This window comes from Mobula hypostoma, chromosome 13 (assembly GCF_963921235.1).
Source record: "Mobula hypostoma chromosome 13, sMobHyp1.1, whole genome shotgun sequence".
Taxonomy (NCBI): domain Eukaryota; kingdom Metazoa; phylum Chordata; class Chondrichthyes; order Myliobatiformes; family Myliobatidae; genus Mobula; species Mobula hypostoma.
Genome location: NC_086109.1, coordinates 13,392,240 through 13,459,366, shown reverse-complemented (window position 1 = coordinate 13,459,366; position 67,127 = coordinate 13,392,240). Strand labels below are relative to the sequence as shown.

Sequence of the window (67,127 nt, the reverse complement as noted above, 5' to 3'; positions counted from 1 at the left end):
TCCATGAAAAATTAACTTATTCTCCTGGACCACTAGTTCTTCAACACAAAGCCAAACAAATTTAATTAAAGATATCTTTCCACACCAGCACCATGGGAGCTGTTACCTTGATAGTGATAACAAAAGTGAGAAGGTTAGCACAGATCAAAGGAGTCTGGAAATTTATATATCTCTATCTCTCTCTCTATCCATATATAATTTTTTTTCAAGACAAATTACTACAGTACTGTGCAAATGTCTGAGGTGCTACTTTTGCACAGCAATGTAGTAATTTTCATGAAGAAAAGTTCACGACATATGTGAGTGATGATAAACCTGATTCTGAGATGGGTCTCTATTGTGGACTGAGATTGGGAAGAGGGGCAGAGAGAGGGGAATCATGCTTGTGAATAGGGAAAAGGAGAGGAGAGGGAGCAGGAAGCAACAGAGAGTCATTTTCTAATGGTCATTAAACCAATTGTGTGGAATCAAATGACCTTACCTGCTGTCTCAGGGCTGGGGGTGTCAGCACCCATGCCACGTCCTGCCCCTGGCACTCCTTCTCTGCCATCTCTTGCGGCACTTCACCCTGGCAATTCCCAACGTCCTTTGCTCCCCCCAGATTTGCGAGCTCGCTCTCCCCTCCACTCTGACAAATACAGTATTGTGCAAAAAGTCTTAGGCAGCCTAGCTCTCTATATATATCTCTCTAAGACTTTTGTACAGTACTATATATATATATATATACACATACACACACACACACACACACAGATCGGTATAGACATGTATAAGCAAACCCATATACCCTATGGTAGGTGAGTCTCAAACTGGACGCTATACTTTGGAATAAATTGAGAGCAGAAAAACTTAAAAGAGATTTTTAAATCAGCACTTTAATTTACTTCCTTAGCACCATCACACATAACTAACTGCTTTGTTAAACTAAGGTACATTTGCACAAGCTGAATTGGGATTTTATATAGATAAATGTAGACACAAGATCACACCCCATTTCTGGTAAATTTTTGCCTTCAGCATAACTATAGTCTGGAAAACCAGTGTATTTTAAAGGTTTTTGACTGACCCAAGGAGAATTCCAATTTTCTTTTAAATAACTTTTCCTTCTTTTCTTGCTTTAATATGTAACTGGTTTCTGGATGGTGTGAAGCCTTTATCCTGGTCAGAGAGTCAACGTGATTCTGCTTAATGAGACATCTGGTCTGACAAGGTCTTCGGATACATCCTTTCCGTGTCAGTTACAACCACACACAGAGCCTGCATTCGTGGCTGCTAGTATTGTAACATAAAATATTGTAGCCACATTTTCACGACCAACACTGCAGTTTGAATCTGAAACAGGTATGATTCAACTTCAAACAACAGGAATTCTGCAGATGCTGGAAATTCAAGCAACACACATAAAAGTTGCTGGTGAACGCAGCAGGCCAGGCAGCATCTCTAGGAAGAGGTACAGTCGACGTTTCAGGCCGAGACCCTTCGTCAGGACTAACTGAAAGAAGAGCTTGTAGATTTAAAAGTGAGAGAGGGAGGGGGAGATCCAAAATGATAGGAGAGGACAGGAGGGAGAGGGATGGAGCCAAGAGCTGGACAGGCGATAGGCAAAAGGGATATGAGAGGATCATGGGACAGGAGGTCTGGGAAGAAAGACGAGGGGTGGGGGACCCAGAGGATGGGCAAGGGGTATATTCAGAGGGACAGAGGGAGAAAAAGGAGAGTGAGAGAAAGAATGTGTGTATAAAAATAAGTAACAGATGGGGTACGAGGGGGAGGTGGGGCATTCGTGCCTATTCTGGTATCTGTCCCCCACTTTTCCTTCGCTACATCGACGACTGCATTGGCGCTGCTTCCTGCACGCATGCAGAGCTCGTTGACTTAATTAACTTTGCCTCCAACTTTCACCCTGCCCTCAAGTTTACCGGTCCATTTCCAACACCTCCCTCCCCTTTCTATATCTTTCTGTCTCTGTCTCTGGAAACAGCTTATCCACTGATGTCTACTATAAGCCTACTGACTCTCACAGCTATCTGGACTATTCCTCTTCTCACCCTGTCTCTTGCAAAAACGCCATTCCCTTCTCGCAATTCCTCCGTCTCCGCCGCATCTGCTCTCAGGATGAGGCTTTTCATTCTAGGACGAGGGAGATGTCTTCCTTTTTTAAAGAAAGAGGCTTCCCTTCCTCCACTATTAACTCTGCTCTTAAACGCATCTCCCCCATTTCACGTACATCTGCTCTCACTCCATCCTCCCACCACCCCACTAGGAATAGGGTTCCCCTGGTCCTCACCTACCACCCCACCAGCCTCCGGGTCCAACGTATTATTCTCCGTAACTTCTGCCACCTCCAACGGGATCCCACCACTAAGCACATCTTTCCCTCCCCCCCACTCTGCATTCCGCAGGGATCGCTCCCTACGCAACTCCCTTGTCCATTCGTCCACCCCATCCCTCCCCACTGATCTCCCTCCTGGCACTTATCCGTGTAAGCGGAACAAGTGCTACACATGCCCTTACACTTCCTCCCTTACCACCATTCAGGGCCCCAAACAGTCCTTCCAGGTGAGGCAACACTTCACCTGTGAGTCGGTTGGGGTGATATACTGCGTCCAGTGCTCCCGATGTGGCCTTTTATATATTGGCAAGACCCAACGCAGACTGGGAGACCACTTTGCTGAACACCTACGCTCTGTCCGCCAGAGAAAGCAGGATCTCCCAGTGGCCACACATTTTAATTCCACATCCCGTTCCCATTCTGACATGTCCATCCACGGCCTCCTCTACTGTAAAGATGAAGCCACACTCAGGTTGGAGGAACAACACCTTATATTCCGTCTGGGTAGCCTCCAACCTGATGGCATGAACATTGACTTCTCTAACTTCCGCTAATGCCCCACTTCCCCCTCGTATCCCATCTGTTACTTATTTTTATACACACATTCTTTCTCTCACTCTCCTTTTTCTCCCTCTGTCCCTCTGACTATACCCCTTGCCCATCCTCTGGGTGCCCCCCCCCGCCCGTCTTTCTTCCCGGACCTCCTGTCCCATGATCCTCTCGTATCCCTTTTGCCTATCACCTGTCCAGCTCTTGGCTCCATCCCTCCCCCTCCTGTCTTCTCCTATCATTTTGCATCTCCCCCTCCCCCTCCAACTTTCAAATCCCTTACTCACTCTTCCTTCAGTTAGTCCTGACGAAGGGTTTTGGCCTGAAATGTCGACTGCACCTCTTCCTACAGATGCTGCTTGGCCTGCTGCGTTCACCAGCAACTTTTACGTGTGTTGCATGATTCAACTTCAGCTGCATCATTCTCCAATTTCTCCAACCTACCCCCACTCTCTGTTGCTTTCTCTTCCTTCCTGAGACCTATTGACTTCCTCCTAACCCACCCCTGACCCCTACCCCCACCCTCATCAGCCTGATTTTCCTCCTCCTCCACCCAGTCTGTTAGAAATTATTCTGGAGTTCTGAAGACAGCAGACTCAGAGATTCAGAGATTCTTTGCCTCCACGATCAAACTTCTGAATGTTCCATGAAACCATGAGCACCACCTCACTCTTCCTTTTGCCTTGCACTGTTTATTTAATTAATAGTAATTTAATGCCTCTGCACTGTACTGTTGCTCTGAAATGACAAATTTCACCGCACACATACGAGACAGTGATAATAATCCTGATTCTGATTCTGATATTAATCATAAAGAAGATACTAGAGCATGCAAAGCCAGGGTATAAAACCTCTTGACAACCTATAAACACAGGAGATTCTGCAGATGCTGGCAATCAAGAGTAACACACAAAATGCTGGAGGAACTTAGCAGGGCACGAAGCTTCTATGGAGAGTAATAAAAAGCCGATATTTCTGGCCAAGGTGCTTCATCAGGGCTGGAAAGGAAGAGGGAAGAAACCAAAATAAAAGGCTGGGGGAGGGGAAGGAGTACAGGCTAGAAAGTGAAAGGTGAAACCAGCGGAGGGGAAAGGTGAGTGTTAAACTGAGAAGCTGGGAGGAGATAGGTAAAAAAGGTAAAGGACTAAAGAGGAAGGAATCTGATGGGAGAGGAGAATGGATCATGGAAGAAAGGGAAGGAAGAGGGGCACCAAAGAGAGGTAATAGTCAGATGAGGAGAAGTAGTAAGAGAACAGCTCATGTTACTCGGTGCTCCTTGAAATCTTCAGGATGAGATCAGGGAAAACATTAAATGGCCATCACCTGTATTAAACCATCATTAAATGTTCAAAGCAGGTCTCTTTTGTTGTTAAGTTCTGGCTAGTTGTATGTTCACAGGCCAGAAGTCAATATCATCACAAAAGAGGCACATTTTGAGTCCTCTGCAATCAGTGGTATGGTTGGAATTCATCAATGCATCTGCTAAGAAGCTTTCAGACCAGCCAGCTGTATACAATTTCCAAAGGGGTTTTGCTAGTTGGGATATGCTAACATTGTAAATACGTAATTCTGCAAAAGTACCTGTCCACAGTCAAAGTGTTAAAGGTAGGTAGGTGATTATAGCCATTGAAATGGAAGTTAATCACTCATTATTCTCCTGATGTTTAGACCATGAGCCCATAAGATATAGGAGCAGAATAAGGCCATTTGGCCCATCAAGTCTGCTCTGCCATTTCATTCTGGCTGATCCATTTCCCTCTTAACCCCAGTCTCCTGTCTTCTCCCTGTAACCCTTCATTCCTCAACTAATCTAGAACCTATCAACCTCTGCCTTAATGACTTGGGCTCCACATCTGCCTGTGACAAGAATTCCACAGATTCCCCACTCTCTCACTAAAGAAATTCTTCCTGATCTTCATTCTAAATGGACATTGCTCTATTCTGAGGCTGTGTCCCCTGGTCTTAGTCTCCCCCACCATAGGAAACATCCTCTCCACATCCACTGTTTTGAAGAGTTTCAACGTTCAATAGGTTTCAATGTTTATACTTTAAAAAGAATATACATTGTGTGAGGAGAGCAGAATTAGATTCTCTAGAAGGTCCATAGTGTGAACAAATATCTCTCAAATCTTCTAACTACAGCTGTACGGCTCAGTTTAGTCAATCATACCAACTCCATCTGGCCATCACCAACAAATTCCTCTCACTGGATCTCCTCCCCCGACTGTTCCCATCTGCCATCCACACCTCCGTCTCTGATGAAGGGTCATGACTTGAAATGTCAACTGTCCTTGTCTCTCCATAGTAGCTACCTGACTTGTTGAGTTTTTGTTGTAGTTTTCTGCTTCAGCTGCATTAGTTATCTTGCCGTCTGCTCGGATTTACCGGGCTAATCTGTACTGTCACTACATTCTAAGCAACCGAGCCATAACTAGCAACTCTTATTAAAATCAGAATCAGAAGTCAGAACCAGAATCAGGTTTAATATCACTGGCATATGTCCTGAAATTTGTTAATTCTGCGGTAGCAGTACAGTGTATGCATGATAATAGAGAGAAGAATATATATATTAAATAGTTGAATTAAACAAGCAGTGCAAAAAATAAGATATAAAAAATAAAGTAGTGAGGTAGTGTTCATGGTTTCACTGTCCACTCAAAATTCGGATGGCAGAGGGGAAGAAACTGCACCTGAAATGTTGAGTGTGTTCCTTCAAGTTCCTGTACCTCCTTCCTGATGGTCGCAATGAGAAGAGGGCATGTCCTGGGTGGTGGAGCTCCTTAATGATGGATGCTGCCTTTCTGAGGCACCATTCCTTGAAGAGGTCCTGGATACCATGGAGGCTACTGCCCATGATGGAGCTGGCTGATTTTGCAGATCTTTGCTGCTTACTCTGATCCTGTGCTATTGCTCTCCCACCACCCCCCGCCCACCCCGCCCGCCATACCAGACAGTGATGCAGTCAGTTAGCATGCTCTCCACAGTACATCTGCAGATAGCTGCGAGTGCTTTCGGTGACATACCAAATCTCCTCAAACTCCTAATGAAATATAGCCGCTGTCGTATCTTACTTATAGCTTCACAAATCCCGTTTTAGCTCCACTACATTCTTATCCATCGACAAATGTTGTGGTTCTTTGGCTACCGGCATTATTTTCCCAGCTACAACCAAGCTGGCTCAATCTTAAATATTTTCCACAATAGGCACCACTTGGTTCCCCATGAAGCCATTTGATCTTTACAAAGTGTCACTCTTTTTCAGTTCTGTACACAGTAACCCTCATTATCTATATGACAATAAGAACTTCATCTCTTCCAAATGTGCAGCTGTTTTTTATGAGTCATGGCTCTGTGGTATTTTGCCTGAACATTCTCAGTGGCACACTCAGCTGGGGAAAGTGATCAAGGACAATAAACGAGTATTTCTTTCCCTCTGTCATAATTACTCAGGATGTAATTTAATGCCAAAACCAGGGAAGGTCACAAAAGGCGAAGTCTTTATATTCCAAGAGTACCAATTACTGTTTCCTGGTGATTGGCAGCCAATAAAATATATATTCATCACTGTAATATTGAAAACAACAGAAAACCATCTGTTTCACAGTCAGCAATAAAATATGGGAATTGACACCATTTTATGTCACATAGTGATAAGTCTCCATATTCAAGATCGTTTAATGTCATTTCCAGAACACAAGTGTAAAGGAAAACAGAATAATTGCTACTCAGTATTCGATGCAGCACTAAAAAAACACACACACACAATAGGATAAAGAACACAATAATAAGCAAAAAAAATTTGCTGTGGGGTCTTCCTGTCTGCCGCAGTGCAGTTTTTGTATCAATCAGTGATGCAGCTTGTTAGGATGCTCTCAACTCAACATCTGTAGTGGAGATATAGATGTACAAAGTCCACTTCTCTTTAGCTTCCTCAGAAATCAGAGGCATTAGTGAACTTTCTTGACTATGTGGGATGTGTTCTGGGACCATGAATGGTTGTGTGAGACATGCTCTTCCGGGAGTTTGAAACTGCTCACAGTTTCCACTATTGTGTCGTCATTGTAAGGAGGGGTGTGAATGGTGTAAGTTCTCCTGAAGTCAATAACCACATCCTTAGTCTTGTTCGCGTTGAGGAAGCGGTTATTTTCCTGGCACCAAGCGTCGAGCTCGTCCACTTCCTCTCTGTAGGCCAGCTCGTTGTTGTTGGTGATGAGCCCCACCAATGTCGAACGTGACGATGTGATGACTCGGGTGTCTGGCCATGCAGTCATGTGTGAGCAGAGGATACAGCAATGGGATCAGCACACAGCCCTTGGGGCACCCGTTTTGATGGTGGTGGTGAGGGAGGAATAATTGTGCATCATGACTATCTGAGACCGTAGAGCTGTTCTGTTGGTAAGCACATACTGAGTGTCCGATGTGGCAAGAATGGAACTTTTGATTTGTGCCATTATCATCCATTCAAAAAAGACGCTTGGCGTCAGTGGCACTGGGCACAAGTTATTTAGTTCGGAAAGTGTAGAGGGGATGATGGTGGCTGATTTGAAGCATGTGTGGATAGCAGTCTGTATGGGTGAAGTGTTGAAGATGTCAGTAAGCTGGGATGTACACTCCCTGAGTACTTGGCTGGGGATGTTTTCTGGCCTGGCTGCCTTACTGTGGTTGGGTCTCTGCACCTTCTTACGTCTGTAGCTGTTACAGATAGTGGCTGCTCACTTGGGAGAGGGGTAGCTATCGTGGCCGGTGTTGTGTTGCATACCTCGAAACATGCACTAAAGTTTTTAGAACATCAGGGAGGGTGGTGTCACCGGTACATTTGACGCTGTTTTTCCTTGTGTAGTCAGTGAAATATGCCGGACATTGTCATCGCACAGGTGTTCCTGAATTATTTGAGCGTGGGCAGTCTTTTCCTTCTTGATGCCTATGGTGATGACTTGGCTGCAGTGAGATCTCTTCTGTCACCAGACTTGAAGGCAGCATCCTGGGCTTTTAGTAGGGAGTACACCTCAGCATTCAGCCAGGGCTTCTGGCTGCGATGTGAGATGACTGTTCCTGAGGTACCAATGTCGTGTACACACTTTCTGATGTAGCCAATCACAGATGAGGAATGATCCTCGGTCTGAGTCTTTTCCCTTTGTTGTGACCTCCTTCAACTTCTGCCAATTCATCCACTCAAAACAGTTTTGAAGCATAGAGATTGCCTCGTGAGGCCATACAGTGATGGTCCTCTTGATTGGTTTCTCCATTTTCAGTTGTGGTCAGGACAATGGGATTAACGTTATAGAGATGTAGTCAGGGAGACCAAGATGAGGCTTGGGATAAAATTTTAAATACCGTATCTCTTTGTATAATCATGGTCCGGTCTGTTATTCTCATGGTGGCTATGCTGGAATTTGTGTAAATGTCCAGCAGGTTAACATGATTGAAGTCTCTGCAATTATGAAGAAATGACCTGGATGCTTGTTTTAGAGAGAGCCGGTGAGCTGGTGATACTGTAAAGGTCTCCCAGTGCGACCTTGATGTTTGCACTCGGTTGGTAGGGGGTGGTGGCTGGGGGGTGTGGGGGTTGGTGGTGGGTAGGGGATGTAGACAGTGGTAATGATTCCAGGACACAATGGCTTGTCATGTGAAGAGTGTTTGATGGCTCTGGGCCTGTATTCACTGCAATTCAGAAGAATGAGGGGTGTCCTCATAGAAACCTATCAAATGATGAAAGGCCTCAATAGAATGGATGTGGAGAGGATGTTTCCTATGGTGGGAGAGTCTAAGACCATAGGACACGGCCTCAGAATCGAGGGGTGTCCTTTCAGAACAGAGTCGAGAGGTTATTTCTCAAGCCAGAGAGTGGTGAATCTGTGGAATTCTTTGCCACAGGCAGATGTGGAGGCCAAGTCTTTATGTATGTTTAAGGCAGAGGCTGATAAATTCTTGATTGGCCAGGGTATGAAGGGATACAGGAAGGTGGAAGGAGATTGGGACTGAATGGGAAATGGATTAGCCATGATGAAATGGCAGAGCGGACTTAATGGGTCAAATGGTCTAAATCTGCTCCTATATCTTATGGACTTATGAACACAACAATAAACGTCCTGATCAGGTAACGTGTCCGGCATTTAATTGTAATATGTTCAATTGCCCCGTGTCAATTTTCCCAGGTAAATGGGAAAACCACTCCTAATCTTCTTTGAATGTTACCTTCGTATTGTTAATATCCAGTTGAACTGAGGCCTTGGCCTGTTGTCTTATTCACACAGTGGTGCCTCTGAGAATTGTGAGGAACTTCAGAGGAACTTCAAGCCAATATCTTCCGACTTATTTCAATGGATGTGCTACAAGTAAAAGCAAGCTGACAGCATAATTAGGGATAACTAATCAGCCGTGATGGAACGGCAGAGCAGACTCAATGGGTTTAATAGCTTAATGCTCCTCCCATGTCTTCTGATCTTATTAAGTATATAAAGGATAAAAGGGAGTTGAGGGCAGGACCAATAGGAAATGATGCTGGAGGTAGTATAATGAGAGATGCAGAGATGGCAGAGGAACTGAATGCTTATTTTGCATCAGTCTTCACAGTGGAAGTCACCTGTAGTATACCGGACATTCCAGAGTGTTAGGGAAGTGAAGTATGTGAAGTGAAAATTGCAACTGAGAAGGTACTCAGAAAGCTTAACCGTCTGTAGGTGGATAAATCTCCTGGATCAGATGGAATGCACCCTCCGGTTCTGAAGGAAGTAGCTGGAGAGATTGCAGAGGGAATAACAATGATCTTTCAAGAATCGATAGATTCTGGCATTGTACCGATGACTGGAAAATTGCAAATGTTACTCCGTTATTTACAAAGGGTGGGAGGCAGCAGAAAGGAAACTATAGAACTGTTAGCCTGACATCAGTGTTTGGGAAGTTGTTGGAATCGATTGTTAGGGATGAGATTATGGAGTACCTGGTGGCACATTACAAGATTTGCCAAAGCCGGCATGGTTTCCTGAGATGAAGGAGAAGTAGTAGATGTGGTGTATTTGGATTTTCAGAAGGCCTTTAACAAGGTGCCACACATGAGGCTGCTTAGCAAGGTATGAGCCCATGAAATTACAGGGAAATTATGAGCATGGGTGGAGCATTGGCTGATTGGCAGAAAACAGAGAGTGGGAATAAAGGGATCTTATTCTGGCTGGCTGCTGGTTACCAGTGGATTTCCACAGTGGTCGGTGTTGGGATCACAGCTTTTTACAATATATGTCAATGATTTAGACTATGGGATTAATGGATTTGTGGCTAAATTTGCCAATGATACAAAGATAAATGGAGGAGTGGGTAGTGTTGAGGAAACAGAGAGCCTGCAGAGAGACTTAGATAGTTCAGGTGAATGGGCAAAGAAGTGGCAAATGAGATACAATGTTGAAAAGTTTATGGTCATACACTTGGTGGAAGAATTAAATGGGCAGATTATTTAGATGGGAAGAGAATTCAAAAATGCAGAGATACAAAGGGACTTGGGAGTCCTTGTGCAGGATACCCTAAAGGTTAACCTCCAGGCTGAGTCGGTTGTGAGGAACAGGAATGCATTGTTGACATTCATTTCTACAGATATAGAGCAGGGATGTGATGTTGAGGCTCTATAAGGCACTCGTGAGACCACACTTGCAGTATTGTGTGCAGTTTTGGGCTCCTTATTTTAAAAAGGATATACTGACATTGGAGAGCGTTCAGAGAAGATTCACAAGAATGATTCTAAGAATGAAAGAGTTACTGTATGAGGAATGTTTGGCAGCTCTTGGACTGTATTCCCTGGAGTTCAGGAGAATGACGGGGGTTCTCATAGAAACATTCCAAATGTTAAAAGACCTGAGCAGATGAAATATGGCAAAGTTATTTCCCACGGTAGGAGAGTCTCGGACAAGAAGACACAATTTCAGGGTTGAAGGATGTCCATTTAGGACAAAGATGCGGAGAAATGACTTTAGTCAGAGGGTTGTAAATCTGTGGAATTTGTTGCCATGAGCGGCTGCGGAGGCCAAGTCGTTAGGTACATTTAAAGCAGAGATAGATAGGTTCTTGATTAGCCAGGGCATCAAAGGATATGGGGAGAAGGCAGGGAAATGGGATGACTGGATGAATTGGATCAGCCCATGATTGAATGGTGGAACAGACTCGATGGGGTGAATGGCCTACTTCTGTTCCTATATCTTATGGTCTTATGATCACATATAAAATATCAAGCCTTGATGAAAGAGAAACATAAGGTTCAAATGCTGGAGACCAGAAACTAAAGAGAAGAACACAATAAGTTATGCCAACTATTATGATCTAAGCGGATTATCCCCAATATGATGCACATTTTCAACAAAACAGACTATTGGGAACAACAGGAGCTGCTTAACCTTACTGTGATGAAGGGTCCATACTGTCATGAGCTGTTCAATGTTCTATGAATGACACAATAGTTATAACAAGACTGTAGTGCCAGGATTCCCAACCTGAGGTCCACAGTCCTCTCGGTTACTGGTAGGTGTTTATGACAATAAAAAAGGTTGGAAACTCTTGCTGTAGAGGAATGACACCACAGGGAAGGACGTACTGTAGAGGATGGACATACTGCACAGTGGAAAGGACAATAGAGGAAGGTTCAAAGGTACAAAAGTTCATTTTATTGTCAAAGTGTGCATGTACAATACAACTCTGATATTCGTCTTCTCCAGATAGCCATGAAATACAGAAAAGAGAAAGGACATCAACCACCTCCCCACACGAAAAGGGAAAAGAAACAAAACTGGAAGGTATGACACCATTTAGCAGAAAGCAACTTGTTTATTTGGTACTTCATCAACCCCTCTAATCCTTTCAATCTCTTTTTCACCCTTCACCCTCCCCAGGCCATGAGAGCCCTGAACTCACTGCCACCACCCAGCTCTCATCACATAGAAGAGCCAGTTGCATTACACCATTCGCTTTTTAACTTGTGTCATAAATGTACATTATGCTAAATCTCAAACTTCTGAAACATATTTTATTATTAAATTTATTAGTGATAATGTTACTTCGTGCGTTGTGTGTGAGTTGTATGCACTGTGTTGTGCAACCTTGGCCCAGAGGAACACTGTTTTATTGAAGGTATACTGTATAGGGTCAAATGACAATAAAAGTGAACTTGAACTTTATTTCCTCTAGTGATCATGGTGTGTACCATTTACAAAATCACTGAGTTTTCCATCAATGGGCGCGGTAAAGGAACTAGAGTGAGAGGAAGTTAGTGGATGAGATGAGGATCCTTTGCTTGTTAACAGCTGGTTCGTATACTTATTCTGCTGATGGATCTTGATTTTCCTGTCATTGACACAGCTTGCTAACCTCCAGGATAACAAGCTCCTCTTCAGATTACACCAAGTGCTGGCCAGTTGACATTTCACACATGTTGAGTTGGACACGGGGTTCTGTGTACCAGAAGCATGCTCATTTGTAAGGTCACGCATAAATAGTTGTAGCTTATCATTACTTATTATGTTCAGTACCAACAATGAAGCCATTTATGAGTTGCTCTGTCAGCAAGTACTTGGTGCCTCTTTCTCTGAATCATTAACATGATGCAGAATATCTCTGAGACCTCTGACACTTCTGAGCTTTCTGTTGAAGGCTTTAATGTAGGCAATGCACAGTGTGTTACAGTAAAACTTCTACAACCCTGGATACTCCGAAGTTCCCTGGTCATTTTTGGAAGGGTACATGGTAAGGTTAAATGGATTTGGGAACTGTGGCATGTTAAGGTTAAAGGGAACAGGGGTGGTGGGCCTGGTGGGTTGAAGAGAAGTGAGGGAACTATGACTACACAGAGCTTAAAGGGAACTGGGGTCTTAAGACCATAAGACATAGGAGCTGAATTTGTTCGTTAGGTCTATCAAGACTGCTCCGTTACAAAGGAAAGTTGCTAGGCAAACTCAAAGGTCTTAAGGTGGATAAGTCACCTGAACCAGCAGGACTATATTCCCAGAGTCCTTACAGAGGTTGCTGAAGAGTTAATGGATGCATTGGTCATGATCTTTCAAGAATCACTTGATTCTGGCATGGTCTTGGAGGATTGGAAGATTGCAAATGTCACTCCGCTCTTTAAGAAGGGAGGAAGGCAAAAGAAAGAAAATTATAGGCCAGTTAGCCTGACCTCAGTGGTTGGAAAAGTGTTGGAGTCTATTATTCAGGATGAGGTTTCAGGGTACTTAAAGACTAATAATAAAATAAACCAAAGTCAGCATGGTTTCTGTAAATGCCTGACAAATTTGTTAGAATTATCCGAGGAAGAAACAAGCAGGGTGGACAAATGAGAGGCAGTGGATGTCAATTTTCTTGGATTTTTCAGAAGGCATTTGATAAGGTGCCACACAGGAGGCTGCTGAACAAGATAAAATCCTGTGGCATTACAGGAGAGATACTGGCATTGATAGAGGAATGGTTGACAGGCAGGAGGCAGCCAGTGGGAATAAAAGGGGCCTTTTCTAGTTGGCTGCCGGTGAATAGTGGTGTTCCTCAGGGGTCAGTATTGAGACCGCTACTTTTCACATTGTTTGTCAATGATTTGGATAATGGAATTGATGGCTTTGTGGCAAAGTTTGAAGATGATACGAAGATAGGTGGAGTGGTAGGTAGTGCTGAGGAAGCAATGCGATTGCAACAGGACTTAGACAACTTGGAAGAATTGGACAAAAAAGTGGCAGATGGAATAGAGTGTTGAGAAATGTATGATAATGCACTTTGGTAAAAGGAACAATAGTGCAGACTATAAATGGGGAGAAGGTTCAAACATCAGAGGTGCTGAGGGGCTTAGGAATCCTCATGCAAGACTCCGAGAAGGTTCATTTACAGGTTGAGTCTGTGGTAAAGAAGGCAAATGCAATGTTGGCATTATTTCAAGCGGGATAGAATATAAAAGCAAGGATATAATGCTGAGCCTTAATTAGTCAGGCTGCCCATGGACTATTGTCAACAGTTTTGGGCCCCATATCTCAGAAGGATATGTTGTCATTGGAGAGAGTCCAGAGGAGATTCACAAGGATGATTCTGGGAATGAAGGGGTTAACATATGAAGAGCATTTGGCAGCTTTGGGCCCAAACTCACTGGAATTTAGAAAAATGCAGGGGGATGTCATTGAAACCTACCAAATGTTGAAAGGACTAGATAGGGTGGATGTGGAGAGGATGTTTCCTGTGGTGAAGGTATCCAGAATTAGAGGGCACAACCTCAAAATTGAGGGGCAACCTTATAGAAAAGAGGTAAGAAGGATTTTCTTTTAGCCAGAGAGTAGTGAATCTGTGGATATGGTCTGCCACAGACTGTGGTGAAGGCCAGGTGTGTGGGTATATTTAAGGCGGAAGTTGATTTTTTCTGATCGGGGCATCAAAGGAAAGGGCGAGAAGGCAGGCGTATGGGATTGAGTGGGATTCGGGATCAGCCATGATGGAATGGTGGAGCAGACTCGATGGGCTGAATGACCAAATTCTGCTCCTATGTCTAATGGAGCTGCAGTTCTGTGGGCGAAAACACCTTGTTAATAAGAGAGGTCAGAGGAGAATGACCAGACTAGTTCAAGCTGACAGAAAGGAGACAGTAATTCAAACAACCACAGGTTACAACAACAGTATACAGAAGAGCATCTCTCAATGCACAACACGTCGAACCTTAAAGTGGATGGGATACAGCAGCAGAATACCGCAACACCTCCTTCTTCCGTGTGTGTGTGTGTGAGAGTGAGTCTGAGAGACTGTGACTGACTGTGGTATGTGGTATGCGGTATGCCGTATACTGGGTGAAATGCAAAGTCTTTGGGGTAACTGCAAGTCTGTGTCTTTGCTATTGCTTTGCTCACGCTTGAGTGCTGGGTGGCTTTTTTTTGCCAGTGGGGGGAAGGGGGGTATTGTTGCTCACTACCACTTGTGAGCAGGAGGGAGGGGAGCTGGGGAGGACTTTGGGGTTCTAACATTCAACTGTTATTCATTCTTTGGGGCAGTCCTCTGTTTTTGTGGATGGCTGCGAAGAAAAAACATTTCAAGATGTATATTGTATACATTTCTCCGACATTAAATTGGACCTATGAACATACACTCAATGGCCACTTACTAGGTACAAGAGTACCTAATAATGTGCCACAGAGTATATAATGGGAGTAGTTAGAATGCTGACAAGTAATATTAAGTCCAGTGAGCCATGTATGCACAGGCAATGCTTAGATTCCTAAAATAAGCAACATATCTTCTTAGCATTCTTAATTTCCTTGTTTGGTCAGTACTTGTGTCTTTCAAGCATACAGGAATTGCCTGGGAATACACAAATATAAAGAGGCAAAGTTTAAATGTTTCCTGACCACTGCAATCATTCATAAATTTTGTTTAAACATGTTCCAAAGATCTTGCTATGCTGACCTGTTTACTTTGACTAGACTTCATTTACAATGGAAACAACAGGAATTCTGCAGATGCTGGAAATTCAAGCAACACACATCAAAGTTGCTGGTGAACGCAGCAGGCCAGGCAGCATCTCTAGGAAGAGGTACAGTTGACGTTTCAGGCCGAGACCCTTCGTCAGGACTAACTGAAAGAAGAGCTAGTAGATTTAAAAGTGAGAGGGGGAGGGGGAGATCCAAAATGATAGGAGAAGACAGGAGGGGGAGGGATGGAGCCAAGAGCTGGACAGGTGATTGGCAAAGGGGATATGAGAGGATTATGGGACAGGAGGGCCGGGGAGAAAGACGGGGCGGGGGGGGGAACCCAGAGGATGGGCAAGGGGTATAGTTAGAGGGACAGAGGGAGAAAAAGGAGAGAGAGAGAAAGAATGTGTGTATATAAATAAATAACGGATGGGGTACGAGGTGGAGGTGGGGCATTAGCGGAAGTTAGAGAAGTCAATGTCATGCTATCAGGTTGGAAGCTACCCAGACGGAATATAAGGTGTTATATTAAATATAAGGGCATAACTTAACATTCATTATAAGTCACTTGTATGATACACCAAACTAAACTTAATGACGTTAGTGCAAGACTGAGTGAAAAAAATAATAGTTTGAGGCAGTGTTAAGGATTTTCCAATCAGTTCAAGAAGCAGTGGGAAAGAAGCTGTTGTTGAAACTCGAGGTTTGCATCTTCAGCATCTGTTTTCTACCATCAAGCCAACACTTAGCCATCTCTCCTGGATCCTATGCAATTTCACCTTCCAGATCAGCCTTCCATGTGGGACCTCAAAGGCCTTGCTGAGCTCCATGCAGACAACATCCGCTGCCCTGACCATGCCAATCCTCTTGCTTACATCTTCAAAAAAAAAACTCTGAACAGATTTACCTTGCAAAAAAGTCATGGTGACTGTTCCTGATCAGTCCTTTGTGTGTCTATATTCAAACAAATTTTTCATTTACATGACCTGAGATAATGTTATGTTTTGTAACTTCAAAACATTAAACTAGTTCAATGAAAAACATGGGCGTCTGGGAATGCATATGTAGCATTGCCATGTCTTTAAGCAAGGTGCATATGTAATTAATGTATTTTTACATAGAATCTTTTTAGCCAGAGTCTGGAGAAAGGGTGGAATTAATTTCCACAGACGTCAGTGGAGGCCAAATCATTGAGTATATTCAAAGTGAAGGTTGAAGGGTTCTTGATTAGTGAGGGTGTCAAAGAGCATGGTGAACAGGCAGGATAATGGGATTGAGAGGGATGATAAATCAACCATTATGGAATGGTGAAGCAGACTTGATGGACCTAATGACCTAATTCTGCTCATATGTCTTATGATCTTAAGACCCCAGTTCCCTTTAAGCTCTTATAGTCATAGTACCATCACTTCTCTTCAACCCACCAGGTCCACCACCCCTGCTCCCATTAACCTTAACATGCCACAGTTCCCAACTCCATTTAACCTCACCATGTACCCTTCTAAAAATTACCAGGGAACTTCGGAGCATCAGGAGTTGTAGAAGTTTTACTGTAACACACTGTGCATTGCCTACATTAAAGCCTTCAACAGAAAGCTCAGAGGTGTCAGTCCGTGTTATTATGCATCATGGTAACACTTCAGGAAAAGAGATAAAATATATGCTGATTGAGCAACTCATAAATGGTTTCATCTTTGGCACTGAACAAAATAATGATAAGCCACAACCACTTATGTGTGACCTTACAAATGAGCATGCTTCTGGTACACAGTGAACCCATGTCCAACTCAACACGTGTGAAATGTCAACTGGTGTAATCTGAAGAGGAGCTTTTTATCCTGGAGGTTAGCAAGCTGTATCAATGACAGGCAAATCAAGATCCATCAGCAGAATAAGTATACGAACCAGCTGTTAACAAGCAAAGGATCTTCATCTCATCCACTAACTTCCTCTCACTCTAGTTCCTTTACCGCGCCCATTGATGGAAAACTCAGTGATTTTGTAAATGGTACACACCATGATCACTAGAGGAAATAAAGTTCAAGTTCACGTTTATTGTCATTTGACCCTATACAGTATACCTTCAATAAAACAGTGTTCCTCTGGGCCAAGGTTGCACAACACAGTGCATACAACTCACACACAACGCACGAAGTAACATTATCACTAATAAATTTAATAATAAAATATGTTTCAGAAGTTTGAGATTTAGCATAATGTACATTTATGACACAAGTTAAAAGGTAAACGGTGCAATGCTACTGGCTCTTCTATGTGATCAGACCTGGGTGGTGGCAGGGAGTTCAGGACTCTCACGGGCGGGGGGAAGGGTGAAAAAGAGATCTCCCTTTTCGTGTGGGGAGGTGGTTGATGTCTTTTCTCTTTTCTGTATTTCATGGCTATCTGGAGAAGACGAATATCAGGGTTGTATTGTACATGCACACTTTGACAATAAAATAAACCTTCGAACCTTCTTATATTGTCCTTTCCACTGTTAAATACATCCTTCCTCTATAGTATGTCCTTCTTTGTGATGTCGTTCCTCTACAGCAAGGATTCCCAACCTTTTTAATGTCATGAACTCCTACCACTAACCGAGAGGTCTGTGGACCCCAGGTTAGGAATCCCGGCACTACGGTCTTGCTATAACTGTTGGGTAATTCATTGGCCATTGGATGGTTCACCACAGTACGGATCCTTCATTACAGTAAGTTAAAGCAGCTCCTGCTGCTTCTAATAGTCCGTTTTGTTGAAACGTGCATCATATTAGCGATAATCTGCTTAGATCATGATAGTTGGCATGACTTAATGTGTTCTTCTCTTTAGTTTCTGGTCTCCAGCATTTGAACCTTATGTTTCTCTTTCATCAAGGCTTGATATATTATATGTGATCATAAGATCAGAAGCCGTGGGAGGAGCATAAGGCCATTCAGCCCTTTGGGTCCGCTCTGCCATTCCATCATAATTTGTTATCCCTTATCATGCTGTCAGCTTGCCTTTACTTGTAGCACATCCATTATAGACAATAGACAATAGACAATAGGTGCAGGAGTAGGCCATTCGGCCCATTGAGCAAGCACTGCCATTCACTGTGATCAAGGCTGATCATCTACAATCGGTATCCAGTTCCTGCCTTATCCCCATAACCTTTGATTCTGCTATCCTTAAGAGCTCTATCCATTTCTTTTCTGAAAGCATCCAGAGACTTGGCCTCCACAGCCTTCTGGGGCAGAGCATTCCACATATCCACCACTCTCTGGGTGAAAAAGTTTTTCTTCAACTCCATTCTAAATGGCCTACCCCTAATTCTTAAACTGTGGCCTTTGGTTCTGGACTCACCCATCAGCGGGAACATGCTTTCTGCCTCCAGCGTGTCTAATCCCTTAATCATCTTATATCTTTCAATAAGATCCCCTCTCAGCCTTCTAAATTCCAGAGTATACAAGCCCAGTCGCTTCAACTTTTCGACATATGACAGTCCCGCCATCCCGGGAATTAACCTTGTGAACCTACGCTGCCCTCCCTCAATAGCAATAGCATTAAAATAAGTCGGAAGATATTGGCTTGAAGTTCCTCTGAAGTTCCTCACAATGCTCAGAGGCACCACTATGTGAATAAGACAACAGGCCAAGGCCTCAGTTCAACTGGATGTTAACAATCCCAAGGTAACATTCAAAGAAATTTAGGAGTCAATTTCCGATTTACCTGGGAAAATTGACGTGGAGCAATTGAACATATTACAATTAAATGCCGGACACATTACCTGATCAGAACATTTACTGTGGTGTTCATTAGACCATAAGTCCATAAGATATAGGAGCATATTTAAACCATTTGACCCATTAAGTCTGCTCTACCATTTTATCATGGCTAATTCATTTCCCACTCAGTCCCAATATCCTGCCATCTTCCTGTATCCCTTCATGCCCTGGCCAATCAAGAATTTATCAACCTCTGCCTTAAACATACATAAAGACTTGGCCTCCACATCTGCCTGTGGCAACGAATTCCACAGATTCACCACTCTCTGGCTTGAGAAATAACCCCTCAACTCTGTTCTGAAAGGATACCCCTTGATTCTGAGGCCTTGTCCTCTGGTCTTAGACAAACCTGCCATAGGAAACATCCTCTCCACCTCCACTCCATCAAGGCCTTTCATCAGAATGAGGTCAGCACTCATTCTTCTGAATTCTAGTGAATACAGGTCCAGAGCCATCAAACACTCTTCACATGGCTAGCTATTATATCCTAGAATCATTACCACTGTCTACATCCCCTACCCACCACCAACCCCCACACCCCCCAGCCACCACCCCCTACCAACCGCGTGCAAACATCAAGGTCGCACTGGGAGACCTTTACAGTATCACCAGCTCACCGGCTCTCTCTAAAACAAGCATCCAGGTCATCTCTTCATAATTGCAGAGACTTCAATCATGTTAACCTGCTGGACATTTACACAAATTCCAGCATAGCCACCATGAGAATAACAGACCGGATCATGATTATACAAAGAGATACGGTATTTAAAATTTTATCCCACGCCTCATCTTGGTCTCCCTAACTACATCTCTATAATGTTAATCCCATTGTCCTGACCACAACTGAAAATGGAGAAACCAATCAAGAGGACCATCACTGTATGGCCTCACGAGGCAATCTCTATGCTTCAAAACTGTTTTGAGTGGATGAATTGGCAGAAGTTGAAGGAGGTCACAACAAATGGAGAAGACTCAGACCGAGGATCATTCCTCATCTGTGATTGGCTACATCAGAAAGTGTGTACACGACATTGGTACCTCAGGAACAGTCATCTCACATCGCAGCCAGAAGCCCTGGCTGAATGCTGAGGTGTACTCCCTACTAAAAGCCCAGGATGCTGCCTTCAAGTCTGGTGACAGAAGAGCTCTCACTGCAGCCAAGTCATCACCATAGGCATCAAGAAGGAAAAGACTGCCCACGCTCCAATAATTCAGGAACACCTGTGCGATGACAATGTCCGGCATATTTCACTGGGTATCAAGGATATTACTGACTACACAAGGAAAAACAGCGTCAAATGTACCGGTGACACCACCGTCCCTGATGTTCTAAAAACATTAGTGCATGTTTCGAGGTATGCAACACAACACCAGCCACGATAGCTACCCCTCTCCCAAGTGAGCAGCCACTATCTGTAACAGCTACAGACATGAGAAGGTGCAGAGACCCAACCACAGTAAGGCAGCCAGGCCAGAAAACATCCCCAGCCAAGTACTCAGGGAGTGTACATCCCAGCTCACTGACATCTTCAACACTTCACCCATTCAGACTGCTATCCACACATGCTTCAACTCGGCCACCATCATCCCCTCTACACTTTCAGAACTAAATAAACTTGTGCCCAGTGCCACTGACGCCAAGCGTCTTTTTTGAATGGATGATAATGGCACAAATCAAAAGTTCCATTCCTGCCACATCGGACACTCAGTATGTGCTTACCAACAGAACAGCTCTACGGTCTCAGATAGTCATGATGCACAATTATTCCTCCCTCACCACCACCATCAAAACGGGTGCCCCAAGGGCTGTGTGCTGATCCCATTGCTGTACCCTCTGCTCACACATGACTGCATGGCCAGACACCCGAGTCATCACATTGTCACGTTCGACATTGGTGGGGCTCATCACCAACAACAACGAGCTGGCCTACAGAGAGGAAGTGGACGAGCTCGACGCTTGGTGCCAGGAAAATAACCGCTTCCTCAACGCGAACAAGGCTAAGGATGTGGTTATTGACTTCAGGAGAACTTACACCATTCACACCCCTCCTTACAATGACGGCACAATAGTGGAAACTGTGAGCAGTTTCAATCTCCCGGAAGTGCACGTCTCACATAATCATTCATTGTCCCAGAACACATCCGACATAGTCAAGAAAGTTCACAAATGCCTCTAATTTCCAAGGAAGCTAAAGAGAAGTGGACTTTGTACATCTATATCTCTACTACAGATGTAGAGTAGGGAGCATCTTAACAAGCTGCATCACTGATTGATATGGAAACTGCACTGCGGCAGACAGGAAGACCCCACAGCAGATTGTGGAAACTGCCCAATGCATCACCAGCACCAGCCTACCTGCCATCAAGGACATATATACAGAAAGGGACAGTAACATCATAAAGGACCCCAACCACTCCCATCAGGGAAGAGGCTACGTAGCATCCATTCCAGGATCATGTGACTCAAAAACAGTTGTACTCCCCAAGCAGTAAAGCTGATCAACACCTCCACCCACTAATCCTCTGCTCCACACCCCCGACCACTAATAATTTACCATTTCCTGTCAGTCACCTTCTGTACAGACACTCCTGTGCCTAACGTCACTTTATGGACATAAACAATCTCGTATATAATACATCTTATGTATATTTATTCTGTTTTTATTTATTAGTGTGTTCTCTATCCTACTTTGTGTTTTTTTGTGCTGCATCGAATACTGAGTAGCAATTGTTTTGTCCTCCTTTACACTTGTGTTCTGAAAATGACATTAAACAATCTGGAGATTGTCACTATGTGACATAAAATGGTGCCTGGTCCCATATTTTACTGCTGAATGTGAAACAGATTGCTTTGTTAATTTTAATATTACAGTGATGAATATTGTGGCAGCTCACCCACGCGATTTGGTTTCAGTTTCACAACTCTTTTAATTTGAAACAATTTAAATTGTCTAGCTCTTTATATTGAAATTTTCTATTTAAACCATCAACAACTGATCCCATTTTTCTCTTATGGAGAAATAACAGGATCTGTTCTTTTGCAGATTAATTTTGTGATGGTCGATTGATGATTTTTGAAGAGTTAATTAGCAAATACTCTCTCTCTCAGACACACTTCCTACAATATTTTCAGGTTAGATATTTTTACAAAAATACTTATCTAAGTTTCTATATAAGCAAGAACCTGATTTGTTGGATACTATTTTAAATATGAATCCTTTAGTGAGAGGTTCCATTGGTAGAATTTATAATTTATTTTTACTACAAAAAGATAACCTCTCACTAAAGATTAAACAAGATTGGGAGAGAGAACTTAATATGACCTTTGTCTCTGGCCTCTCTGGTGAATGATATCTGGTATCTATCAAGTAGGGGACCGTGTACAATCCTGATTTGATGGAGAAAGATCTGAGAGTACGGAGGAACATCTGGAGAAACTTCTGAAATACCCGCTTCGTTGCCGCTGCTACTGTGTGGTAACCAGAATCTCCAGAGCAGAAGGCCCCGAATCCTCGGTTTTGCTTGTTTCAGCGGCCGGGGCGAGGTCGAAGGCGCTCGGCACAGGATGGCGCTCGGGAGGCTGTATCGGAGGGGCTGATCGGACGCTCGAAGTTTTTGGATGGACGGACTCAGTGTTGGCTGTGGTCGGCTGCTTCCAAGGCATCGGCAGTTGTCGGTGCCTTGGAGGTTTATGGCAGTGAGTTTCACCCTTTTGCCGCCTGCTATCGGGGACTCGGGAGTCGATCGAGACTTTTGACTTTTTTTTTACCGTGCCCATGGTCTGTTCTTTATCAAATTATGGCATTGTTTTGCACTGCTGTAACTATATGTTATAATTATGTGGTTCTGTCAGTGTTAGTCTGTGGTTTGTCTTGTTTTCTGTGATATCACTCTGGAGGAACATTGTATCATTTCTTAATGCATGTATGCATTTCTAAATGACAATAAAAGAGGAAATGTTCTCATAACCTAATGAAGATTGGTTGCGAGTTTTGAAAATGATTAATTCTTCTTCGATATGTGCCAATCACTCTTTAATTCAATTTAAAATTGTTCACCATTATTATTTAACAAAGGAGAGATTATCTAAAATATTGCTTAACACAGACAATTGTTGTGATAGGTGTAAAACTGAAGTAGCCATTTTGTCACATATGTTCTTCATTAAATTCTTTTTGGAAATCTTTATTTTCTACCATTTCTAAAGCTCTGAAAATTAATTTACAACCTAATACATTGGCTGTCTTATTTGGAATAGTTCCGCATCATATCCAGGGTATTTCATCTTCAGACCAACATGTAATTGCATTTGTCACATTGTTGGCAAGAAGGGCTATTTTATTGAAATGGAAAGATGCCTCTGTCCCTACATTAATTCAATGGTTTTCTCAAGTAATGTCATGTCTTAGCTTGGAAAAAATTAGAAGTAGAACTTTTGATTCTCGATTCGATTTTGAGAGAAGATGGGGCTCTTTTGCCAAATATTATCATTTAATTTGAATTAATTTATATGGTTTCCTTCCAATCTTATTTTATATAAATGTGAATTGGCAGTTGATGATTTTTCTTCTTTATTTATATAGCTGACTGTAAGGCGAATTGCTCTGGGAGTTGGTTCCTAATGGTATTTTTTTCTCTCTTTTTTCCTTTTCTTTCTCTTGTAGTTTCTGGTTTTTTTCCCCCTCTTTTAGTAGTTGGGGTTCTCTTTTTCCTTCTTTTCTTTATAAAAAATATATTTTTTTCATTATCATATTATTCTTTTTTGTTAAGTTTTTTTCTGCTTTATTAACTGTATATATATTAATTTGCTGTCATCTTGTACCATTTTAAAGCTGTAGAAGATTATGTATCAATAAAAAGATTTTAAAAATGGAATGACTTTCTGCAGCAGCCCCCGACAACAGACAGGTACGAGGCATTCAAGGGCCTATCAATCCGCACACTTAGCCTTTCCCGCCATGAACGGGCTGCACGGTTACTGCACATGGACGGCCTGGGCGACTGCGCGCCATCAGCCCTGATGAGCGACATGCTAGCACTGGCAGACGGCCACAGGCCTTGCCTGATTTTTGAACAGATCCTCTTGGAGCAAATGCCAGAAGACATCCGCCTCCTGCTAGCAAATGAAGACTTCAGAGACCCACGCAGGGTGGCTGCCCGCGCGGATGTGCTTTGGCGCGGCAAACAAAATGGCGGAACCACCATCGAAATTCATGCTGCGACTACGGCCGAAAGTGTAGCCCTCCCGCACCCCAGCAGCAGAGCACGTAACACCCACACCAAGGGACGGCACTACTTCTGAGTTTTGGTGTTTTTATCATCACAGGTGGAGTTCCGGGGCCCGCCGCTGCCGCCATGCTTGTTCCAGGGAAACGCCAGGACCAGCCGTCGCTGATGGCTACGGCGGCTGGTCACCATGATAGCCTCCTCTACGTTTGGGACAAGCTCTCCAGGCGAAGATTCCTGGTGGACACAGGGGCGGAAGTCATTGTCCTATCCCCCTCGAGCCACGATACCCAAACTAGAAGAACAGGACCGAAACTTATGGCAGCCAACGGCAGCACCATCTGCACCTACGGCACAAGAACCATCCCCTTGCAGTTCGGTTCCAGCCACTTTACATGGACATTTACACTGGCCGCAGTGTCACAGCCAGTGCTGGGGCAGACTTCCTCCGCACGCACTGCCTGCTCATGGATTTGAAGGGACGACGATTGGTCGATGCGAAGACGTTCCAGTCTTTCTCCCTCAGTGAGACCAGGTTACCGGCCTCGCACCTTGACTCCGTCACTTATTCCGCCAACGAGTTCGCCAGAGTGTTATCGGAGTTCCCATCTATCATCACTCCGCAGTTTTCCTCAGCAGACCCCAAGCACGGCGTGATGCACCACATCCCCACACAGGGACCTCCCCTTCATGCCCGGGCCCGCAGGCTACCGCCCGACAAGCTCCGCCTCGCAAAGGAGGAATTCAAGAAGATGGAGGAGATGGGGATTGTGCAGCATTCTGACAACCCGTGGGCCTCCCCATTCCATATGGTGCCCAAGTCCGCGGGAGGGTGGAGACCGTATGGGGATTATAGGAGGCTGAACGACGCTACCACGTCTGATCGCTATCCGGTACCACACATCCAGGACTTTACGGCCAACCTGCACAGGGCGCGCATCTTTTCGAAGATTGACCTGATCCGGAGGGTATCATCAGATCCCAGTCCACCCGGACGATGTACCCAAGACAGCCCTCATTACCCCCTTTGGCCTGTTCGAGTTCCTCAGGATGCCGTTCGGGCTCAAAAACGTGGCGCAGATGTTCCAGCGCCTGATGGATGCAGTAGGGCGAGATCTGGACTTTCTGTTCATCTACCTGGATGACATACTTATGGCCAGCCGCTCCCGCCAGGAACATCTAGCACATCTACGCCTACTCTGCTGCCGCCTAAGCGACTACGGCCTGGCTATCAACCCCGCCAAGTGCCAGTTCGGCCTAGCCGCCATCGACTTCTTGGGACACCGGATCGACCGCCATGGAGCTGTGCCCCTGCCGGCAAAAGTTGAAACCATCCGCCAATTCATCAGACCCAGCACTGTTAAAGGCCTGCAGGAATATGTTGGGGTGGTTAACTTTTATCACCGTTTCCTGCCCTAGGCGGCCCGGATCATGCGGCCCCTTTTTGGCTTGATGTCCGGCAAGGTCAAAGAGGTCACCTGGACAGAGAAGGCGAAGGCGGCTTTCGAACAAGCCAAGAACATACTAGCAAACTGGTCCACCCCTGGGTCGACGTCCCCACTGCCCTCACTGTGGATCCCCCCGACGAGGCAGCTGGCGGCGTGCTCGAGCAGCTCATCGAAGGCCAGTGGAAGCCGCTTGCTTTTTTCAGCCTGCACCTACGACCCCCGGAAGTTAAGTACAGCGCTTTCGACAGGGAGCTGTTGGCCCTGTACCTTGCCATCCTGCACTTCAGGTATTTCCTGGAAGGGAGGGAGCTCACGGTCTTCACAGACCACAAGCCCCTCACTTTCACATTTGCCAAAGTGTTGGACCCATGGTCATGCCACCTGTTGTACATCTCGGAGTTTACCACCACGATCAAGCACATCTCCGGGAAGAACAACGTGGCAGCCGACGCGCTGTCACGCACCTCCGTCCAATCAGTGCACTCTCTGTCTCTGGGGGTGGATTACGCGGCGTTAGCTAAGGCACAACGGCTGGACAGCGAGATGCCGGTGTACTGAAACACAGTCTCAGGACTCCGCCTCGAAGACATATCCACTGGACCAGAAGGTAATGAGCTCCTTTGCGATGTGTCCACCGTGCAATCTCGACCTATTGTCCCAACCGCTTGGAGGCACCGCGTTTTCGACGCCTTGCATGGTTTAGTCCACCCTTCCACCCGGGCGACCATCCGGCTGATCGCAGACTGGTTTGTGTGACACGGCCTATGCAAGCAGGTTGGGCACTGGGCCAGGGCATGCATGCACTGTCAAACCTCCAACATCCAGAGGCACGTGAGGGCCCCACTGCAAACCTTCCAGCCGACACATAGGAGGTTCAGACATGTCCACGTGGACATCATCGGCCCACTGCCGGTTTCGAGAGGAGCGTGGTACCTGGTCACCATGGTGGACAGGTTCACGAGGTAGCCGGAAGCTATCCCACTCGCTGACACGGCCACGGAGACATGTGCCAGAGCCCTGCTTGCCACCTGGGTGGGATGGTTCGGACTCCCAGCCCACATCACTTCAGACAGGGGAGTACAGTTCACATCGGCTTTGTGGTCTGCACTGGCACAACTCCTCGGAATGCAGCTCCACCGAACGACTGCTTACCACCCGCAGTCCAACGGCCTGGTGGAACGTTTCCACAGGCACTTGAAGTCGGTCCTGATGGCACGCCTCCGAGGGCCAGACTGGGTGGACAAACTCCCCTGGGTGCTGCTTGGCATCCTCACTGCACCCGAGGAGGACCTGGCCGCATCATCGGCCGAATTTGCTTACGGTCCCCGCTCACAGTTCCCAGTGAGTTTGTGCCAGCACCCTGGGGCCAGGAGGACACACCTACGGTGGTCCTGACTAAACTCCGGGAGCGGCTTGGAACACTTGCCCCAGTCCTGATGTCCCATCACAGAACAGCACCCTCTTTCGTGCCCAAGGACCTACAACAGAATAAGTATGTTTTCGTTCGCCGAGGCGTGCACAGATCACCCCTGCAGCAACCATACGAAGAACCCTACAAGGTGGTGCGCCATAATGAAGAGACCTGTGTTCTCGACATCGGCGGTCAGGAAGAGACTTTTACCACTCACCGTCTCATCTAGACCTTGAACGCCCGGTTGCGGTTCCACCCACACGACGACGAGGCCGGCCACCTAAAAGAACTGACAGTGTGCAGGCTGTGGACTCTGCACCTCCTAGCGCCGGTTCTTGGAGGGCCGGGGGGGGGGGGCATGTGGCGGCTCGCCCACGTGGCAAGCGAACCGGCTCCAGCAGTCGCGGGCGAGTCTGCAGCCAGCGGCAACCAAGAGGCCTCTGAGTGCGGGGCAGACCTCGGCCCGGAAGCCGACATCACTTCCGCCCCTCAAAGAGCGGGGGATGCTGGGAGCGGGCACTTAAGCGCGCGCAGATTGAAACAGTAAACAGATCAACCAGACCCTGCTCGACTCAGTGTTGCTTTCACTCGTTGCGTTATAAATCGGCAGGAGACAGTGTTGGTACTCTTAGAATATAAAGTCTTTACTTTGCATTTGTGACCTTCCCTGGTTTTGGCATTAAAATACATCCTCAATAGAGGGAAACAAAGGGAAAAAATTACCCGTTTATTGTTCTTGATTAGTTTCATCAGCTGAGCGTGCCACTGATAATGTTCAGGCAAAATGCCACCGAGCTATGACTCATAAAAAACAGCCGCACATTTGGAAGAGATGAAGTTCTTATTGTTGAACTTCAGTAAGAAGTCCTCTTCTTATCTCTAACATCAGGAAGGAGGTATAGGAACCTGAAGGCACACACTCAACAATTCAGGTACAGTTTCTACCCCTCTGCCATCTGATTTTTAATGGACCTCACCGCTTGTCAGGGCGCTGGAGCAGGGATCCCATCGCAGACCCAGTACTGTGCACAGTGACGTTAATTGAGTAACAAATCCCAAGGTGTAAACAAAGTCAGCGTCAAAGTACAGCCAGAGATCTCTAAAAATCAGAACAGGCAGAGTCAATATTCAGGCGGACAGAGTACAGATACAAATGCTGGAAAGGCTCAGGAAAATTCACTGGCCCAATCTGGCAACAAACAGGTGAAAACACAGGACTGAAATTCACAGAGTAATAAAGAGAGGCAGATGATAGGTGGAGCACAATGAGACAGAAGTGGCAGCAGTACAGGTAATAATGAGAAACAGATGAGAGACAGAGTACTTAAGGTGGTTGAGTTGGGTGGAAGAGTAATGAAAGGCTGCTGTTGGGTGAGAGGGAGTTGGTGTGACTGGAAGCTGGCTGTGTTTTGCTTGATGTGTGAATGTGGTTTGGAACCTGTTGAGGGAAAGAGAGTGGGGAAGGAATGGAAATTGCTGGGAGGGGGTTGTGTGGGTCTGGTAATAGTGGACAAGATAATGGGGGGGGGGGGTTGAGGGAAAGAAAGTAGAGAAGGAGAGGGATAGAGACTTGGGACCAGAGGTAGGCAGCTGGGGAGAGGTGGATTATTGTGAAGGGAGAAATAAAGGGAATGAGGAGATAGTGAGGGGTTGGATGAATAAAAACCAAGACAAAGGGAATAAAAGAATAAGAAATGATAGTGGAGAAAGCTCTGAAAGTGAGGAAGATGAACAAGCTCAGAGAGGAGGTGTTGTCATAATTAGGTTTAATGAGAAGGCTCAGGGACATGTGAAGAAAATTAACCTGTTTGTGCTAACAACAACTCTGGCAAATAAGATAGGGGAAATAGTATTTGCAGAAGTTCTTAATGATGGCAACTTATTGGTAAGATGTGTGAATGAGGAACAACTTGAGAAAGCACTCAAGATAAAAGAGTAGGAAAATGCAAGGTGGAATACACTGGGAGGGTGGGAGCACAATATAGTGGTTGTAAAGGAGTGATCACGGGGATACCAATGAGTATAAATATGCAGGAGTTAAAGAGGAATATCAAAGGAGGGAAAGTAATGAATGTTCAAAGACTGAAAACAACAAAGGAGGGAGTGAAAAAGGAAAGTGAATCAGTATTGATTGAATTTGAAGAAGAAAGAGTGCCAAGGAAGGTGCTCCTGGGTTTCATGAGTTACCCAGTAAGGGTGTATGTGCCAAAGCCACTGAGGTGCTATAATTGTCAAAGGTTTGGACACGTGGCTAAAAACTGTAAAAGGCAGAGGAGATGTGCTAGATGTGGGGGTGATCATAAATATGGAAAGTGCGGAACAGGAGTTCAACCAAAATGCTGCAATTGTGGAGGAGCTCATAATGTTGCATATAGTGGGTGTGAGGTTGTCAGACGGGAGACTAAAATTCAAGAAATAAGAGTGAAAAGAAAGATCACTTATGCAGAAGCTGTAAGAATGTCAAGAGAACAGAATAATGCTCCTAATGAACAGGGAGCAATAGGGATACGAGAGATGCAATAAAGGACAATTGACAGGATTTATGTAGACGAAAAGGCTCTAGTAACATTCACTGCAGGAGTGATTAATAGTACGGCTGAGGTAAAGTCAAAAACTGACAAAATTCAGCTGGTGGTCAAAGCAGCAGTAAACCATTTAGGGTTAGTAGGACTGACATGGGAGGAAGTGAGGGAGAACCTCACTAATCAGTCAAGCCAGGAAGTGTCATGTGTTGGTTAATACTAATTATGGTGATTCTTTTACAATGGAATGCAAGGAGCTTACTGGTCAATAGCCAGGAATTCAAGCACTTTATTAAAGAAATGGTTGTAAAGCTGGATGTAATGTGTATTCAGGAAACTGGGTTGAAACCAACTTTAGACTTTGTGGTATATGGGTATACAATGATAAGGAAAGATGGAAATCTAGGGGGATGAGGGGGTTGTGCTATGTTAATCAAGCAAGGTATACCATATAGGGTACTGGAAAAAGGAGATGATCAGGAATACATAGAGGTGGAAGTGTGGGAGAGAGGGGAGGGAGTGGTTATAGTTAACTACTACAATCTATGTAAAAGGTTGGATTTGGACAGCCTATTAAAGATACAAGGACAAAACAGACAAAGTAGTGTGGTGTGCAGATTTCAATGCTCATAGCACAATATGGGGGGATCAGATTACAGATCCAAATGGAAAGGTAATTGAAGATTTGATGGAAGAAAGGGATTTGGTGTGTATGAATGATGGTAGAGGCACAAGGATAGATATAACAACAGGAACTGAGTCAGTGTTAGATATTACGTTAGTGTCTAATACCTTGGCTGGCATTAGTAACTGGGGAGTTTGGACTGCTTCAACAGTAGGCAGTGATCACTACCCAGTTTTATGTTCAGTGGGTGAAAGAGTTGAAGTAAGACCAGGTGGCGGAACTGCAAAGTATAAGTTCCAGAAGTTGAGTGAAGAAGGGTTGACAAAGATTGATATTTCTGGAAATGTAGATGAATTAAACAGTCAGGTGACTTCAGCAATTATCATGGCAGCAGAAGGATCTATACCCAGGAGTAAAAATAGGATGAATGGAAAACTGGTACCATGGTGGACAGAGGAATGTTGTCAGGCTGTAAAAAACAGAAATAGAGCATTCAGGCTAGTTGAAAGAACCCATAATATGCAGCATTTGGTTCAATATAAGAAAGCACAGGCAGTGGTGAGAAGAACTATACGTCAAGCTAAAAGGGCAAGTTGGAGGAGTTTTTGCGACAAGGTAGGAAGAACAACACCTGTGGGAGAGATATGGGGAATGATTAAGAGGATGGGAGGAGATAGAAGGGAATGGGAATATCCAGTAATGATATCTGAGGAGGAAACTGCAGTCTCCAGTAGGGATAAGGCTGAGGTCATGGCCAAGTCATTTGTACTGATACACAGTTCAGAAAATTTGTCTGAAGAAGGGAGAAGAAGAAGGGAAAGAATAATGAGCCAACACCCAGGTGTGTTAAGCAGGAGGGAAGGAACAGATGATATAATTGATGATCCATTTACATTAGCAGAAATGGTGAGAGCAATAAAGAGATCGAGACCAACCTCCCCAGGGAAAGATCTGATATGCTCTGTGATGCTAAAAAATCTAGGAGAGGGAGCGCTCTTGAAGTTGCTGCATTTTTTATAACAGAGTGTGGGAGGAGGGAAGATTACCAAGTGCATGGAAAGAAGCAGTAGTAATTCCAATAAGGAAGCCTGGCAAGGATCTGTCAAAACCCACTATCGTATGAGCTTGAAAAAAGGGTAATGCTGGCAAGTTATCAGAGTGGTTTTAGAAAGGGAAGGAATTCCATGGACTCAGTGATAATGTTAGAGACTGAAATAAGGAAGGCCCAGGCAAATAGAGAGTCAGTAGTGGCAGTGTTCTTTGAGATTGAAAAAGCCTATGATATGATGTGGAAGGAAGGATTATTAATTAAACTGCACAAGATGGGGGTTGGTGGGAGAGTTTTTAATTGGATTAAAGATTTTTTGTTTGGTAGAAAAATTCAAGTTCGGATTGGATCAGAATTATCAAAACAGTACATAGTGGGAAATGGCACTGTTTTTTACCGGGAAAAGGGTTGAGGTAGGGAAGAAGTTAAGGATGTATGGGTTGAATTAGAAAGGGTTGCATCATTTAAATTTTTGGGTGTTATATTTGATTCACGATTAACATGGGCAGACCATATCAGGAAAGTTGAGGAGAAATGTAAAAAAGTAATAAATGTGATGAGATGTTTGACTGGTAAGGAATGGGGAGCAAGTTGTTCAGTTTTGAAGAGAATGTATGTGGCTTTAGTAAGATCTGTATTGGACTATGGAAATATAGTATATGGATCAGCAGCTAGGCCTCCTATAAGGAAACTGGATGTGATTCAGGCTCAGGCCTTGAGAGTGTGCAGTGGGGCTTTTAAAACGTCACCAGTGTCAGCTCTACAGGTAGAAATGGGAATAATGCCTTTGGAACTAAGGATGCAACTGATGGCAAACTACTGGGCTAACTTGCAGGGCGAAAATGATTCTCACCCTGCTAAAGGAGTGTTGCAGGAGTGCTGGGAAAACCGGAGGTTTCAGAGGGATACCTTTAGACAGGTAGGAAATGATATCGCGAAAGAATGTGGAGTGTTTGATCTGAGGATAAGTCCTTCAGTAGTTTATCCGGTTGTAGCTCCATGGAAGCTTGTATGGCCTGACATAGACTGGCATTTGTTAGAGGTAAAAAGGAAAGAAAGATATAAAACAGATTTGGTAAATGCATTTAACTGTCATGTGATGGAAAAGTATAGTGATTATACTCACATTTATACAGATGGTGCAAAGGAACCTGAAACAGAAGTGACAGGGTTTGGGGTGGTTATACCAGCAAAAGAAATTGGAATCAACAGAAGAACATCTAATAAGTTAGGGGTGTTTACAGTGGAGATGCTGGCAGTGTTGGTTGCATTGCAATGGGTGCAGAAAGCCAGACAAACCAAAGCATTGCTATGTTCAGGTTCATCCTCAGTTCTAGCAGGTTTAAGGTCTTTTCACACAAACTGTCGGCAAGATGTACTTTATGAAGTCCTTCAGTTAGTTACAAGAATTGCAAATCAGGGAGGTCAGGTAAAATTTCTATGGGTTCCAGCACATGTAAGGGTGAAGGGGAATGAGAGGGTGGATGAGTTGGCAAAGAGGGCGTTAAAGAAAGAAAATGTGGAAATGCACATTAGTATCAGTAAAGCAGAGGTTAAGTGTGTAATCTGGGAAAAAGTCAACCGAATGTGGCAAGAAAGATGGGACAGGGAGAGGAAAGGGAGGCATTTATATCAAATACAAAAGTGTTGCAGTTACTAGGGAAGGTAATGGAAACAGAAGAGAGGAAATTGTGTGGACTAGGTTAAGGCTGGGGCATTGTGCATTAAACAAAACATTGAAAATGATAGGGAAACACCAGACAGGATTGTGTGAGGAATGTCAGGAAGAGGAGTCAGTAGAACATGTAGTTTTGTGTTGCAGGAAGTATGGGATACAGAGAGATGATGAGAATTCAATTAAAGGAGTTAGGGGTGCAGGAATTCACATTAAAATGGTTGCTGGGTATGGGTGAGAGAGCACGTCAGGGTATTTTTAGTGTTTTTAAGGGGTACAGGGGTTTTTATAGGATATGACGGATAAACAGCAATAGGATACTAGGATGGTCAAAGATGGGAGGGTAAAGTGTGAGGGTGAGTGTGAGTGAGTGTGTGTACGCGCGCGTGATTGGGTGAAGGGATTTAGAGTATATGTCTTGTGCACATTCCGGAGCAGAGGGTGGCGGTAATGCACCATTAAGCTGGATGCCGACTGCCGTAAAACAAGATACAGACAGACAGAGACAGAGTACTCAGTAATACAGAGAGCAGAGCAGGAGCGGGGACAGGAGCACATGGCAATACAAAACACAGACTGACAGCTAGTGGGGGAAAAAAAACTCTCAAAAAGACAGTTCAACTGGAGGCACTGACAGCAACACCCCACCCCCCCCCATAGACACCTCCTAGCGTCACAGCAGGTAAGAGCTGGGTGCTGGCGATGAAAGTCCCTGAGAGGGGTCCAGAATGTTATGGGTGGGGACCCAGTACCTCTCCTCAGGACTGTAGCCCTCTCAGTCCACAAGGTACTGGAGGCCACGGCTCTGGTGACGAACGTCCAGCAGTCGACGCACCGTGAAGGCCTCTGACCCATCCATGAGCTGTTAGGGAGGGGGTGTTTGGGGGACAGGGCACAGGGGGTGGCTCATGACAGGCTTGATATGGGACACATGGAAGGTTGGATGAATGCGGTGGAGAGTGGAGGGAAGCTTGAGACAGACGGCAGCAGGGCTGATGACTTTAGCAATGGGAAAGGGGCCGATGAAGCGAAGGGTGACCTTGCAGAAATCCACCCTGAGGGGCAGGTCTCGGGTTGAAAGCCACACACGCTGTCCCTCAAGGCAGGGCCTTGGAGTGATGGTGGTCAGCTTGATGCTTGATCCTAGTAGAGGCATGGGGAAGGGCAGAGCACATCCGCTGACAACGGCAGATGAACGCCTCAGCAGATGGAACGCCAACCTCCTCCTCCTGGGCAGGAAACAGTGGAGGTTGGTAGCCAAGGCAGCACTCAAAAGGGGACAGGCGGGTGGATAAGAGTTTATGGTGTACTCAGCCCAGGGTGGCTGCTGACTCCATGCAGAGGGGTTCTGGGAGACCAGACACCACAATACAGTCTCCAGCTGTTGGCCCACTTGGTCTGGCCATTGGTCCGCGGGTGGAATCCTGAAGCCAGACTCACGGAGGCATCCAGAAGATTACAGAATGCCCTCCAGAAGTTGGATGTGAATTGAGGGCCCCTGTCTGACACAACATCTACAGGTAAACCATGTAATTTAAAAACATGTAGTGCAAGTAATCTGGCTGTCTCTTTGGCCGAGGGGAGTTCAGGTAAAGGAATGAAGTGTACAGACTTAGAGAAACTATCAACTACTGTGAGAATTGTGGTGTTACCATCTGATGGGGGAAGATCGGTGACAAAGTCCAGGGCAATGTGGGACCAGGCCCTCTTGGGGATAGACAGGGGTTGTAAAAGACCAGCAGGTGACCGGTTAGAGTTCTTGCCTTGAGCACCAACCAAGCAGGCTGAGACAAAGTTGCAGATGTCACTTCCCATGGAGGGCCACGAGAACCGCTGACTGATGAAGGCTTGAGTACACTTGGTTCCAGGGTGACAGGATAACCGGGAAGAACGAGCCCACTGCAATACCTGTGAGCGGACAGAGCTGGGAACATAAACATGGTTAGTAGGGCATTGACGAGGGGCTGCCTCGCTCTGTTGAGCAGCTTGCACCATGGTTTCAATGTCCCATTGCACTGCACCCACGAGACAGAGAGTAGGGAGGATGACTTCGGGTGCCTCAGGGGTCTGAGGAAGGAAATCTTCAGGAGAGGGCATCAGGTTTTCCATTCTTATAACTGGGGCGGAAGGACAGAGTAAAATTGAATCTTGAGAAAAACAGGGACCAACGAGCTTGAGGGGAGTTGAGGTGCTTGGCCATACAGATATATTCCAGACTCTTGTGATCAGACTAGACTAAGAATGGCACCTTTTCTTCCTCCAGCCAATGCCTCCGCTCCTTCAGAGCTAGCTTCACAGCCAGCAGCTCCCAGTTTCCGACATCGTAATTCCGCTCCGTGGGAGTGAGGCGGTGAGAGAAGGCGGCGCAGGGGTGTACCTTCTCATCCTTGGCCGAGTGCTGAGAGAGAACAGCTACACCAATGTCAGATGCATCCACCTCCACAATGAACTGCTGGTCGGGTTGAATCAGGATGAGCAGAGGTGAAACTTTCCTTCAGGTCAGAGAATGCTTTCTCAGCAGCAGGGGACCAGGAGAATCTGACAGCAGTTGAGGTAAGAGCAGTGAATGGTGCAGCCAGTGTATTGTAATTTCTGATGAAGTGGCAATGGAAGTTAGCAAAGCCCAAGAAGCGTTGCAACTCCCGACAAGTCAAGTGTTGGGGCCATTCGACCACCGTCTTGACCTTCTCTTGGTCCATCTGAATGGAACTGCTTGAAATTACATATTTCAGGGAGACTATTGCAATGAAACTCATTTCTCAGCCTTCACAAAGAGCTGGTTCTCCAGAAGGTGCCAGAGAACTCTGCGGACGTGACCTGTGTGTTCAGCAAGGGACTTAGAAAAAAAAATCAAAATGTTGTCGAGATACACAAAAACAAATTGGTTCAGCATGTCCCTGAGAAAGTCATTTACCAGGGCTTGGAAGACAGCAGGAGCATCGGTGAGACGGAATGGCAAGACCAGATACTCGCAATGGTCTGACGTGGTGTTGAAGGCTGTCTTCCAGTCGTCTCCTTCACGGATGCGGTCAAGATGGTAGGCACTACAGAGAGACCAAGCTTGGTGAAAACTGAGGATCCTTGTAGTAGCTCAAATGCCGAGGTCATGAGTGAAAGAGAGCAACAGTTCTTAACAGTGACTTCCTTCAGTCCCCAGTAATCAATGCATGGACGCAAGGAGCCATCCTTCTTTTCAACAAAGAAAAAACTGGCACCAGCAGGGGAAGAAGATGGCCAGAAGATGCCTGCAGACAGAGATTCTTGAATGTACTTATTCATGGCTTCTGTTTCAGGTACGGACAAGGAATACAGGTGGCCCCTTGGGGGAAGATGTTCCAGGCAAGAGGTCAATGGCCCAATCATGGATGATGAGGCGGCAGGGAAGTGGCCCAGGACTTGCTGAACATAGCCTTGAGGTTCATGTATTCAGGAGGGATGGCACTAAGGTCCAGAAATTCATCAGGGGGTTTCTGGGCTTGGAAACAAGGGGATCTGAGCATAACAGAGGCAGTGGGAATGACAGAATGGGCTCCAGCCTACAATCTTGAGACTGAGCCAGTCAATGTGGGGGTTGTGTCTGACTAACCAGGGATGGCCCAGGACAGTGGGAGCTTGAGGAGAGTCAATAACAAAGGGTTAACTGTTCAGGATGGTTGCCTGATAAAGTGAAACTCACCAGGGCTGTGACATGGGTGACGTTAGCCAGTCTGACTGTTCAAGGCGTTGGCAATTAATGGTGACTGGACAGCAGATGTGGGTAGTCCCCACTGGGCAGCCAAACTGGAATCAATAAAATAGAGAATCGACCAAGATGGAGACTGCTCGGCATTGGACACCCCACTCCAGAGAAGCAGGTATGAAAGTGAATGGTGTTGAGGAGGGCCGGCCAGGGGTCACGCTCACCAGTACTCCACGTCCTACTGGTGAGCACTGGCTTTTACTGGGCAGGTGGAGATGAAATGGCCTGGTTGGCCACAGTACAGACAGGATCGGGTGCTGATTCTCCTTTGTCTTTTAGTCGGCGACAAGCAGATACGGTCAACATGCATAACCTCGGGAGGCAAACAGCAGGGCAATGTAGACTGATTAGGAGCTTGGAACTCACCCAGTACCCCCAGGGAACCCTTCCCCCTATGGGCACTACTGAAGGCAGACATCAATGCCGATGGCCAAATCCACCAGGGCTTCAAAGGTGGCAGGAAGGTCCTGGGTGACCAGTTCATCTTTGATGTCTTCGGAGAGGCCATTCAGACAGGTGTCACACTGTGCTTCTGAGTTCCAGCCGCTGGAGGTGACTAGGGTCCAGAACTCTATGGCGTAATCTGACACAGATGTGCAGCATTTCACGGGCAGCGCTTCTCTCATGTTTGGAGCGATCAAACACTTTTCTCATCTCCTGAAAAAATAACTGAAAACTACTGCAGAAAGGGGAGCCTGCCTCCCAGACAGCTGTTCCTCATTCTCTCACCCGACCAGACAGTTGGGTGATGACAAGCTACCTTGGTGTGATCAGTTGGAAATGTTGTTGGTTGCAATTCAAAACGGAGGGTGCACTGGGAAAGAAAAGAGCGGCAGGTACTGGGTTCACCCAGTAATTTTCTGGAGGAGGCAGACAGGGCTCTTGGATAGGAGGAGCATGCAAGGACACGGGGGGGCAGGGCGGAAGATGCAGTCGCTAAATGTTGATGACATTCTGGGACAGCTGGAGTGACAGAGTCTGGGCCACAAGATCAGCTGTACTAGCAGAAAGCAACTCCACTGCCCTGAACAGTGAGTCCAGCTGGTTCGGGGGTCTCACCAGCATCACTCCCTGTTAATCCAGGGCAGCTCTCAGACAACCAGGGTCTGCTGGATCCATTCTGGCCAGATTGTGCTGTCAGGGCACTGGAGCAGGGAGCCAATTGCAGACCCAGTACTGTGCACACAGTGATATTAATTGAGTAACAAATCCCATGTTGTGAACAAAGCCAGCATCAAAGTTCAGACAAAGGTCAGAACATCCAGAGAAAGCCAAAACCAGAATCAGGAAACAGGCCCAATCAATATTCAGACAGACAGAGAAAGTACAGATACAAACACTTGAACCACTCAGGAAAATTCACTGGCCCAATCTGGCAACAAACAGTTGGAAACACAGGACTGAAATACACTGAACAGAGAGGCAGATGATAGGTGGATCACAATGAGATACAGGTGGCAGCAATACAGGTAATAATGAGAAACAGATGAGAGACAGGGTACTCAGTAATACACGGGCCAGTGTAGAGCAGGAGAGGGGACAGGAGCTCATGGCAGTACAAAACCACAGACTGACAGGTAGGGGGAAACACACAAAAAGACAAAGCTCAGCTGGAGATACTGACACTACTTTATTTTTTATATTACATTTCTTTACACTACTTTAATTTATCTATTTAATACACATTTTTTCTCTCTATTATCATGTATTGCACTGTACTGCTACCGCAAAATTAACAAATTTCACGACATATGCCGGTGATAGTAAACCTGATTCTGATTCTGATTCGAGTTGCTAGTTATGGCTCGGTTGCATAGAATGTAGTGACAGTACAGTTTAGCCTGGTAAATCCGAGCAGACAGCAAGATAACTAATGCAGCTGAAGCAGAAAACTACAACTAAAACTCAACAAGTCAGGTAGCTACTATGGAGAGACAAGGACAGTTGACATTTCAAATCATGACCCTTCATTAGAGACGGAGGTGTGGATGGCAGATGGGAACAGTTAGGGAAGGAGATCCAGTGAGAGGAATTTGTTGGTGATGGCCAGATGGAGTTGGTATGATTGACTAAACTGAGCCGTACAGCTGTAGTTAGAAGATTTGAGAGATATTTGTTCACACTACGGACCTTCTAGAGAATCTAATTCTGCTCTCCTCACACAATGTAAATTCTTTTTAAAGTATAAACATTGAAACCTGTTGAATGTTGAAAGTCCTCAATACAGTGGATGTGGAGAGGATGTTTCCTATGGTGGGGGAGACTAAGACCAAGGGACACAGCCTCAGAATAGAGCAATGTCCATTTAGAATGAAGATCAGGAAGAATTTCTTTAGTGAGAGAGTGGGGAATCTGTGGAACTCGTTGCCACAGGCAGATGTGGAACCCAAGTCATTAAGGCAGAGGTTGATAGGTTCTAGATTAGTCAAGGAATGAAGGGTTACAGGGAGAAGACAGGAGACTGGGGTTAAGAGGGAAATGGATCAGCCAGAATGAAATGGCAGAGCAGACTTGATGGGCCAAGTGGCCTTATTCTGCTCCTATATCTTATAGTCTCATGGTCTAAACATCAGGAGAATAATGAGTGATTAACTTCCGTTTCAATGGCTATAATCACCTACCTACCTTTAACACTTTGAATGTGGACAGGTAGTTCTGCAGAATTGTGTATTTACAATGTTAGCATATCCCAACTAGCAAAACCCCTTTGGAAATTCTATACAGCTGGCTGGTCTGAAAGCTTCTTAGCAGACGCATTGATGAATTCCAACCATACCATTGATTGCAGAGGACTCAAAATGTGCCTCTTTTGTGATGGTATTGAGGTCTGACCTGTGAACATAGAACTAGCCAGAACTTTACAACAAAAGAGACCTGCTTTGAACATTTAATGATGTTTTAATACAGGTGATGGCCATTTAATGCTTTCTCTGATTTCATCCTGAAGATTTCAAGGAGCACTGATTAACATGAGCTGTTCTCTTACTACTTCTCATCTGACTATTACCTCTCTTTGGTGCCCCTCTTCCTTCCCTTTCTTCCATGATCCATTCTCCTCTCCCAGCAGATTCCTTCCTCTTTAGTCCTTTACCTTTTTTACCTATCTCCTCCCAGCTTCTCAGTTTATCACTCAACTTCCCCCTAAACTAGTTTCACCTTTCACTTTCTAGCCTGTACTCCTTCCCCTCCCCCAGCTTTTTATTCTGGATTCTTCCCCCTTCCTTTCCAGCCCTGATGAAGCGTTTTGGCCAGAAACATCGGTTCTTTGTTACTCTCCATAGAAGCTTCGTACCCTGCTGAGTTCCTCCAGCATTTTGTGTGTGTTACTATGGATTGCCAGAATCTGCAGAATCTCCTGTGTTTACAAGTTGTCACCAGGTTTTATATCCTGGCTTTGCATGCCCTGCGATCCTCTTTATAAATGATATCAGAATCAGAATCAGGATTATTATCATTGTCTTATACGTATAAGGTGAAATTTATCATTTCAGAGCAGCATTACAGTGCAGAGGCATTAAATTCACTGCCAAGAAGGCCCAGCAGCGCCTTTACTTCCTGAGAAAACTAAAGAAATTTGACCTGTCCCCTAAAACCCTCACTAATTTTTATAGATGCACCGTAGAAAGCATTCTTCTAGGGTGCATCACAACCTGGTATGGAAGTTGTCCTGTCCAAGACCGAAAGAAGCTGCAAAAGATCGTGAACACAGCCCAGCGCATCACACAAACCAATCTTCCGTCCGTGGACTCACTTTACGCCGCACGCTGTCGGAGCAGTGCTGCCAGGATAATCAAGGACACGACCCACCCAGTCAACACACTTTTTGTCCCTCTTCCCCCCGGGAGAAGGTTCAGGAGCTTGAAGACTCGTATGGCCAGATTTGGGAACAGCTTCTTTCCAACTTTGATAAGACTGCTGAAGGGATCCTGACCCGGATCTGGGCCGTACCCTCCAGATATCTGGACCTGCCTCTCGGTTTTTTTTGCACTACCTTACTTCCTATTTATGAGTTATAATATAAAATTTTAATATTTACTTATTTCTAACTATTTTTAATATCTTTAATATTTGTAATCCAGGGAGTGTGAAGCGCAGAATCAAATATTGCTGTGATGACTGTACGTTCTAGTACCAATTGTTTGGCGACATTAAAGTATAAAGTATAAAATTACTATTAATTAAATAAGCAGTGCAAAGCAAAAGGAAGAGTGAGGTGGTGCTCATGGTTTCATGGAACATTCAGAAGTTTGATCGTGGAGGCAAAGAAGTTGTTTCTGAATCTCGGAGTCTGCTGTCTTCAGATCTCCAGAATAATTTCTAACAGACTGGGTGGAGGAGGGGAAAATCAGGCTGATGAGGGTGGGGGTAGGGGTCAGGGGTGGGTTAGGAGGAAGTCAGTAGGTCTCAGGAAGGAAGAGAAAGCAATAGAGAGTGGGGGTAGGTTGGAGAAATTGGAGAATGATGCAGCTGAAGTTGAATCATACCTGTTTCAGATTCAAACTGCAGTGTTGGTCGTGAAAATGTGGCTACAATAGTTTATGTTACAATACTAGCAGCCACGAATGCAGGCTCTGTGTGTGGTTGTAACTGACACGGAAAGGATGTATCCGAAGACCTTGTCAGACCAGATGTTTCATTAAGCAGAATCACATTGACTCTCTGACCAGGATAAAGGCTTCTGTTCCATTCAACACCATCCAGAAACCAGTTACATATTGAAGGAAAAAAAGAAAGAAAAGTTATTTTTTAAAAAATTGGAATTCTCCTTGGGTCAGTCAAAAACCTTTAAAATACACTGTTTTTCCAGACTATAGTTATGCTGAAGGCAAAAACTTACCAGAAATGGGGTGTGATCTTGTGTCTACATTTATCTATATAAAATCCCAATTCAGCTTGTGCAAATGTACCTTAGTTTTACAAAGCAGTTAGTTACGTGTGATGGTGCTAAGGAAATAAATTAAAGTGTTGATTTAAAAATCTCTTTTAAGTTTTTCTGCTCTCAATTTATTCCAAAGTATAGCCTCCAGTTTGAGACTCACCTACCATAGGATATATGGGTTTGCTTATATCTGTGTCTTTATATCTATCTAGCTAGAGCTATCTACATGTCTATACCGATCTGTATGTGTGTGTGTGTGTATATATATATATATATATATATATATAATATAGTACTGTACAAAAGTCTTAGAGATATATATAGAGAGCTAGGCTGCCTAAGATTTTTTGCACAATACTGTATTTGTCAGAGTGGAGGGGAGAGCGAGCTCGCAAATCTGGGGGGAGCAAAGGACGTTGGGAATGGCCAGGGTGAAGTGCCGCAAGAGATGGCAGAGAAGGAGTGCCAGGGGCAGGACGTGGCATGGGTGCTGACACCCCCAGCTCTGAGACAGCAGGTAAGGTCATTTGATTCCACACAATTGGTTTAATGACCATTAGAAAATGACTCTCTGTTGCTTCCTGCTCCCTCTCCTCTCCTTTTCCCTATTCACAAGCATGATTCCCCTCTCTCTGCCCCTCTTCCCAATCTCAGTCCACAATAGAGACCCATCTCAGAATCAGGTTTATCATCACTCACATATGTCGTGAACTTTTTCTTCATGAAAATTACTACATTGCTGTACAAAAGTAGCACCTCAGACATTTGCACAGTACTGTAGTAATTTGTCTTGAAAAAAAATTATATATGGATAGAGAGAGAGATAGAGATATATAAATTTCCAGACTCCTTTGATCTGTGCTAACCTTCTCACTTTTGTTATCACTATCAAGATAACAGCTCCCATGGTGCTGGTGTGGAAAGATACCTTTAATTAAACTTGCTTGGCTTTGTGTTGAAGAACCAGTGGTCCAGGGGAATAAATTAATCTTTAACGGATTCTAAATGACTATGCCTAGCTTCCTGCCACCCACGACATTAGAAGTTGTGTGTTCGCCAAGCTGTCAGTACGTGTATTGGCAGCTTTACATGAAGACTGGCCTGAGTGAAATGTAGATGATTTGTTGCAAGAACAAATATTTCCATTTTAAAAAGTACCTTTATCAACTAGCCAAACAAAATATTAGAAGTCCAAATTAGAGACTGTAGATAGTGTATGGAACAATAAACACTCTGCTCTTACTCCATCTATATTGAATTCCCAATCTTATTTATGCCATGGATTCATACCATTAAGCAAGGGGTCAACAGACCCTAGGTTGGGAGACCCTGATCTATAATATTGGAGTTGGTACCACTGTAATGGGTGGCATCTCAGATAACAATGAGGAAATAACCACAGGAAGGAGATGGACAGCTGAGTGACATGGTGTCATGGCAACAACTTTTCCCTCAACGTCAGCAAAACAAAAGAGCTGGTCATTCACTTCTGGGGAATGGGAGGCTGGTACATCAATGGTGTTCATGATGTCAGGGTTGACAGCATTAAAGACCAAAGAGCTACCTTCACCAGTAGTCCATCCTGGTCCAACCACGTAAACATCATGGCAAAGAAATCCCACCAATGTCTCTACTTCTTCAGGAGGCTAAAGAAATTTTACATGTCCCCGTCAACCCTTCCCAGATTTTATTGATGCACTAGAGAAATCATACTACCCAGATGCATAAAAGCATGGTGAGGCAACTGCATTGCATGTGACCACAGGAAACTATTGAGAGATGTGGGCACAGCTCAGCACTTCACAGAAACCAACTTACTCTCTGTGGTTCTGTCGATACTTCTCACTCCCTCAACAAAGCAACCAACAGAATCAAACACCTTGGCCGTCCTGGACATTCTCTCTTCTGGCCTCTTCCAACATGCAGAATGTCAAAAAACCCTTCATGAAAACTGGGAAAGAGAACAAACAAGTGAGGTTTAAGGTACAGAGAGAATAGGTAGGACAGTGGTTATCCTAGATGAAGTGATCCTGCTGTTTACAGTGAAGTCTGGTGGATAGAGCATCACCTTGACAAGTTCAGACTGCACAGTCTACAGACATTAATGGAGTCATGGAGACATATGGTACAGAAAGAGGCCCTTCAATCCTCTGAATCTTTACTTACCATCAGTCACCTATTTAGCAAAACAAATCTTCCCCAACCCATATTTTCCATTGTTTCCCATCAACACTCACTCTATGCCCACTATATTACCACTTTTGCACAATAGGGATAATTTACAGTGAGTAATTAACCTTCTTGCTCACTCTTGGCACATCAGAGGAAACAGGTAAGCCACAAAGTCACAAGGAGTAACATACTATAAGAGACCACTTGATGGCCCTGGGCCTGTACTCATTGGAGTTTTGATGTATGAGGGAGGATCTCATTGAAACCAACTGAATATTGAAAGGACGTGGAGAGAATGTTTCCAATACTGGGTGAGTCGAGGACCAGAGGGAACAGCCTCAGAATCCAAGGACGTCCCTTTAGAACAGAGATAGAACATGGGCACCATGGTGATGTAGTGGTTAGCTCAACACCATTGCAGCTTGAGGCATTGGAGTCAATTCCGGTGTCCTCTGCAAGGTCTCTATATGTACCGGGTAGAATAAGTGGTCATTGTGAATTGTCTCGTGAGAAGCTTAGGGTGAAATCGGGCTTGTCGGGGGTTGCGGACCACTATGGCTTGAAGGACTGGAAAGGACTATTCAACGCTGTGATTCTGAATAAAAATAAAATTTTTAAAAATAGAAAGAAAGAACATAAAAGATCAAAAACTACAGCACGGCACTTTTGGCCCATGATGTTGTGTTGTGCCAACATTTGAACCTACCCTTTCCTTATACATAGACCGCCATTTTCCATTGCTGAGATGAGGAGGAATTTCTTTAGCCAGAGGGTGGAGAATCTGTGGAATTCATTGCCAATTACAGCTGTCGAGGCCAAGTCATTGGGTATATTTAAAGAGAAGGTCGATAGGTTCTTGATTAGTAATGGCGTCATACGTTACAGAGAGAAGACAGGAGTATCAGGTTGAGAGGGATAATAAATCAAACGTGATGGAATAGTGGAATACACTCAATGGGCCAAAAGGCCTAATTCTGCTCCTGTGTTTTTGGTTTTACAGTCAGGGAAGAATGCGCAAACTCTACAAGGACGGCATTAAAGATCCGGAGAGAAACCAATCAATTATTTCCATCATCTTTGATTTCTGCTCCATTGTTGTTGGTGGAATGGGGAGAAGAGTTCAGCATTCTAATGGAAAAGAAAAGGAACATTTTAGTGACAAAGTGTTACACACAATGTGCTGGAGGATCTCAGCAGGTAAGGCAGCATCTATGGATGGTAATAATCAGTCAACGTTTCTGGCTGATTCCCTTTATCAGGACTAACAGCAAAGACAAGTTCCTAGGAAGGATACGTGGTTATGATAACAAGTCTGGGTGAGCACGTGGTTGAAAAGTCAGAGAGCAGCAGAGATCACAGTGGAGGAGCAGTCAGAGAGGGTCTCGTAGAACTCCCATCAAAAAGAAGATTTAAACTCTTTAGAATCATCGTACCTCGAAGAAACTTTGCAGTGAAAAAGTAAATCATAGACACAAGAGATACTGCAGATGCTGGAGTCTTGAGGAAGGGTCTCAGCACAAAACGTCGACTGTTTATTCCCATCCATAGACGCTGCTGACCTGCTGAGCTCCTCCAGCACTGTGTGCATTGCTCCAGATCTCCAGCATCTGCGGTACCCCTTATGTCAACGTGGAAGTGTTTTTTTGTAACTGGGTCCTCCCCAACCAGTGAGGTTCATGTACCAGACTTTTATTTTAACATTGTTCAGAGCTGAGATCTAATCCTTACTGACACTTAGAAATGGACTGTTTTGCCAAGCACATTAGCTTTGTAATTTTACATTGTTCAGGTGGAAATACTTCTGAAAGAGGAAGCGGAACATACTGTGGGTTCACCTGAGTAATTCCACTGTGGATCTGATGAAGCAGACTGTGCCTGCATTCACAAGGATATAGAAGAATGAGGAGTCATCTCAGAGATACATACAAAGTTAATCTTTGGTTTGGCAAGGTAAGATGCTGGGATGATATTGTTGTTCATTATCATTAATTAAATAATGTTTGCATAGGCAGCCTTGAAGTGTACTTGCTTGAATATATTCCTAGGCTGGAGTGCTTTGAATCAGCATTCCATCTGTTTACTTAAGAGGCCAGCTATTCAGAATGGTGATAAGAAAATCCCTCACACAGAGAGAGATGAAGGGTTGAGATTCTATATCCTACAGGGCGGTGGGGGCCCAGGCACTGAATGCATTTATGGCAGAGCCAAATAGATGGAGAAACAGAATTTGCTGGTAACAAGTCTCTGAAGGGGTTTGGCATGAATAGTCAACTGTTTATTGATTTCCATAGATGCTGCCTGACCTGCTGAGTTCCTCCAGTATTGTGTGTGTGTGTGTGTGTGTGTTGCTTTGGATTTACAGCATGAGAGGCAGCATCTATAGAGAGAGACGATATGAAGGTTTTGGGTGAGAGACCCTTCGTGTGAACTGGAAGGAGAGGAAGTATGCTTTTTCATGGGTCATGGTGTGACAAAGTCTGGAAGAAGCTCCTTCAGTCCAATTGTTCATGCTGACCAAGGTGCCCACTGGAGATAATCCCAAACATGAGGAATTCTGCAGATGCTGGAAATTCAAGCAACACACATCAAAGATAGATAGGTAGATAGATAGATAGATAGATATATTTTATTGATCCCGAGGGAAATTGGGTTTCGTTACAGCCGCGCCAACCAAGAATAGAGCATAAATATAGCAATACAAAAACCACAAACAATCAAACAACAATATGCAAACTATGCCAGATGGAAATAAGTCTAGGACCATCCTATTGGCTCAGGGTGTCTGACCCTCCACGGGAGGAGCTGCAAAGTTCGATGGCCACAGGCAGGAACAACCTCCCGTGACGCCCAGTTTTGTATCTTGGTGGAATATGGCCAAAGTCCAACAGTAAAAAATTCAATATCCGGTCTACAAACATGTTCCTCAATCATAATATGACCAGGATTGCACCATCCGCTGTTAACCAGAACAGCAGGACCCCAACTCCTTTACGCTTACCACTCTCAGTGCACTTCCGGTCAGCCCGAACGGTCTGGAAGCCATCCATGGAAAAGTTTTGATCGGGTATGTCCTCGTGCAGCCCCATTTTAGTAGAACACATAACACTGCACTCCTGAAATGTTCTCTGACTCCTGGCTAGTGCCATCAACTCATCCATTTCATTACCCACTGAACTCCTCTTCTCCATAAGTCTCTGTTGTCTCGACCCAGTCCTCTTTCCTTGCCTTTGTGATCCTCCTCTGCATCCTCTGTGTGTTTTCCTCCAGATTTCAGCAGGGGTGTCTGCTGCTCTGCTCGCTAAACCAGACGGCATAAGCGCAATCAGCTGGTCCCTGGAATAAACAATGTGACCATACTGCTGCCCCGCTAATGAGACGTGTTGGAATGTAACTATTTCCAGCGCTAAAAACCCAAATAAAACTCTCTCCACCAGCATGTTAGAGAGGGTGCAGCTTCGACGTGTTAGCATGAAAAAAAATACAACAAATAACGTAAGTTAAAAAAGTAAGAAGAAAAAAAGTAAGAAAACTATTCGGAACGGCTGTAACAGGCTGCATGCACGACCGGCACATGCACACTTAGTTGCTGGTGAATGCAGCAGGCCAGGCAGCATCTCTAGGAAGAGGTACAGTCAAAGTTTCGGGCTGAGACCCTTCGTCAGGACTAACTGAAAGAAGAGCTAGTAAGAGATTTGAAAGTGGGGGAGGGAGGGGGAGATCCAAAATGATAGGAGAAGACAGGAGAGGGAGGGATGGAGCCAAGAGCTGGACAGTTGATTGGCAAAAGGGATACGAGAGGATCATGGGACAGGAGGCCTACGGAGAAAGAAAAGGGGGAGGGGGGGGAAGCCCAGAGGATGGGCAAGGGGTATAGTCAGAGGGACAGAGGGAGAAAAAGGAGAGAGAGAGAAAGAATGTGTGTATATAAATAAATAATGGATGGGGTACGAGGGGGAGGTGGGGCATTAGCGGAAGTTAGAGAAGTCAATGTTAATCCCATTTGCCTGCATTTGGCCCATATCCCTTTGAATCTTGCCTATTCATATACTTGTGCTGTTGTTATTTATATGTTCTGAAGAAAAGCCCAAAATGTTAACTGGTTGTTCATTTCTAGCCTGATCTGCTGATTTCCTCCAGCATTTTGTGTGTGTTGCTTTGGATTTCCTGCATCTGCAGAATTTCTTGTGTTTATCATTTAAACATTGTAGATAATCTTGCTTCTAGTACGACCTCTGGCAACTCATTCCAAATACCCACTCTCCTGTAGTGAAAATGTTTGCCCTCAAGTTATTTTTAAATCATCCCCTTACACGCGAAAGTCATATCCTCAAGTTTTAGATATCCCCTCCCTAAAAAAAAGACTTTATCAACACCCTTTCTACATCCTTCCTGATTTTATATTCTGTACCACTGTAAGGTCACCCCCTCAGCCCCCAGTATTCCAGAGGAAAATAAAGCCCTAGCCTCTCCAGTCCCTCCTCATGGTGTAAGCCATCCAGCCACAGTAGTATCTAGTGAATTTTTTGTGCACCCTTTCCACAAAGAGACAGACAGACAGACTGAGTGAGAGAGAGAAGGGGAGAGAGAGAGAGAGATAGAGAGAAAGAGAATAAGAGTGAGAGCGAGAGAGAGAGAAAATCCCTCCACCCCTTATTGCTCATGTCACTGCACTGTAATGCTGTTTACTTTGTAAATGAATGCTGTAAATTATTTATTGAGGCTCATTGTATTCCATATCCGTACTTTAATCTCTAAAGTTATTTTTATATAGTTCTTTATTTATTGCTGAATGTTGTTGTTTCTTGTTGCACATCACACTACGGCACATTCCTAATGCATGTAAATGTACTGTATATGGAGAATAAAGTTGACACTTAACCCCTGCTGCTCGAGAAGGGAGTTGATTGCTGGAAACAGAAGTATGCACTATGTAGTCTGAAGGGAGTGCCTTTCCAGAATGCTGGGAAGTGAGGGGAGGTGAAGATATGTGCAAGGGTGAAATCTCATTAAAGGTAACAGAAAGTGCATCAACATATTCACTGCAGAGACTAGTAGGGTGAAAGGTGAGGACCATGGGAGCTTTTATCACCGCTGTGTCCAGTAGATGAAGCAGGAATGTGAGGAAGAGCTAAGATACAGTCGAGAACCCCAGTCATAACAGTCATGGAAAGGTCATGATGTAAGAAAAAGGAAAATATCTCCTGGACATCGTGGACTTCAATAGTACTAGATATTACATTCTGGGGTCAAGGTCTGGAGTCCCGGATGCAGCTTGCCCTGGGGCTGGAGGCCTGTGTGTGTGTGTGTATGATTGCACAGGGGTGGGAGGGTGGGAAAGGAAATTGCTTTGTTGCTGTCTGTTTTTAATTTTGTGGCTGTAGTGGTTGTCGATTGTACGTTCTGGTGAGCATTGTGGGCACGCTGCGTTGACGCCCGAATGTGTGGCGGCATTTGCGGGCTGCCCCCAGCACATCCTTGGGTGTTTTGGTTGTTAATGCAAATAAACACGTCTCACTGTGTGTCTCAATGTACCTGTGATAAATAAATCTGAATCCAAAAAAAAATCTGAATCTATATATTAAAGCAGTGCTCCCCAAACACCGGGCCGCGGACCGGTACTGGACCGCAGAGCAGGTGCTACCAGGCCGTGAGGAAACGATACGAGTCAACTGCACCTTTCCTCATTCCCTGTCACGCACCGTTGAACTTGAACATAGGGTTGCCAACTGTCCCGTATTTGCCAGGACATCCCATATATTGGGCTAAATTGGTTTGTCCCGTATTTCCCTCGCTAAGGTAGAGCATTCCTATGAAACCTTTCGTGCCGAAATGACGTGAAGCGAAGAAGCAATTACCATTAATTTATATGGGAAAATTTTTGAGCGTTTCCAGACCCAAAAAATAACCTAACAAATCACACCAAATAACACATAAAACCGAAAATAAATAACATATAGTAAAAGCAGGAATGATATGATAAATACACAGCCTATATAAAGTAGAAATAATGTATGTACAGTATAGTCGGGAAGATGAAGGCAAAACCGATTGGTGGGGAAAAATTCGGCAGGTGCGCAAATGCGCACGTCACGTATGCGCACACAGGTGCCCGCGCAAGGCTTCATGGTTATGGTAGTCTTTCCAGTGTCCTGGGATTTGACTGATACTTTTGTCCCTTATTTTGGAGTGAGAAGGTTGGCAACCCTAACTGTAAAAGACATGTTGAGGTGAGTTTAACTCTACTTGAACACACCCCCCTCTCCCGGTCGGCCAGTCCGCAAGAGTATTGTCAATATTAAACCAGTCCGTTGTGCAAAAAAGGTTGGGGATCCCTGTATTAAAGGCATCAAGGAACATGGCGGTAGAGCGAAACATGGCTCTGAGCTACAAGTTATAATCTGACCAAGTGATGGAACAACAAATCGGTAATCAGCTTATTAAGGTCACAGGTACACAATACACAACTGATATGGTTACCACTGTCAGTTTATTATCCTTTCAAATAACACTCTTCTCTGAAGTTGGCCGTCCTCTTCATATGAAAACCAAAAGGAAGTTACAAATTTTGCTCCTTTAAGTGATGTTGTTTCTGCAATTGTGATTCATTTGTTTGATCATTTCTGTCACAGAACCATCCAGCACACTGATTTCACTTTGCTGGCTGTTGAATGATCTGTAGTGGAAGAATTTCATCACTTCCACATCCAACAGCTTGATCATTAGAGTCTTTACAAGCAATAACTTTAAATAAAAGGCAGACTGCCAGAGGTAAACTGTTTAGTAAGCAATATATAAAATACCAGCGATTGATTAAACAGGATGTAGTTTGTTTATTTGATTGCTGGAATGATGATGCCGAGCTAAAGAAGCTTACTGTTAGAATTTCATTGCAAATTATATTTGCACCAACACAGTAGATGATAGCAAATGAAACCAAAGAGAGAAAATCTGCAGATGCTGGAAATCCAAACAACACACACAAAATGTTGAAAGAACTCAGCAGGCCAAGCAGTATCTATGGAAAAGAGAACAGTTGATGTTTTAGGCTGATTCTCCTCATCAGCAAATGAAACTCAGGGTTTTCCTGTTGTTCGGCTAAGTGTATTGCATGTCAGTAACATCTCCCTATTCCCCATCTATTTCCATACATCAATACAGTTTAAATCTTTTATTTAGGTAAATTCTAAAACTCTTATTTACAGTGCCTATAAAAACTATTCACCCCTTTGGAAGTTTTCTTGTTTTACTGTTTTGCAACATTGAATCACAGTGGATTTAATTGTTTTTTTTAACACTGATCAACAGAAAAGAGTCATTCGTGCATAAGTGAAAACAAATTTCTACAGGTTGGTCTAAATTACTTACAAATATAAAACACAACAATTGATTTCATAAGTATTCACCCCCATCAAGTCAATATTTAGTAGATGTACCTTTGACAGCGATTACAGCCTTGAGTCTGTGTGGAAAGGTCTCTATCAGCTTTGCACATTGGACACTGCAATTTTCCTCCATTCTTCTTTACAAAACTGCTCAAGCTCTGTCAGATTGCATGGGGATCATGAGTGAACAGTCCTTTTCAAGTCCAGCCACAAATTCTCAATTGGATTGAGGTCTGGACTCTGACTTGCCCACTCCAGAGTTGTTTGTTGTTTAAGCCATTCCTGTGCAGCTTTGTCTTTATGCTTGGCGTCATTGTCTTGCTGGAAAACAAATCTTCTCCCAAGTCACAGTTCTCTTGCAGACTGCAACAAGATTTCCTCCAGGATTTCTTTGTACTTTGCTGCATTCATTTTACCCGCTCACTTCACAAACCTTCCAAAGCCTGCTGCAGTGAAGCATCTCCACAGCATGATGCAGCCACCACCACACTTCAAGGTAGGGATGGTGTGTTTTGATGATGTGCTGTGTTTGGCTTAATTCAACATAGTGTTTAGTCTGATGGCCAAAGATCTCAATTTTGGTTTCATCAGACCATAGACCTTCAGAGACTCCCACATGCCTTCTGGAAAACTCTAGCTGAGATTTCATGTGGGTGTTTTTTTTTCAACAGTGGCTTTCTCTTTGCCTCTCTCCCATAAAGCTGTGACTAGTGAAGTACCTGGGCAATAGTTGGTGTATGCGCAGTCTCTCCCATCTCTGCCACTGAAGTTTGTAACTCTTCCAGAGTTGTCATACGTCTCTTGGTGGCTTCCCTCACTAGTCCCCTTCTTGAACGGTCACTCAGTTTTTGAGGATGGCCTGCTGTAGGCCGATTTACAGCTGTGGCCATATTCTTTCCATTTCTTGATGATTGACTTAACTGTACTCCGAGGGATATTCAGTGACTTGGAAATTTTCTTGTATCTATCTCCAGACTTGTGCTTTCAATAACCTTTTCATGGAGTTGCTTGGAGTGTTCTTTGTCTTCATGGTGTAGCTTTTGCCAGGATACTGACTCACCAGCAGTTGGACCTTTCAGATACAGGTGTATCTTTACTACAATCAATTGAATCACCTTGACTGCACACAAGTTTATAGATAGCTAGGACACCATAACTAATTATGTGACTTCTAAAACCAATTGGCTGCACCAGTGACGATTTGGTTTGTCATATTAAAGGGGGTGAGTACTTATGCAATCAATTATTTTGTGTTTTATATTTGTAATTAATTTAGATCACTTTGTAGAGATCTGTTTTCACTTTGACATGAAAGATTCTTTTTTGGTTGATCAGTGTCATAAAAAGCCAAATTAAATCCATTGTGATTCAATGTTGTAGAAGAATAAAACATGAAAACTTCCAAGGGTGGGAGAAGAATGTGGTGAATACTCTTTTAGGCACTGCAGTTAAGTTTTTTTTTAAACACAGAGAGTGGTGGGTGTGTGGAATGCCCTGCTAGGGTGGTAGTAGAAGCAGATACATTAGGGACATCTTAAAGACTTTTAAATGGGCACACGGATGATAGAAGAATGGAGGGCTATGTAGGAGGGAAGGGTTAGATTAAACTTAGATTAGGTTAAAAGGTTGGCACAACATTATGGGCCAGAGGACCTGTACCGTGCTGAAATGTACGCTGTTCTATGTTTGATTGCATTTGTAAAATTGTCTGATCCACAGTTAAGTACAGTAAGAAAGAACTAAACAAATTTTGTTCCATCAAAGTTCAAAGTACATTTATTGTCAAGATATTTGTATATCAGCATATACTACCCTATGATTCATTTTCTTGCAGGCATTCACAGTAGAACAAAGAAATACAATAGAATCAATGAAGAACTACTCACAAAGACTGACAGGCAACTAATGTGTAAAAGACAAACTATACAAATACAATAAAGAAATAATACTAATAATGAAATAAGGAAATAAATAATACTGAGAACATGAGTTGTAGAGTCTTTGAAAGTGAGCCCATCGGTTGAGTTCAGTGCTGAGCTGAGTGGATATTGAAGTTTCCATACCAGGCTGTGATGCAACCAGTCAGGATAAGCTCCACAGTGCATCTATAGAAGTTTATCAAAGTTTTTGATGGCATGCTGAATTTTGCATAAACTTTTAATGGCACTTAGGAGCTGATCCCAGGACAAATCCTCCGAAATGGCAACGCCAGGGAATTTAAAGTTACTGACACTCTCCATCTCTAATGCCCTAATGAGACCATAAGACCATAAAATATAGGAGGAGAATTAGGCCATTCAGCACATTGAGTCTGCTCCTATATTTCAACATGGCTGATCCATTTTCCCTCTTTATCCTAGTCTCCTGTTTTCTCCCCATAACCCTTCACATCCTAACTAATCCACCTATCAATCGCCATCTTAAATGCACCCACAGCTGCCTGTGGCAATGAATTTCACAGACTCGCCATGCTCTGGATAAAGGAATTCCTCCACACCTCTATTCTGAAGCTGTGCCCCGTGGTGCTAGACTCCCCTACTATAGGAAACATCCTCTCCACATCCACTGTATATGGGTCTGTTTTAATGAGATACCCCCTCTTTTAAATTATTTTAAATTACAGTGGGTACAGGCCTAGAGCCATCAAACATTCCTCATATGGTAACCTTTTCATTCCTGGAATCATTCTTGTGAACCTCCTCTGAAACTTCTCCAATGTTAGCACGTCCTTTCTTCGATAAGGGGCCCAAAACTTTTTCAGGATACTCCAAGCGTGGTCAGACCAGTGCCTCATAAATTTTCAGCATGAAATTCTTGCGCTTACATTATAGTCTTCTCGAAAAGAATGCTAATATTGCCTTTGCCTTCATCATCACTGACTCAACCTGCAAATCCAAGAAAGGAAGATGGCAGCACGACGCAGCTCGCAGCGGCTGCTCCAGTGGTGATGTCTGTTATTTGTCAAGTAGGGTGCCGTGCACAATCCTGATTTGATGGAGACGGACGTGAGATCACGGAGGAACATCTGGTGAAATTTCTGAAATGTCTGCTTCGCTGCTGCTGCTATTGTGTGGTCCAGAATCTCCAGAGGAGAAGGCCCTGAGTCCTTGGCTTTGCTTGTTGCTCGGCAGAGTATGGTACTCGGAGAGGCTGTGTTGGAGGGGCTGGTCGGAGGCTCGAAGTTTTCGGACGAGAGTCAATTGCAGTCGGGTGCTTCCAATGGTGCTGCATCGGCGAGTTGGCGGTGCTTGGAGGTTCATGGCGGGGAGAGTTCCTCCCTTCTACCACCTGCGTGAGATGATGAGTCTATTGGGACTTTGAGACTTTTTTTTACCATGCCCATGGTTTGCTCTTTATCAAATTATGGTATTGCTTTGCACTGTTGTAACGATATGTTATAATTATGTGGTTTTGTCAGTTTTAGTCTTGGTTTGTCCTGTATTTTCTTGTGATATCATTCTGGAGAAACGTTGTATCATTTTTTAATGCATGCATTTCTAAATGACAATAAACGAGGACTGAGTGTCCTCATAATCTAAAAAAAAAATAATTAACCTTTAGGGAACCCTGCACGAGGATGCCCAAGTCCCTTTGCACCTCAGAGTTTTGAATTTTCTGCCCAGTTAGAAAATAGTGTATCTCTACCATAGTGCATTCCCCACACTGTATTCCATCTGCCACTTCTTTGCCCATTCTCCTAATCTGTCCAAGTCCTTCTGCGGCCTTCCTGCTTCCTCAACATCAGCTGCCCCTCCACCTATCTCCATATTGTCCACAAACCTGGTCACAAAACCATCAATTCCATCATCCAAATCTCTGACACATGAGGGGTGTATAACTCATCTCTTTCTACCTTAGGTCACAAACTTATCAATCACCCCTGCTGTGCACCACCTGGAGGTCCAAGACGCTCTCGTTACATACATGTGCAGTTCAACTCTTTGAGTGATAATGCAGAAAGCTTGACGTTAATAACTGATCTCCTTCTACCTTAGGCCACGCACTTATCAGCCACCCCTGCTGTGGACCACTTCTACAAAGAAGGGATCTGTATGCTCCATGACCGCTGGACTAAGTGTGTACATGCAGGAGGGGACTATGTCGAAAAATAAATGTGCTAGGCTTTCTAAAATTGACTCCTTCTACCTTAGGCCACAAACTTATCAATCACCCCTCGTATAACATAAAAAGAAGTGGTCCCAACACTGACCCTTGCAGAACATCACTAGTGACCTGCAACCATCTGGCGTTATGTTGGCTCTCAAAATCAGGACTGATTCATGGTCCTCCATTTTCTTCCTCCGAAAGTCAATAATCGGCTCTTTGGTTTTGCTGATGTTGAGTGAGAGGCTGTTGTTGTGGCAGCGCTAAAGAGCCTTATCCATCTATCCCCCACCAATCATCAGGACTTACAACTCATCCTTAAATGGAAATCCATAACTGCAGATGATGGAAACCTAACACTTATAAACAAAAAAAAATTCTGTAAATAGTGATCCATTTAGGCAGTATCTATGGAGGAAGAAACAGAATGATTCCTGAAGTGGGAGCGTTGCCGAGCAGAGGTAGTCTGGACTTCAGGTATATGGTTTCCCAGATGTGGAGTCACATGTAGACAGGCCAGTTAAGGAGGCTTTTGGCACACTGGGCTTCTTCCGTCAGGGCACTAAGTATAGTTAGGAGGTTATTCTGCAGTTGTACAAGATGTTGCTGTGGCTGCCTTTGCATTATTGTGTTCAGGTCTGGTCACCATGCCAGTTCAAGAGCCGTGGGGCCATGTTGCAGCTCTGGTTAGATCACACCTGGGATTTTGTCTTCAGTTCAGGCCACCTCATTACAGGAAGGATGTGGAAGCTTTATAGAGTGTGCAGAGGAGATTCACAAGGAATGCTGCCTGGATTAGAGAGCATGTCTTATGTGGGTAGTTTGAGTGAGTTAGGGCTGTTCTCTTCAGAGCAAACAAGTGATTTGGTAGAGGTCTGCAAGATAAGAAGAGGCATTGGTATCTGGAGGGAAGTATAGGGGGAATGTCAGAAATAAGTTATTTACACTGAGTGGGAGGGGCATGGTACATGTTGCCAGAGGTGGTGGTATAGGCTGATACAGCAGAGACACTTAAGAGACTCTTAAATAAGCACATGGATGAAAGAAACATATAGGGATATGTGAGAGAGAAGGGTTAGATTGATCTTAGAGTAGGTTAAAAAGATTACTGCATACAGTACACCAGGAAGCTCCTTATTGACTACTGCTTGGCATTCAACACTATCATCCCCTCAAAACTAATCAAGTTTGTTCAAGACCTTGACCTCAATATCTCCTTGTGCAATTGGATCCTCGAGTTTCTCACTTGAAGACCCAGTCGATCTGGATAGGCAAAAGCATCTCCTCCACAATGTCCATCAGCATAGATGAACCACAGGGCTGCGTGCTTAGCCCCCACTCTACTGGCTTTACATTTATGACTGTGAGGGCAGGCACAGCTCCAGTGTCACTTCAGTTTGCTGAAGACACCACTGCTGTGGCCAAATCAAAGGTGCTGATGAATCAGCATATAGGGGAGGAGTTTGAAAATCTGGATGAGTGGTGTCACAACAACAACATCTCACTAAATAGCAAGAGTAAAGAGCTGACTTTTGACTTCAGGACGAGGAAACAGGAGGTCCCTGAGTCAGTCTTTATCAGCTGATCAGAAGCATCATCAACTTAAAATTCTTCTGTGTTATCATTTCAGAGAATCTGTCTTGGGCACAGCACATAAGTGCAATTATGAAGAAAGCACAGTGGTGAGTCAACTTTCTTAGAAGTTTGCAAAGATTCCACATGACATCTAAAATTTTGACAAACTTCTACAGATGTCTGGTGGAGAGTTTATGATTGCTTGCATCATGGCCAAGTATGGAAACACCAATGGTAAATCCAACAAAAAGTTGTGGATACAACACAGTCCATCATGGGTAAAGTCCTCTCGACCATTGGGCACACCTACGTGGAGTGCTGTCGCAGGAAAGCACCATCTATAAAGAAGCCCTACTGTCCAGACCATGCTGTCTTCTCGCTGCTGTCATCAGGAAGGTGGTACAGGAGCCTCAGGAACCATACCACCAGGTTCAGAAACAGTTATTATTTTTCAACCATCAAGTTTCCTTGAACTTTGAAAAAGGTTGGCACAGCATCATGGGCTGAAGGGCTGGTATTGTGCTCTACTGTTCTATGTTCTATTTATTGGATTGATACTATTAAACTGGAAAGCGTGCTGAAAATATTTACAAAGATGTTGCCAGGGACAGAATATATAGGTTGGGACTTTTCCTTGAAGTGTTGGAGATGAGGGGTGATATCTTATGAAGGTGTATAAGATTATGGATAATGTAGATAGAGTGAACATACAGTCTTTTTTTCAAAGATTGGGGAATAAAGTATGAGTGGGTATGAGTTTAAGACCATAAGTTATAGGGGGAGAATTAGGCCATTTGGCCCAAGGAGTCTGCTCTGTCATTTCATTATGGCTGATCCATTTTTCCTCTCAACCCCAATCTCCTGCCTTCTCCCTGTATCACTTCATGCACTGACTCATCCAGAATATATCAATCTCTGCCTTAAATATACCCAATGACTTGGACTCCACAGCCGCCTGAGGCAACGAATTCCACAGATTCACCACTCTCTGGCTCAAGGAATTACTCATCATCTCAGTTCTAAAAGGACACTCCTCTATTTTGAGGCTGTGTTCTCTGGTCTTAGACTCCCCCACCATAGGAAACATCCTCTCCACATCCACTCTGTTGAGGCCTTTCAACATGTTTCAATGAGATCATCCTTCATTTATCTGATTTCCAGTGAGTAGAGGCTAAGAACCAGCAAACACTTCTCTTCTGACAAGCATTTCAATCCCGGAATAATTTTTGTGAACCTCTTTTGAATACTCTCCGATGTCAGCACATCTTTTCTTAGACAAGGGGCCTAAAACTGCTCACAATACTCCAAGCATGATCTGACCACTGCCTTATAAAGCCTCAGCATTACATCTTTGCTTTTATATTCTAGTCCACTCAAAATGAATGCTAACATCATTCTTGCCTTTCTCACCACAGACTCAGCCTGCAAACTAACCTTTAGGGAATTCTGCATGAGGACTCCCAAGTCCCTTTGCACCTCAGGTTTTTTGAATTTCCTGTCCATTTAGAAAATTGTCTACCCTTTTATTTCTTCAACCATACACTTCCTGACACTGAATTCTATCTGCCATTTCGTTGTCCATTCTCCTAATCTGTCTAAGTCCTTCTGTAGCCTTTCTATTTCCTCAAAACTACCGGCCCCTGCACCTATCTTCATATTGTCCACAAACTTATACACAAAGCTATCAATTCCATCATCGAAGTCATTGACATATAAAAAAAAGCAGTCCTAACACAGATCCCTGCAGAACACTACTAGTCACTGGCAGCCAACCAGAAAAAGGTTCCCTTTATTCTCACTCTTTCCCTCTTGCCAATCAGCCACTGCTTTATCCATGCTAGCATCTTTCCTGTAACTTGCCAGTTTGTTAAGCTCCCTCATATGTGGCACCTTGTCAAAGGCCTTCTGAAAATCCAAGTGCACAACATCAACTGATTATCCTTTGTCTATCCTGCTTTTTATTTCCTTAAAGAATTCCAACAAATTTGTCAGGCAAGATTTTCCCTTAAGGAACCATGTCGACCGTGGTCTATTTTATCATGCGCCTCCAAGAACCCTGAAACCACATCTTTAACAATCGACTCCAACGTCATTCCAACCATTGAGGTCAGACTAACTGGCCTATGATTTCCTTTCTTCTGCCTCTCTCTCTTTTTGAAGAGTGGAGTGACTTTTGAAATTTTCCATTCCTTCAGAACTATTCCCAAATCAATTGATTTGTGAAAGACCAGTTCTTATGCCTCCACAATTTGTTCAGACACCTCTTTCAGAGCCCCAGGGTATACCATCTGGTCTAGGTAATCTATTTATCTTCAGACCTTCCAGTGTCCCAAGAACCTTCTCCTTAGTAATAGCAACTTCACACACTTCAGCCCTCTGACACACTTGAACTTCCATCATACTGCAAGTGTCTTTCACAGTAAAGACTGATGCAAAATACTTATTCAGTTCATCCACCATTTCCTAGTCAATGAATCACTACCTCTCCAGGATCATTTCCCAGTGGTTTGACATCTACCCTCGCCTCTTTTACACTATGCATCTGAAGAAACTTTTGGTATCCTCTTTAATATTATTAGCTAGCTTACTTTTGTATTCCATCTTTTTCCTCCTTATAACTTTTTTTTTGCCTTTGTTGGTTTTAAACTCTTCCCAGTCCCCTAACTTTCCACTACTATATGTCCTCTACTTTATGTTGGCTTTGACTTCTCGTCAGCCACGGTTGTGTCATCCTGCCTTTAGGATACTTCCTTCTCTTTGAGATGTATAAATCCTGTACCTTCCAAGTTACTCCCCAAAACTTCAGCCATTGCTGCTCTGTTGTCATCCCTGCCAGTGTTCTTTTCCAATCAATTTTACCCAGCTCCTCACTCATGCTTCTGGAATTCCCTTTACCCCACTGTAACAAAGATACATCTGACTTTAGCTTCTTCTCAAATTGAAGGGCGATTTCTATCATATTATGATCACTTACCCCTTAGGAATGCACACAAAATGCTGGAGGAACTCAGCAGGCCAGGCAGCATCTATGGAAAAAGGTTTTGGGAGTAAATCCTTCAGCAGGACTGGAGAAAAAACGCGGAGGAGTAGATTTAAAAGGTGAGGGGTGGGGAGAGAGAAACACCAGGTGGTAGGTGAAACCTGGAGGGGGGGATGAAGTAACATGCTGGGAAGTTGATTGGTGGAGGAGACAGAGGGCCATGGAAGAAAGAAAAAGGGGCGAGGAGCACCAGAGGGAGGTAATGGGTGGGCAAGGTGAGAAAGGGAAAAGGGATGGGAAATATTTGTTAAATATCGTATTTGTTAAATAGGGGCTGTACACAATTCTGATTTGATGGAGACAGCCGTGAGAGCACGGAAGAACATCTGGAGTGACTTCTGAAATGCCCGCTTCGCTGCTACTGTGCGAGCGAAAATCTCCGGAGGGAAGGCCCCAAAATCCTCAGCTTTGCCTGCTGCTGGTGGCTGGGGCTGGGGTCGAAGCGTTCGGCAGAGATGGTGCTCGGTGTCGGAGGGCTGGTCAGAGCTCGAAATTTTCGGATGACTCAGAGTCGGACTGTGGTCGGGTATGGCAGGGAGAGTTTTCTTCCTTCTCCCGTCTGCGTGAGATGTGGGACTTTCGAGAGACTTTGAACTTTTTACCGTGCTCATGGCCTGTTCTTCATGAAGTTACGGTAATGCTTGCACTGTTGTAACTATATGTTATAATTATGTGGGTTTTGTCAGTTTTTCAGTCTTGGTCTGTCCTGTGTTTCTGTAATATCACACCAGAGAAATATTGTATCATTTCTTAATGCATGCATTACTAAATGACAGTAAAAGAGGACTGCGTGTCCTCACAATCTAATCTAAAAAAAATAGTGAAGGAGGGTGGGGGGCATTATCTAAAGTTTGAGAAATCAATGTTCATGCCATCAGGTTGGAGGCTAACCAGACGGAATATAAGGTGTTGTACCTCCTCCTTTACTACCACATCTTTGTTACTGTTTGGCAGCGCGTATGTAAATCCCATCAGGTCTTCTTACCCTTGGACTTCCTTAGCTCTACCCACAATGGTTCAATAGCTTCTAACACTATGTCACCTTTTTCAAATGATTTGATTTCATTCTTTTACCAATAGAGGCACACCACCACCTCTGTTGACCTGCCCGTCCTTTGGATCCAATGTGTAATTAGGCTCCCAGCTATAATCTTCTTCCAGCCACGATTCCGTGAATTCCTCAACATCATATATGCCAATCTATAATAGTGCCACAATTTCATCTACCTCATTCTTCATGCTGCGCACATTGAAATATTCACCCTTTTCGATTTTGTCCGCCTTTTACATTGCAACTCATCCTACTGACTGCAAGTTTGCCCGAAAATCAGCCTCTTCGTGTTAGAAGTCTCACGACACACTGCCTCTGTTTGTAAATCTATAAAGTCATCCTCAGTACTACCACTCCAGTTCCCATCCCCCTGCCAAGTTAGCTTAGAGCCTCCCAAACAGCTCTAGCAAATCTGCCCAAGAATATTGGTGAAATAGAAAAGATTTAATAGGAAACTGAGGGGCAACTTTTTTTTTATACACACACAGAGGATGGTCAGTTTCTGGAATCAGCTGCCAGAGAAAATGGCTGAGGTGGGTGCAATATATTGACAACAATTAAATGGCACAGTGATGTAAAGGATTTGGAAGGGTACAGGTCAATCTCAGGCAAGTGGAAATGGCTGGGATGGACATTTTGGTCATCACTATTTTAAACAAATTAAATATTAATCGGCGATCTGCAGAGGACAACTGCAGAACAGCAGGATGTGTTACTGAGGCTCTTGTGTTCAGCAATGAGGGAGCATCGCCAGTTAGACAGCAGTTGTAAAGTTGCTCAATCACCTTCAAGCCCCCAACGCTTCACTGCCTGCAGCTCAGCAGCTGAATGTTTAACAATGATGAGCAGACAAGTGTTCCTTCATGGTCAATGACATATTTGCAACTTTGCATGCTAGAAGAACAACTTAAAGCACAGAACCTTCTCAAACAGAAAGAATTATAAGTTGGACAATAAGTTGAAGTAATTCCCTCCCCCTCCCTTCCCCTATATCTATTTCACTCTGCCCCCTCCCCCAGCTGCCTATCACCTCCCTCATGGTTCCACCTCCTTCTACCAGCCATTGTGTTTTCCCCTATTCGTTCTTCACCTTTCCTGCCTATCACCTCCCTGCTTCCCCTACCCCACCCCTTTTTCTTTCCCTTTACTGGTTTTTCACCTGGAACCTACCAGCCTTCTCCTTCCCACCCTCCCCCCACCTTCTTTATAGGGCCTCTGCCCCTTCCTCCTTCAGTCCTGACGAAGGGTTCCAGCCCAAAACATTGACTGATCGTTTCCACAGATGACCTGCTGAGTTCCTCCAGAGTGTTGTGAGTGTTGCTTTGACCCCAGCATCTGCAGAGTATTTTGTGTTTATTATAAGTTGGGCGCCTGGGGAAGATGAGGAGGAGACTTTCCCCTGTGGAGCATGGTCATTAGCTTGGACAACAACCTCCTCCCACTGGGGGACCCATTCCAGCACCACCTCACCATGCCATGTCAGATAAGGTGAGTTATCACGGTCGATTGACAAACTGATAACTTCCGACACCGACCGTACATACTGTACATTGTTAAATCACTGGCTTTGTTGGTTCATGTTTTAATCATAAGTAAAACTTCGCTGCCTTCTTGAATGTTTCCTTCCCATTCGTAAATGCATGTTATTTGTGGCTCAGTGTTCACACAAGCAGCTAGAATTTTCTCTACAGATGCTTGGGTGTTGTTCTTGGCCACCTCCCGGTTGGCGCAGGTGACTAAGGCAGCAGAAATTCATAGGAAACCTCCTCCAGTGGAAAGAATCTTTATCCCTCATATCTCAGGCCTGACAACATCAACAGTGTGAAAACAAGAGCCCTCCACAGCGTGGACTAGTTGTTCCGAGAGACCTGTATCGGCCCTGTCTGACACTCGGACTCTCTGACTATGACCTCCCTCAGATGGATGAGGAAAGATAATTAACCCTATAATGTTACCTCTGCTTACCTCTTCACACACACTTCCTGGCTGGTTGAATATTTATAGGAAGAGGCGCAGTCGACGTTTCAGGCCGAGACCCTTCGTCAGGACTAACTGAAGGAAGAGTGAGTAAGGGATTTGAAAGCTGGATGGGGAGGGGGAGATGCAAAATGATAGGAGAAGACAGGAGGGGGAGGGATAGAGCCGAGAGCTGGACAGGTGATAGGCAAAAGGGGATACGAGAGGATCATGGGACAGGAGGTCCGGGAAGAAAGACGGGGGGGGGGGTGACCCAGAGGATGGGCAAGAGGTATATTCAGAGGGACAGAGGGAGAAAAAGGAGAGTGAGAGAAAGAATGTGTGCATAAAAAAGAGTAACAGATGGGGTACGAGGGGGAGGTGGGGCCTAGTGGAAGTTAGAGAAGTCAATGTTCATGCCATCAGGTTGGAGGCTACCCATACGGAATATAAGGTGTTGTTCCTCCAACCTGAGTGTGGCTTCATCTTTACAGTAGAGGCCGCCGTGGATAGACATGTCAGAATGGGAATGGGATGTGGAATTAAAATGTGTGGCCACTGGGAGATCCTGCTTTCTCTGGCGGACAGAGCGTAGATGTTCAGCAAAGCGGTCTCCCAGTCTGCGTCGGGTCTCACCAATATATAAAAGGCCACATCGGGAGCACCGGACGCAGTATATCACCCCAGTCGACTCACAGGTGAAGTGATGCCTCACCTGGAAGGACTGTTTGGGGCCCTGAATGGTGGTAAGGGAGGAAGTGTAAGGGCATGTATAGCACTTGTTCCGCTTACACGGATAAGTGCCAGGAGGGAGATCAGTGGGGAGGGATGGGGTGGACGAATGGACAAGGGAGTTGTGTAGGGAGCGATCCCTGCGGAATGCAGAGAGAGGGGGGGAGGGAAAGATGTGCTTAGTGGTGGGATCCCGTTGGAGGTGGCGGAAGTTACGGAGAATAATATGTTGGACCCGGAGGCTGGTGGGGTGGTAGGTGAGGACCAGGGGAACCCTATTCCTAGTGGGGTGGTGGGAGGATGGAGTGAGAGCAGATGTATGTGAAATGGGGGAGATGCGTTTAAGAGCAGAATTGATAGTGGAGGAAGGGAAGCCCCTTTCTTTAAAAAATGAAGACATCTCCCTCGTCCTAGAATGAAAAGCCTCATCCTGAGAGCAGATGCGGCGGAGACGGAGGAATTGCGAGAAGGGGATGGCATTTTTGCAAGAGACAGGGTGAGAAGAGGAATAGTCCAGATAGCTGTGAGAGTCAGTAGGCTTATAGTAGACATCAGTGGATAAGCTGTCTCCAGAGACAGAGACAGAAAGATCTAGAAAGGGGAGGGAGGTGTCGGAAATGGACCAGGTAAACTTGAGGGCAGGGTGAAAGTTGGAGGCAAAGTTAATAAAGTCAACGAGTTCTGCATACGTGCAGGAAGCAGCGCCAATGCAGTCGTCGATGTAGCGAAGGAAAAGTGGGGGACAGATACCAGAATAGGCACGGAACATAGATTGTTCCACAAACCCAACAAAAAGGCAGGCATAGCTAGGACCCATACGGGTGCCCATAGCTACACCTTTAGTTTGGAGGAAATGGGAGGAGCAAAAGGAGAAATTATTAAGAGTAAGGACTAATTCTGCTAGACGGAGCAGAGTGGTGGTAGAGGGGAACTGATTAGGTCTGGAACACAACACCTTATATTCCGTATGGGTAGCCTCCAACCTGATGGCATGAACATTGACTTCTCTAACTTCCGCTAGGCCCCACCTCCCCCTCGTACCCCATCTGTTACTCTTTTTTATGCACACATTCTTTCTCTCACTCTCCTTTTTCTCCCTCTGTCCCTCTGAATATACCTCTTGCCCATCCTCTGGGCCACCCCCCCCCTGTCTTTCTTCCCGGACCTCCTGTCCCATGATCCTCTCGTATCCCCTTTTGCCTATCACCTGTCCAGCTCTCGGCTCTATCCCTCCCCCTCCTGTCTTCTCCTATCATTTTGCATCTCCCCCTCCCCCTCCAGCTTTCAAATCCCTTACTCACTCTTCCTTCAGTTAGTCCTGACGAAGGGTCTCGGCCTGAAACGTCGACTGCGCCTCTTCCTATAGATGCAGCCTGGCCTGCTGCGTTCACCAGCAACTTTGATGTGTGTTGCTTGAATTTCCAGCATCTGCAGAATTCCTGTTGGTTGAATATTTACAGTGTTTAGTGTTAATTTTGCAGATAACCTTTCCTCCTTAAGTTATTTAATTGTTAATTTTTCCAGATCATAGTGCTTGCCTGTTATAACTCAGACCAGAGGACCTGTATATCCCCAGGGAAAATAATGAAACTCTCTGTAGCTTTTCCAGTACAGCTCCTGTCCAGCAGGAGTACAAACATACCAACATATGAATAAATGAACTAAGAGCAGGATTAGTTTATTCAACTTCTTGAGCCTGCTCCACAATTTGATCTGGTTCTTAACTCAAACTCCATATTTCTATCTACACATGGTAACCTTTCATTTATGTTAACAAGAATCTATGCACATCTGCCTTAAAGATATACAAAATTTCTACTTTCTCAGCCATTCGGAACAGCTTCTTTCCGCCTGCCAATAGATTTCTGAATCGACAATGAACTATTGTACATTATCTATTTTTTCTCTCTCTCTTTACACTACTTATTTATTCCTTATATATTTCTCATTGTAATTTATAGTTCTTTTAGTTATGAACTGCACTGTAGAGCTTCCACAAAACATCAAATTGCACGACATACCCAATGATATTAAAAGTGATTCCAATTTGAAGAAACAGTGCTGGATCCTCCTGATCTCTGAGAGAAAGAAATTCACTTTATCTCTGTATTCAATTTATGAGTCCTTGCTTTTAAGTTGCAATCTTTTGTTCCAGATGCTCTCAGAAGAGGAAATATCCTCTCCACATCCATCATGTCAAGACCTCATAGGATCTTAAGTGCTTCAGCCAAGTGCCCTTTCACTCTCTTGCAGTCCAGCAGAGTCAAGTCTATCTTGACTGTTATTTCCTTGTAAGATAACTCACCCATTCCAGGTCAAATGAAGCTCCTCTGAACTGCTTCCAACACATACGCATCCTTCCTTCAGAAAGGAGATCAGTACACTGTATTCCAGTTGAGGTCTCACCAATCCCCTACAGAATTGAAGCATTATTATCTCTTTCTTTTGACATTAATTTTTTTCTGAATATGAATGATTACATTCTGTTATCTTTCCTTAATAACTCATTGTATCTGCATTCCATTGTTTTGAGAATTATGTATTCGGACACACAGAGCCCTCACTGTCTCTGAGAACTGCAACCTCACACTATTGAGATAATGTCCTCTAATTTTGGCCAATTTCACATTATCTCTTATTGTGCTCCATTTGTCAGATCTTCTCCAAGTCAGATGATGTATCCTGATCCATTTATAATCTCTTTATATTTTGAAGGAGGAAGTGTCCATCATTAAGTTCAAAGATCAATGTTCACAGCAAATTTATTGTCAGCATACATATATATTACCATATACTGCTTTGATATTCATTTACTTGCAGGTATTCACAGGAAGGGGGTGTAGGGGGCTCTGGATAGAGGTAGTACCTTTGATATCTGGCATGCTGCTCCCTACCAGACAGGGTGGATGGGCATCACTGGTTCTCATCCATCTCCTAAATCTCTCATGTGTCAGCTCCGAGCGCCATACAACGGTAAACCACTTCAGCTGGCGGGCTAAACTACATGAGGGGGTGGTGTTAACACGGCACCACTGGGCGAAGGACTTCCATAATGAAGTCACTGGCTGGGGCGGAAAGGTTCTCAGATGAACTGTAATGGCCACGTGTTCACGACCAAGGCAAGCCACCTAGTTGGAGGAAATCGGCTGTGGTCAAACCTGGAGAAGGTTGGGCTCTGCCAGGTTTCAGATGCCCAAGACACACTGCATGATGAGCACACCAATCAGGTGCAAAGCTTGTCATGACAGTGCCCTGATGATTCCACTAAGAGTTAAGGGCGCAAGAAGAAGAAGAAGAAGAAGAAGAATTCATAGGAAAACAATGAAATCAATGAAAATGTACACACAGACAAAGAGTGACAGACAACCAATGTGCAAGAGGAGACAAACTGTACAAATAAAAATACATAAATCAAACTGAGAAAACAAGTTGTGGAGTCCTTGAAAGGAAGTCTATAGGTTGTGGATTTGGCTCAGTGTTGAGGTGAGTTCTA

General features: G+C 44.5%; 1 long non-coding RNA gene across 1 annotated transcript; it reads left to right on the top strand.

The window, feature by feature from the left end:
- Positions 1–7,185: 7,185 nt before the first annotated feature.
- LOC134356024 (uncharacterized) lies at positions 7,186–11,778 on the top strand. The gene is made up of 3 exons (XR_010020265.1): positions 7,186–7,276; positions 11,578–11,655; positions 11,752–11,778. It is a non-coding gene; the product is annotated as an uncharacterized LOC134356024 (long non-coding RNA).
- The last annotated feature ends 55,349 nt before the right edge of the window (positions 11,779–67,127 follow it).